The sequence below is a fragment of the Cricetulus griseus genome, chromosome 3 (assembly GCF_003668045.3).
Source record: "Cricetulus griseus strain 17A/GY chromosome 3, alternate assembly CriGri-PICRH-1.0, whole genome shotgun sequence".
Lineage (NCBI taxonomy): Eukaryota > Metazoa > Chordata > Mammalia > Rodentia > Cricetidae > Cricetulus > Cricetulus griseus.
In genome coordinates, this window is record NC_048596.1 from 84,093,240 (window position 1) to 84,165,328 (window position 72,089).

Genomic DNA, 72,089 nt, shown 5'->3' on the forward strand with positions numbered 1-72,089 from the left:
TCAGAATTTGGGCACAACACTATCAGTTCTGTTGGTTGGAGAAACAGATCTAAAATGGAAGAATGAGCCAGATGGATGGCATGTATATGATCCATAGCTACCACTGCTCTACAGTTACTTTCAGGAAGTAACTGTTCCTGACAGCTTCTGTTGAGGCCCTCTTGGGGAGAGCAATTGAGAAATGAATGTCTAACACCCAGCTGACCCAATCCTTCTGTATTATCCCCTCATTCAGTTCCACAAGTCACTGGGCCTCAACCATGCCAGTCTCCCGCCAAACAATGACCCCACAGGTCCCCTGAATGACTGAGTTGAGGTGACTGACCTGATCCAATCACATTCCATTGGTGACAACAGGCAAGGTATTATTCAATGATGGGAGCAGTTTCACTCAAAAATAGGATCAGGTTTGCATGGACAGTGGTGGCAACCCAAGGTAAGACTCTCTGGACACAATTTTTAAGCAGAGGAACCTTAGCTCTATAAGCTTAGCTTTTAGGTTTGACTCAAGCACTCCACTGTAGAGAAGACAAAGCTATCACTGAGAGCAGATATGCTTTTTCCATGGCCCATGCCCATAGGGCTCTATACAGGGAATCAAAATTTCTAACCTCAACAGTAAAAGAAATCAAAACTAGAAAAGAAATCATAGCCCTATTGAAAGCTATATGGTTAGAGTTAGGTGGTGTTGTGCCCAAATTCTGAACCCCAAAATTAGCAAGATACCCGATCCAATGCAAAAGCAAAGAATCTTTAATCAATTGACAAGTTAACTGTATTAACTCGGATCCTCAATCCATCAGGTCACAGAGGACCCGTGGGGCAGGAAATTTATTGGGGTAGAACAAGGGGAATGTCTGGGGTCCACAATAGTCTTAGGATTGGTGCACTTGCAGGCTTAGGAAACCTGTCCTGTGTTGATTGGTCAACTAACTGCAGCTGCAGCCAGATCATTATGGCCTATAGGCCCTCCCAAGGCAGTTGCTGTGCTATGCATTCCACTGTTACCGTAAAGTACATCCAGAGCCCGACAGCTAACTTCTGATTGGTTCCTTGCCACATGGAGGGTCTCTGGCTTCCTAGTGACTGGGGCAAGGTTGGAAGCCCAGCACATGTTGCTGAGTCAGGGACCTTTGTCTTGCTGGGACTTTTATGCAGCCTGTCATGGCTACCAAAGCAAGGGACTGGGTGAGGGTCTGGTCCCTTCAGTGGTGGCCATTGTCCATTGCAAATGACACCAAAAAGGTGTTTCCCCAGAAGCCAGAGGCAACGGTACATCTGACTAGGCTAACCAGGAAACCGAGAACCAGTGGGGTTTCTCCAAGTCTTGGTAGTCCAGCTTACTGAACCTCCTAGAATATACCCCAGGGTGAGATTGACTGGGCAAAATAAGAACTGTCCAAAAAGGATAAACAAGAATGGTAGAACCTTAAGTTTGGGAAGGTAGCTATTTAAGAATCTCCACCAAGTTACCCACCTATGAGACACAAAAGCTGCTCAACTCCTCAGACTCTAGTATTATGTTCCAAATTCGGAAAGCCTAATTAAAGACATCACTTTTAAATGTGCCACCTGTGCTCAAGTAAATCCCAAAGAGGGAAGGAAGCTCCCACAAGCAATATGGGCTCAAGGAAATGGGCCTGGGGAATAGGACTTTACTGAAATCTGAACTACTGTTTTTGGCTGTGCATGTTTGCTGGTGTTTATCAGGATTAGTGGAGGCCTATCCCACCCATACAGAGATTGCTCCACTAGTTACTAAAAAGCTTCTTCAGGAGATAATTCCCAGGTTTAGGCTGCCACCTGGCTTTAGGGTTCAACAATGGCCTCACCTTCTCAGCCAAAGCATCTCAAAATCTGAAAAAAGATATTAAATATTAATGGGAAATTACATTGCGCATATAGGCCATAGAGCTCAGGGTAGATGGAAACAATGATTAAAAAAAAAACTCTTAAAGAGACTGAAACTGGAAATTTTTCACTGGAAACTAGTGAAAAATTGGTCCAACCTCCTCCCCTTGACTGTGCTCAGGGCCTGATGTACTCCTTACTGGGAGGGGCTTACTCATTTTGAAATTCAGTTTAATAGGCCACCTCCCATCCTCCCCAATCTCTAAGATATTCCCTTTACAAGTCCTTGCAGGCTTTGTAGGAAGCTCACCACACCATTGACCAGACAGTGAAGGGAATCCTGTCATCTTCCACCGCCGAACACACCCACCAGTTCCAGACAAAGACTTGGTTTGGATAAAGAGGATCCCTGCCCAGACTCCAGAACCTGTCTGGAAGGGGCCCTACCCAGTCATCCTCACCACCCCAACTGCTGCCAAAGCAGCTGGTGTCATCCATTGAAAAGGGCCACTTCGGAAATGACAGACCCTTTAAAGATAAGACTGACCAGAGTTTACTAACCTGGGATTCACAATTCCCATCACCTCTAAACCTGGATGTGAGCATTCATAAAAACCAGGGATGGGAAACTCTATCTTTCAGGTGGACCTTTGCCCTCTTATGTCCCTTCCAAAGTAGAACAATGTGTCTAGGAAAGGGATGGGGGTCAGAAAATCAGGTTGTGGAAAAGACTGGCAAAAAGGGGGCCTACAATCAAAAATTAGCTGGCAGGCTCTGGATGTGCTTTATAATAACAGTGGAATGCAGTGCATTGCAACTACCCTGGGAGAGCCTATAGCCCATAGCAACTTACCTGTTACTATTGACCATAGCAACTTACCTGTTACTATTGACCAATCAACTCAGGACAGGTTGTCCAAGCCTGGAAATGAGCCAATCCTGAGATTGTTGTGGACCCCTAGACACTCCCCTTGCTCTGTCCCACTGCCTCTTAGTTCCTCCAGGTCCTTCTTGCTCCACCTGCTGTGTCAGACAGGATGGAAGAACTGAGTTAATGCAGTTAACTTGATGAACAATAAACGACTCTTTCCTTTTGCATCAGAATGAGTCTCTTGGTGATTTGGGGGTTCAGAATTTGGGCACAACATTAGCTTTTCCAGTATGGTGGTGTACAAGTTTTTAAAGTACGTCCTTATGATCTCTGAATATCCTTCATGTCTGTTGTTATGTTCCCATTACATCTCTAATTTTGTTAACTTGAATCTTCTCTACTTTTTGCTTAACTTGGCTAAAAGTTTGTCAATATTATTGATTTTCTCAAAGAACCAAATCTTTATATCATTGATTCTTTGCATTGATTTTTGTTTGTTTCTAGTTTATTGATTTCAGCCCCAAGTTAGATTATTTCTTGCCATCTACTCCTTTTGGGAGTAATTTCTTCCTTTTGTTCTAGAGCTTTCAAGAGTGCTGTTAAGTTACTACTATGAGATCTCTTCAATTTTTTACCAAATTTTTTTACCAAATATATAGAGTTTATTCGTTTCCTTTTTTCCAGCATAACATTTTCATTGATTATGTGGGAATTTCACATAATGCATCCCTTCCAAGACCTCCCAGGTCTACCCCAACCTTGTGACCTCCTTCCCCCTTAAAAATAAAAGAACAAAGAAAGAAAAATATCACGTCCATTTTGTGTTTCCCATATACTGACTGGAATATGGCCAAACTCCCAGTGGCCAGCCCCTTAAAGAAAACTGAGTCCTTCCCCACCCCAACCCCTGCCAGAAGCCATCACCTGTGAATAGCTGCACTTTAGCATCCATGTCACAATTTTTAAGAGTTCTCTTTAGTGGATTCCTCTCTAGACTGTTTCTTTTGGGGGGGGTGGATAAGTTGTCTTGGAAGCTTTCTATGTCTCTCATTCTCAACTGTAAATCCAAGTCATTGATACCACTGCAGAAGAAGATTCCTTGCCCTTTACAGCAGCATCAGCATAGACCATGGACTTCCACATGGTTTCTGCTGATAGCACAAATCATGGACATCCATATGGCCTCTGGAGTCATCACAGGCCATGGACCCCCAGCATGGTCTCCAGCAGCAGTACAGACCACAGATATCAACATGATCCTCAGCTGCAGCACTGACCAGGGATTCCAACATGGACCTCAGCAGCAACACAGGCCACAGACATCAACATGGCCTCCACTGGCAGCATGGACTATGGACACCAACATGGCCCCCAGTGGTAACATGGCCCACAGACCAATTTGTTTCATGTAGGCACTTGGTGCTATGGACTTGCATCTTAGAATCACCTTAATTGTGTTCCATAAATTTGGGTGTAGTGTGTTTCATTTTCATTCAATTCTAGAAAAGTTTTTAATATGTTTCTTAACTTTTGTCTTGATCAAGTCTTCATTCAGTAGTGAGTTGTTCAGTTTCAACGAGTTTGTAAGCTTTCTGTTTTTGAAATTCAACTCTAATTTGTCCTGGTCAGATAGGATGCAGAGTGTTATTTCAATTTTCTTATATCTGTTGATCCTTACATTGTGTTCAAGAATGTTTCCAATTACAGAGTTCCATGAGCTGCTGAGAAGAAAGTATACTCTTTTGTGTCTGGGTGAAGTATTCTGTAAATATGTGATGTCCATTTAGTTTATGATGTCAGTTAGTTTTTGTCTAGATGACCTAACTATTGGCAAGAGTGAGGTATTGAAGCCACATGCTATCAGTGCATTAGGATCCATATGTTATTTAAGCTGTAGTAGTATTTCTTTTATGAACTTGGGTACCCTTGTGTTTGGTGCATAATGTTAACAATTGCAATATCTTCTTGGTGTGTTTTTCTTTGATGCCTATGTACTATCCTTCCCTAACCCTTCTGGTTAGTTTTGGGTTGAAGTTTATTTTGCCAGATAATAAAACTTGCTTTTTGGGTCAATTTTCTTGGAATATCTTTTTTCATCCTTTGACCCTGAGGTGATGTCTGTCTTTATGTTTATTGGATACATAGAATGGAACCTGTTTTCATATACATTCTGTTATTCTGTGTCTTTTTACTGGGGAATTGATACTGTTGATGTTGAGCAACATTAAAGAGTAGTATTTTTTGATTCCCATTTTGTTGTGTGTCCTTATGTTCCCATATGTGTATGTCCTTACACATATACCTTTGATTTGCTGGTCTGGAATTATTTATTCCTTGTTTTCTTGGATGTGGTTAACTTCTTCAGGTTGGTTTTCCTTCTAGCACCTTCTGTAGTACTAGATTTAAATTTAATACTGATTAAATTTGGTTTTATTATGGAATGTCTTTCTCCAATTATTATGATTGAATGTTTTGCTGGTTTTAGAGGTCTAGATTGGCATCCATGGTCTCTTAGAGTCAGTAGAATATCTGTCCAGTTTCTCCTGACTTTTAGGGTCTCCATTTTGAAGTCAGGTATTATTCTAATAGGTCTACCTTTATATGTTATTTGCTGCTTTTTAATATTCATTGTTCTGTACATTTAGTGTTTCAAATATTATATGCTATCAGGAGCAGTTGTCATGAGTGATTGTGGGCCATGATGCAATTACAGCTTATAGCAATTGATAATTCCAGTGTCAACTCACCAGACTCTGATGGAGACAATCCTGTATAACATGGCTTACAGGACCACTGATTCTGAAATCCAGTTGCCTGTATCTGTAATTTCTCTCACGTGCCACTTCATTGGGTGTTTTCCCACTACCTGTGTGTTTATTTAGTGAAAATATTCCATCCCCTGGGTGCACATATATCTGTGGATGATCAGAAAGATGACTTCTCATTTACTAAATAATTTTGATAAATAGAAACATACTAAAATATGCTTCATAACGAGATCTATTGTTCCAGGTGGACTGTAAAACACATAGAGATCTGTTCTCTATCCTTGGCTTACTGACAAGGCAAATTGGCCAAAGTGTCCTTATAGAACTTTCACAGAGCGATATTGCAGATGTCTGTCTTTGTTATGTCATAGTCCTTTGAGAGATTGGTATAGACTTATGTTTCCCCTGCTGACCCTTAACCAACTGGCACTTCCCTGCTCTGATTCAAAATAGCAATTAACACTTTGTTTACAACTTACACACCAGTTTTTGATGCAAGATCTAAGCTCAGTTTACTAACTGTTTACCTTCAGTCCTGGATTTTATGTGAACAACAGATAATTAGCCAGCTAATTATCTAACCCAGTCCAGAAGGGATCTAGCCTTAAGCTCAGCTCTACCATGGGTGTTGGAACCTGAGCATTATGCTGACCCCACCCCCTGACAATGGGTGGGACACACATATCGGTGTGGCCACATCATGGCTGCATCACTCATTACGGGGCTGTGGCTGCATAAGGACTCAGTATGCATGTGCAAGCTTCCCCAGCTTCTTTCTCCAACATCCCCCACCACCACCACTTGTTCCCTTCCTTCAATAAACTCTACAGGGGCTTTTTGACTCATGGTTAGTGTTTCATTGCCCGCCACTGCAGCAAAAGAACATTTTGGTGCCCAAACTCTCGCAGGCTCTCTCTGTAATCTCTCCTGTCCCCTGCTGGTGGGCAGCCAGGGACACTTGGGGACCCTGATCACGAACCAACAGCCCACTTTTCATCTACCCACTCACTGGGACCCCCCCCCATGCCAACTGTCCACTCCACAGATCACCTACTTGGGACTAACCATTACCTCAACTCACAAAGCTACCTTAGACAGAAAGAACCTAATCCAGTCTTTTGAAGTTCCTTCTACTAAGGAGGAAATTTTATCATTTCTAGGAATAGCTGGCTTCTTACACTCCTGGATCCCCTCTTACTCTCTCCTTATTCATCCCCTATATGAGGCAGCTCTTGGCACTCCATATGAAGCCCTCCATAACCCTATTACTAAGCCCTTTCAGAAACTCCAAAAGGCTCTTCTCCATGCCCCAGCCCTTCATCTTCCAGACCTAATTCATCCTTTCGCCCTCTATGTAGCAGAAAAGGAGGGATATGTCCTTGGAGTTCCTTTGACCTGTAGCATATGTGTCGAAGAAACTAGACCCAAGGGTGGGCACCCTGCATACATGCCTTTGCAGCTGTTGAGCTCCTTATTTGTGAATCAAAGAAACTAACCTTTGGGTCACCTATCACTGTCTTCTCCCACCACAACCTGTCTCATCTCTTAACTTACAGAGGCTTACAAACTTTACCTCCTTCCCGAGTTCTTTCTCTCCAGGTGGCACTTGTAGAAGATGCCACACTTACTTTCCAATCCTGCCTACCCTTCAATATCTCAAATCTTCTACCTCAACCTAATACTAACTATTCCCCATCTCATTCCTTCATTGAAACCCTAGAAGAACTATTGCCCCATTCTTCACACATATGGGAGGGCACACTACCTTAGGCCACCTATACCTGATACACAGATGGCAGCTCCTTTTTATGTGAGGGGACCCTTAGAGCAGGCCATGGCATAGTGTTAGATACCAGGGTGGTGGAAGCAGGGGCACTCCCTGCCCACACTACTAACCAGCAGGCTGAAGTAATAGCCCTCACCCATGCCTTCCATTTAGCACAGGGACAATTTCTAAATGTTTACAAAGACTCCAAATATGCTTTTCACATCCTTCTGTCCCATGCTGCTATCTGGAAAGAGTGCAGGCTACTTACTACAAAAGGAGGATCCATAACTAATTCAGGTCATATTATGGCCATGCTAAAGGCCTCCCACCTACCCAAAGCTATAGGGATTCACTGCCGGTCTCATCAGACTGACAGCTCCATTAGCTCTAAGGGCAACAACTGGGCTGATGAAGCAGCTAGGGCTGCAGCCCTCTGAGACCCAGATTCACCTCATCCACCACAGGGAGTTCATACACTACAACCCACATCCTCACAGTCATCTCCTGTCACTTGACAAATTCTGTCCTATTTACACCAGCTCTTCCACCCTAACAGTAAGACTCTTCCTCAGTTTGTCAAGGCTCACCTCTAGCCCACTCCTAAGGACTTACATTTCTTAAGAACTATCACTGCCTTTGTAAAACCTGTCAGATGTCAGACTCTAACTCCAGCTATCATAGTCCCCCTTTTCCCACCCACTAGGCCAGGGGCTTTCTCCCAGAGACTGACTGGCAACTTGACTTTACACACATGCCCACAGTCAGACAATTCAAATATCTCCTGGTGTTAGTTGATACCATCTCAGGGTGGGTAGAAGCATTTCCAACCACTAACAAAAAGGCCCAGTCTCTGACATCCTTCTCAGGAAAATTATTCCCCGGTTTGGGATTCCAGCCTCTCTTCAGTCAGACAATGGTCCTGGGTTCACCTCTTACATCTCCCAAACCCTGTCTAAAGCTCTCAACATCCCTTGGCATTTTCACATCCTGTATCACCCCCAGTCCTTAGGGAAGGTAGAGCAAACTAACTGTTCTTTAAAAAACGTTGTTGTTAAATGTCACAGGAACTTCACCTTGACTGGGTAAAGCTCTTGCCTCTGGCTCTTTTCAGGCTCCAGGCTCTCCCCAAATGTCCCCTTTTCATCTCACCCTTTGAACTCATGTACAGGGCAGCCAGCTCTAATACCTGGCCTCTCATCTAAACTCTCACCTCTCTCTGATCACCTGCTTACACCTTTACGTCATCATCTCTGTTCCCTCCTAGGGACTTCACTGACCACTCCCTACCTCAACCATGTACCAACCCTTTACATCCCCAATTAACATCGGGGACCAGGTCCTTTTCTCTCCTCCAGACCAGTGCCCCTCTCCCCTTTCCTTTAAATGGCAGGGCACCTTCAAGGTGATTCTTGTCACTCCAACAGCTGCTAAGCTTGAGGACCTTCCCCCACTGAATTCACTTATCCCACCTCAAGCCATTCTCCACCTGAGACTCACCCCACATACACAGTTTCTGCAACAGGACCCTGTTCCCTTAAGCTTCGGAGGACACTGGAATCAACTACTTTGCCTCCTATTTCAGAAGAATAAGGCTCCACTCCTACAACCACACTCTGCCGGACTGGGAACCCCATATGCTTTCCTTCCTGACCTCTCTTCCTGTCCTTAGGCTGATCTGAACTCTCCTGTTTCTAATTACACCCTGCTCATCAATCTCCTATGTATCCCTTAATAACTCATTCAAAACTTCTAATCCAACCGATTAGCTGTTGTTACAGGAATGCCTGCCGGAAGCCTCAGATCTGGAGACACAAAGACCATCAAACATTTGTGCCTCCTGAGTAAAGGTAACCAGAAAAATTCCATACAGCCTAGATGACAACGGAACAACCAACTATTAAGCTATTGATCCAATTCTGTCAGGGTACCAAACACCAAACTATACCACTATACAATCATAACTACAAGCTCAAACTTAAGGTGCTTCTCATTGTGCTAAAGATATCTGTAAGTTTTAAAAATGCTAATGCTTTCAATCAAGTCATGTCTAACATGAATGTGCTGCTAATGTGCCTAATACTTACATTTTAACAAACTCAAAGGATTCTTGTAAGTTCCGAGGAGCCGAATTGGACCCACCTAAACAAGTCAGATTCACTCCAGATAAATATTATTCAATTTCTCCCTGGTCCCCAGACTCCCTCCCCTCATCTTGGAAACCCCTCCCTCATCTTACAATCTTCCCCTCAAGTACCAGGACCTAAGAAAAAAAATTTCTAAACTAAACCTTGTCCTCTACTCTGCTAACATTTTGCCAGGTATACAGAGGTGCCAGAGTTCCACACAGCCAGGACTGCAATGGAACAACTAGCTACTCCATGAAGTGACAACACCCCAGCTTTCTCAGGTCCCCAAAGATGGTCAATGGTCAGCAGGAAGTAGTCTTGAGAACTCCACACTCTTATTCCCTAACTTGCCACACCTAACTCCCCATGTTTTTAATAATAATAAGTGGTGAGATTGTTGGAACTTTGGCATTATGCTGACCCCGCCCCCTGACAATGGGCAGGACAGGCATAGTAGTGTGGCCACATCATGGCTACATCACCCATTACCAGGCTGCTTAAGGCCTCAGTATGCATGTGCAAGCTTCCCCTTCTAAGCCAGTGCCCCTCACCCTCCCTCCTCTTTCTCTCTGCTCCCAGTTGGCCAACATCCCACCACCACCACCACCACCACCACCACCACCACTTGTTCCCTTCCTTCAATAAACTCCAGGTGGGTTTGTTGACTCATGGTTCCTGTTTGATTGCCCACCACATGAACGAGAATAAGTTCTGCAAATGCCAGAGTTATAAAACAATTGCCCTGTCTCTCAACCTTGAACAAAAAGTTACTTGGTCCACTCCTAGGTTCTGAAACTACTATTGGGCAGAAAATATATTCTCAGATCTGAAATGTTTCCTTTTCTAATGCAGCCACTTTTTGGTGAAACTGCTAACGTGAATCAGCGCTGTTTGCTTCCTCCTTGTTTACACAGGTTGTCATGGTTACTCACTACTTTTGGAGGAAGCTGCACTCTCTAAGCCAAAGAAAGCAGTGCTTCTTGCAGTTTGCCTTTTTTGCATTTTTTCTGACCACAAAATATTAGCCTACACTATTAATTACACCTAAAAAATGTAAAATAATGCACTATTCTTTTTTTTTTTTTTTTTTTTTTTTTTTTTTTTTTTTTTTTTTAGATTTTTCAATGGTTTAGTTTCCTTGCTTTGTAAACCTGTAGGGGCCCTTTTAAGAGGCAGCCAGAACCTTCACAGCTGCAGCTGCCCTGATGCTGCAAACTAGCTGATAAATTTTGCTGTGTATCTTCAAAGAATGCCTGTGTCCCTGATAATTTGCCTTGTAGGTATTTTGTTGTTGTTGTTTTGTTTTTTTTTTTACTAACAAGTTGCTAGTGAATGGGTGTGTGTGTGTGTGTGTGTGTTTGTGTGTGTGTGTGTGCTTGGGATTTTGTAATAGCAGAAGAGTAAAGAATGTAGAAGGATAAAGAATGTAGAGGAGTAAGGAATGTAGGAAAAATAATGTAGAAAAATAAAAAGAGAAATAATGTAAAATAATTGGGACAAGAAAGAAATGGAACAGAGAATTGGAATTAGAATTGAGAGAGAATTGGAGCTAAGAAATTATAGACTATTAGGATGGAAGAATTAGAATAGGGACAGAACAATAAAGAGACATATTTGGAACAGCAAGCGATTGAGCCTTTTGCACAAACCCTCAGTCTAATTAGAGCTATCCTAAGCCCCTCCACTATGCTGTCATCTAATCTGAACTCTGGAGGAAGTCTATAGAGCTAGACTCTGAAAGCTTCTGTTAATGTGTCATGGGGAATTCCTTTTCTGGTATAGTCTATTTAGTGTTCTGTATACTTCTGGTACCTTGATAGGCATCCCTCCTTTAGGTTAGAGAAATTTTCTTCTTTGATTTGTTGAAAATAGTTTCTGTTCCTTTGACCTGGGTTTCTTTCTTCACCTTGCTCTATTCCTATTATTTGTAGATTTGCTTTTTGCATAGTGTCCCAGATTTCCTACATGTTTTATGCTGGAATTTTTTTATTTTAGTTTTAACATTTTCTTTGACTGAGGTATCCATTTCTTCTGTCTTCTCCTCAATGATTGAGATTCTCTCTTCCATCTTTTGTATTTTCTTGATGAGGCTTGTTTCTGAGGTTCCTGTTCAAGTTCCTAAATTTTTCACTTTGTTTTCCCTCAGTTTGGGTTTTTCTCATTGATTGTATTTTCACTTTCAAGTCTCAAACTATTTTATTCATTTCATTCCACTGTTTGTGTTTTCATAGATTTATTGATTTCCTCTTTAAAGACCACTAACATATTCATTCATAAAGGCTATTTTCAAGTCCTTGTCTTATGCTTGTTATGCTCAGCTACAGAGCCTACTGTAGCAGAGTTCCTGGGCTCAAGTGGAGACATATTGTCTTGGCTATTACTGTGTTTTTATGGTGGCTAGATAGCTGGGTTTATGGTGACTGTAATTCTTAGGTGCTGGTATCTGGTCTTGACTTTGTTGGGTGGGTTTTTTGTTCCTTGGATTCTGCTGCCTTCTCTGGTTCTTAGGAGTGTGTGGTACCTGAAGGTTGCCTGGTAGGGAATGCTGCTGTGATCACTGGTAGGGAATGCTGCCAAGTGTGATCTCTGGAGGTTCCAGTTATACAATGTTCTAGGTGTTGGGGGCTGACATTTAGAAATGGGCATAGGCTAGAAGGGGGGGGGTTGCTGAGAAGATCCACAAAAGGGAGGAAAGCAGTGTACCCCCAGATTCTGCTTAATCCCCTGGGAATGAGAGCAGAGAAGGAGGACAGGCCACATCAGGTGATCTGCTACAGAGATGGGGATGAGAGTGGGGGATTATATTTGGAGGAGAATGAAGATCTGACAATCATGCCTACATCCCTTGCCTATTGCTTCTCTGACAGGCACGGTGGACAGGCTCGGGGGGATGCATGTGAGAGTTGGGGGCTGAGACAAAGGGATGGGTGAGAAAGAAGGTGGTAGAAAATGAACTGTTGACTGTGAGGGCAGAGAGGAAGGGGAGGCCACAGCAGGTGGTCTGCTACAGATCTGGGCATGAGACTAGGGGATTGGATTTGGAGTAGGGAAAGTGAAGATCTAATTGTTCTCTCTTTCCATAACAACAACTTAGGTTGACTCCTTTAAATATATATGCATATATAAATACAAATATTTTTAAACATTTTAAAGATACTTTGACTTCCATGGTCTCTTTAAATACATACTAATAGGGTGCTGGAGAGATTGCCCAGCGGTTAAGAGCACTGGCTTCTGTTCCAGAGGACCCAGATTCAATTCCCAGCACTCATATCACAGTTCACAACTGTCTATAACTCCAGTTCCAGGGCATCTGATATCCTCACATAGACCATGGTTTCTATGGTCTGGCATCTGCTGGGGTCCTTGCGGTTGTCTGTGGTTATGTGGTGGGTGGTGTTATCACCAAAGGCTAAGTTAGTCTGAGCTGCCATCTGAAGTCATGTTGCTGTCTGAAGACCATTCTATTACCAAGGGCCACAATAGTGTCCAAGGTCCATATTGTGGCCAAGGGCCATGTGGATGTCCATGGCTCATATTTCCACCAAAGGCCATGGGAATGTCCATGGTCTTTACTGCCACCTGAATCCATATCGATTTCTGTGGTCCATGCTGTAACCAGAAACCTTATGGATGTCCATGACCCGTGCTCCTACTAGGGGCCATGTTAATATCTGTGGTCCATGTTACCCCGGAAGACCGTATTGATGTGTGTGACTGGTGCTGCCACCTAGGCCATGTGGATGTCCACAAACAGTGTTACCACTGAAGGCCATGTGGATGTTCATAGTCTGTGATACCACCTGAAGACATGTTGATGTACATGAGTCATGCTGCTGCCAGGGGCAATGTTTGTATCTATGGCCCATGTTACCACTGAAGGCCATGGGGATGTCTATGATTTGTGCTGTCATCAGAAACCATGTGGAAGTTCACGATCCGTGCTGCTGCTGACTACAAAGGTCAAGGAAGTTTCTTTTACAATAGTATGATGACTGCAGACTCACAGATGAGAATGAGAGAGACAGAAGGCTCCTAAGACAACCCCCACCAAAGGAACAGTCTAGACAGGAAGCCACTGAAGAAAACTCTTAAAAATTGTGACAGAGATGCCAAAGTGCAGCTCTTCACAGGTGATGGCTTCTGGCAGGGGTTGGGATGGGGAAAGGCTCAGTTTTTTTAAGGGGCTGGCCACTAGGAGTTTGACCATGCTTGAGTGAGTATATAGGAAACACAAAGTGGGATAAAACCAAAAATTATTGTTTTTCTATAACATCCAATAAGCAATGTTTGTAAGGCTCTAAATTTTTTAATTTAAAGTTTTATTGGTTTTCTGTTGCTCTCTCAATAAATAGGCTGACAGTGCCAAAGGCTTAAGCTCACATTTCTCAGATTGGCATTGTAAGCAATTGCTGAGGTTTGTTCTGGCTCAGTTCTATGGTTCTCTGAGAAGTGGTTATGAATTCCTAGCTAACTACTTAAATAGGAAATAAGCTTTAAAAATACATAGAAAAGCTGAACATGGAGGGTTCCCAAAAGCCCAGTGCCAGCCTGGACTACATGGCAAATTCCAAAGCCAACATGAGACCCATCTCAAAAAAAAAAAAAAAAAAAAAAAAAAAGAAAAGAAAGAAAGAAAGAAAAAAAAAAAAAGAAGAAAGATCTGACTAGCTTCAAATGCCACACTTCCCAGTTGTTGTTCCATCATATCACCCTCAGAAATGACAATACAAACTGTCCTTTTCAATACACTTTAGACTTCAGTCTCAACAAGTACTAACAAGTTTAAAAAAAAAATACTGAGCTTGCAGCTGGGTGTGGAGGTATATGACTACTGTTCCCGCACTCAGACAGCAGAGGGGAAATGGATTATGAGGTCAAGGTTGGTCTGAGCTGTGAGACTTTGCCTCATTAGTCTACAAGCATTCCATTGAGGCAGTTCAGGTTGAAGATAGACTTCTTTTGAAGATCCTTGGGGATGAGAACCTTACATGAACATGAAGGAGTTCACTTTCTCACTCTGACTCCTTGTCAGTGTCTTGATTGTTCAGGATAGCTGGAAGACAAGGATTAAAATTTTATGTACACACCAGAAATAGGATCCTCAAAATCTCACTATAAAGATAATAGATATGCCTCATAGCCCCTTTAATTAACTAAGTTAATTTAAAAATCATTATTATTAACAAGTATTTTATATGTGAAAAAACAGGTGTGCATTTAGCCTTACAGTCTTACAAATATATTCAATTTGCAAAACATAATGCTAGTGTGCACAAATTTTTGCCAAATATGTACACCGTGTGTGTGTGTGTGTGTGTGTGTGTGTGTGTGTGTGTGTGTGTGTGTGTGTGTTTGTATAGCTGTGTCTCACAGGGTTTTTTTTTTTTCTACCAATAAGCTAGCATCTTGGCCAATAAATGTTTCTTTTCTTTCTCTCATTTTTTTTCTTGTTTAGTTTTTGGTTTTGTTTTGAGAAAAGGTCTCTTATTGTCCATACTAATATTGAACTCTTGATCCTCCTGCCTCCACTTCCCAAGTCCCAAGTGCTGGGATCAAAGGCATGTACTGCTTCTAAATTACTATATTTAGTTTGAGATTTCAGAGAAAAAAAACCTAGACAGTCCATTCAGGCAACTGCCGACTTGGGCCATGGAGGCCTAAAAGCAGGTCCAAAATGGCTCCCAAAGCTCAAAGGCATTGCAGAGCTCAGAGTAACCAAGCAGCAGAAAAAAAGTGGTTAAACAAGACAAAAATTCTGCCAAGGATGGATATGAGCAAAAAGAAGGAGAAGGGGTATGTATGGACAGGCAGAACTCAGCTCAAAGTCATCACAACATCCCAAAGATAGCTGGACCAAACAGCATCCCAGCCTGGCTGTTGGACAGCATCCAGAAGAAGCAGAAGGCAAAGTTCAAGATACTTTGGTATTTTCTAGAATCATTCTTTCCCATACTCTCATGCATCTTCTAGAATCATGGCTTTTGAAGCTGTATCCTCTCATTCTACAACATAATCTAGACTGCCTTTTACTCAATCTTCATTTCTAGGTAGCACCTCTTTTACAGCCCCAACCAGGCTACCAGAACTCCATGAGATGCCTTGCCAAGTTCCTCTAGCTTGAGACTTACACCATTCTATCTAGTCCCTAGAGAAGCTATCCCGCATTTCTGTAGCATTCACATTGCCTCTCGGTGACTTGACAGGAAGATCATGCAACCTGGGTAACAGAATAGCCACCTCAGGTCTTGTCCCGAGCCATGGCTGGCATGCAGCGCTGTGGCTGTCACAGTATACACTGCTACCAGATCAGTTCTCAGTAATAGAACCAGGCACTGCAAGCCTCACAACTCAACCTGGGGCTCCAAGCATCATGTAGAGCCTGCTTGGCCTAAGGACTCCTCATGAAAGAAAGGACAAGAGCAGTGCCCCCAGCACAGTCAGACAGGACTGTAATCAAACAGGAGAACCATCGTGCTGAAACTGGAGAGCTGAGCTATTTAAATTTCTAATGAACATATGGCAATCAAAGTGCAAGACTGTGGGAAAAGATAACTTCTGTTGTGTTACACATACTACAAGAACGCAAAGTCAGAAGAGAAAAACCAAGTGTTTGGTTGGAGCTATTATATAAACTATAGAGTAATGTAAACATCTGTTATTTTAGAAAAGGAAGAAAGCAACATGTATAGGAGTTTGCAATGATTAGGAAGCATTAGCAGCCTGGTCAGGTGCATGCCCTTAGAGGGAAGCTCCTACATTAACACATCTGCAACTATTCTTTTCTTTGGTATCAGCTAAACGGTTTGGGAAAAAGAAACTGAACATGTCTAGAAGAATTCTTCCCTTCCACCTTTGAGGGGTTTGGTTTGTTTTATTGGTAGGTTTGTGTATGTGGTAATATCTGGTGTATGCATACAGTTGTGTCAATGCGCCTACATATGGAGGCCAGAGCAGGACATTAGGTGGCTTCCTTTATTGCTCTCTGCCTTATTCCAGGAAGACAGGATCTCTTACCAAACCAGAAGCTAGACTGGCTGACAAGTGAGCTCTTGGAATCCACCTATCTTCATCCCCAAATGCTGAGGTTACAGACATGCAGACATGCCACATGCAAACATGCTATCCTTTTTACATGAGTCCTGGGATTTGAACTCAGGTCCTCATGCTTACACAACCATCACTCATACCTATGGAGGCATCTCCCTAGTTTACTGTCCACTATCTTTCTATGATACCAATTGAGCATGCTTAGAAGTGGTCATATCTGTTGTTTTGTTTTAATTATACTTATTGCTGGGCATGGTGATGAACACTTTTAACTCCATCACTCAGGAAACAGGCAGACAGATGTCTAAGGCCAGCCTGGCTTATACAGCAGGTTCCTTACCAGCCAGGGACAGAAGGTGAGACACTGTCTCAAACAAAAAACAAAAACATACAAACATTTCTTTATGGTGTTTGGGCAGGAGTGTGTGTGTGGAAGTCACAGGGCCCTACAAGAGTCAGTTCTCTCCTTCCAACACCATGTGGGTTCCAGGGATCGAACTGAGGTCACTGGACTAGGTGGCAAATACCTTTACCCTCTAAGCTGCCCTGTCTGCCCCTAAATGCTCCCCTGAGCTAAGCATGGCCAGGATGGGTCCAGTCTTTCTTCTAGTATGACCTTTAACTGAGCACAGTGGAACTCTCTATGCAGCTTATTCTTCTGCCTCAGCCTAGCCAGTGCTGGGATTACAAATGTAAGCTACTAGGCTGGGCAATAATACACATCTGCAAGTGAGTATGCTGGGGACTGTGCTACTCCACAGCAGCATCCTATATGAATATCCTCACACAGCCTTTGCTTGAGGAGGGCAACTGTTTTCAGAAGAAGGCCAGAAAACTCTTTACTGCAAATAACATTTCTCCATTAGTTTCTCTTCTGTTGTGTCTGCCAATAAGCACTCACGAAGAGAACAGTGTGTTTGCTTGTAAACAGATTAGGGCTCATTGATCAATGAAAGGTTAAGAGAAACTTGCTTGCAGAGGCAGAGGCAGGCAGATCTCTGTAAATTTAAGGCCAGACTGATCTACATAGCAAGTTCCAGGTCTGTCAAGGCTACAGTGAGGTCCTGTCTCAAAAACAAACAGTCACAGAAACTTGGTGTAAAATTCTGAAGCACCAGAGTGGATGGGTATCTCAATGATACCAATCCCTATAACAGGTAGGAAGGTTAAACACTGTCTTTCAATACACATTCCTGTAACATGGAAGTAAGAAAGTAAACACTGTCATTCCCAACCTCCAGTTCATCAAGGGCTCTGGATATTCATCTTTTAGTTAGGTAATCAGGCATACTTACCTGAGACTTTGTCTGGAGTTATATGGGCATGGAAACAGGAAGTGAGTCCTTCACCTTTATAGCCACAGCACCTGGCAGAGCTGGTGAGGTTCTGGAACTGGCACTTGTCCGGCTTTCCTGACACAGCAGGCAGCTTTCTGGCTGTTGGTTATCCCCAAATCTGCAGCTCATCCTCAGCCTACTCTTGTAATGAGGTGCCTTGAAGCTCTGTTTCTTTGTCTTTCCTTTTTGAGACAGGGTCTCATGTTGCTGCCCCTGAACCCCCTGAGGATGACCTTGAAATTCTGGTCGTGTAGCCTACACATCTGAAGAGCTGGGATTACAGGCATGTGCCGCCATACCCAGTTTATGCATGCTGAACTACATCCTAGGTTTTAGATCTATTTCTTCAGGAAAAATTTGAAAGCCTCCTAAAGATTCTGAGAACTATCTATACTCTTTAATCCTCTTCTACCTACAGAATGAGAAGAACCCTCTTACAGAAGATCTCATCGCCTAATTTTTGAGACAAGGTCTTGACATGTAGGTCAAACTCATGGCACACACACACCACTACACCCCTGCCCTGCTTCATCCTTCCTAATGCTAGGATGATGGGCATTCACTACCACACACACCAAGGGCACATGCTCAGTGGGTACAAGGCCATGTGTAGATTTAAGGCCCACCACCACAAAAAGAGGAAAGGAATTGGTTTGGTTGAAGAGAAAGGATTCAGCAAAGCTACAGCATAAATGTGGCTCAGGCTACGTTACAAAAGACAACAATGGTATAGGCTGAGAAATGCCCAAATGCAGAGCCCAGAAGAACTCAAAAAATCAACTGCAGATGTCCTCCCAATTGAACTGGGAGTAAGCAAAGGCTCTGGGAACTGAAGCTTCCTCAGTCTTTCCAAGGACTCTCCCTTAAGAATTTTCCACCTTGGAGGGAGGGCTCAGCCGTTAAGAATACTTAGTGACCTTTGAGAGGATCCAGGTTTAATTCTCTGCAGCAACATGGTGGCTCACAACCATCTTTAACTCCGACCCTAGGGGACCTAGTGTTCTTTTCTGATCTCCCTGGGCGACAGACACACACATGATGCACAGACAAATATTCAGGCAAAACATCTATACCCAAAAAATAAAAATAGTTAAATCTTTAAAAGAAAGAATTTTCTTCCCAGTGATTTTAATCATCCCATGAAAGACCCAGTGAAGGCAGTTGTCATCCCATGCAAACCTATCATCCGACAGAGCCTCAGGAGGCATCATGGGCTAAGACCCCAGGGGAGGAGAGAGCTCAGAGGCCAGCAGACAAATGATGAGATCCTTTCTTCAAACCTGTCTGCCGAGGGTGTTGCTCGGTGGTAGAGCACTTGCCTAGCATGCAGACAGCTCTGCATTCAATCCACACCATCAGAAACCCACCCAGGAGAAATAAATAGAACCTGTTAAACCTTGCTGAAACCATAACTTAACCAAATATCCAGGCTTACACCTGCAATCCCAGCCCTTGGAAGGCTGAAGCAGGAGAACTGCCATAAGTCTAAGGCTCTACAGAGAGTTCCCAGCCAACCTGTGAGTCTGTCTCAAAATAATAATAATAATAATAATAATAATAATAATAACAACAACAACAAAAGATGTACCTCTCACTAGCTGCTCATCAAAATGATTAAAAAAAGAAGGGAAAGAAACCCAAGATAACCTGCTAAGACTTGCAAAACTGTTTGGCAAAAATACAACAAGCAAAACATGACCCAACCTGGCGATGCCCACAGCTGTTGCCTAAAGCAAGTCTTGAGCCTGAAGCCTGTAGCAATAGGACATGGGCTAATGCTCAGCCAAGTAGGGCATCCTTTATAAAGTCCATTCAGGTATGTCACAGAACATTCGTGAACATAAAAATCTCCTATAGGACAGAACCCAAGGCCTCTGAGGGCACTGAGACAAGGAAGCTACTCTCAGAACTGTCAATCAGGGATTGCCTGATGGGCAAACAAAGGGATATTCACACATTACAGCAAAGCAGCCACTGTGCTTGCCAAACAGTACCTTTTAAGTGCTAAAGATCAACTGTCCCATTCCTGATTCTTTCCTTTCTTCTGCTTTTTAACTTCTTGAAGTTCTGGGGGATGGTTCGTGGCAAGCAAATGCTGTCCCCTTCAGCCCATGAGTCATCCTTCCTTTAAACTTGCTGCAGTTCCCCTGTGCCCAGGAATCCTGTATGTGGTGTTCTTGGGGCAGAAAACACAAGGAGCCATGGCCTAACCTAACTGAGAGGACAACAAAGTGATATTATGGTCTTGGGGCTAATATGTGGTGATAATTGGTGAGTTTCTCCTTGGGGCTGGAAAGGTGAGTGTTTTCTGTCTCAGGAGAGTGCAGATAGAAATGTAGATGATGAACAAAGTTGACTGGGGTTGATTTAAGACCAAAGAGTGTCTTCCAAACATTGCCTTTTCCATTATAAGAGAGTCCTAAGTTGAGGCTGGTCACTTCCCCTTGTGGGTTATTCAGCTTGCAGGGTAATGAGTAGTGCCATGTGACCTGTAGTGGTAGGACACAGACTAGGCTGTCAGCCAAGTAAGACATTTATCCTAAAGTCCATTCAGGTATGTCCCTGATCATCTGAGAACAATAAAAACATGGGAGATGTAAATTCAAGTACTGGTGAGTTCTTCTGGAAAATTCCAAAAGTTCTTTTTCCCATCCTTCCCCACTGCCATGACAGAGAGAGTGAAGTGATTTAAGGGTAAAATCATGCACTACGAACAGCAGAGTAGAAAGGTGGAGAGTTCCACATTACTCCTTCTAGATTTCCTTAGAGAAAAAGGAGACTTCCAGTCTACTCTAAATCATTGTCATTGGTTTTCTATCACATGAGGAACGGAAGGCAAGCACATGAATAAAGAAGCTCTGATATGGGGGCAGATGCTACTCAACCAAAGCCTTCTAGAGGGTGGGGTACTAAAAACAAGCCAAAGTCACCAGTCACACTGAGGGAAATGGCTCTTTCAGAATAACTGTGAGTATCAAAGAGGGGTTTTCTGAGAGAGGAAGATAAGCACCCATGATAGAAAACCATCCTCAGAGTGACAGCAGGTTATCCTCAAGCTACAGGAAGAACTCTCTCACTGAGCTAATGACAATGTCATCACACCATGGGATATGGCCCTTGAACCACTAACAAAAATGAAGAGCAATGGGAGGAGTGGCTGAATTTGTTTTTGTCCTGGTTCTGATAGATTTCAATCCTTAAATAAAAAAATTGTGTTCTCACTTAAAAGGTCTCTTCCTTTATTCCAAATGTGCTTTAAAGTATTTATTGAGTGAAGATAAAAGAAGGGATGTTGAAAGATGAGACAGATGTTGAGTTAACAGTTTTCTTCCAAGTTCTGGCAGATGTCAGGACTTTACGTGTCTGTTCAAAAGAAGTATGCTCACATTTTAAACATATCTTCCTTTATCCTGAATGTTCTTTTACTTAAAGACACATTACTTTACTTTTTGAAAGTATGGTCAGCTCATCATAGATTACAAATTATAAACATGTTCTCCAGTAAGATCAATATAAATGATCATAAAGAATTACAAATAATTTTGAAATAAATCACTGCACCATAATGATGGTCATGTAATTATGTGGCATTTGAAAAATGTTCACCAGTGAAAATTTTGGAGAACTTTTCAAATTTTCTTTAATGTAGATTTCTCTACTTCTTCAAATACATAGAATACAACATGAATTTCAATCATCTGAAGATAGACTATATTTAAAATGAAAATGGTTATCAATTTATAATGGTTTGTTTCCCTAAACAAACAAAAGAAAATTACATACGTGGCTTAAACTCCAGTTCTCCTGCTGGCCCTGATGGAGCAATCCCTTGCTGAAATTTCTTGTGTTCCAGCTGCTGTACAGCCTGGTGAGAGAAAAAAATATCAAAGTTTTGCTTGGCTGTTTTGTTTATATATATACTCTTGGACACTGAGGAAGGATGAATACTATCTAATGTCACACTAAGGTTCAAGAGCAGAAGAAGGCAGCAGGTGAGATGGGCTCTGAGGCAGAGTCCACAGCTGGTCATCGGTAATAAGATAAAAGCCCTGTCTTCCATGTGGTCCCCACCATCTCTTCCTCCAGTCTGTGTGAGGACTGCCATTATTTTTATACATATCCAGTTACTCCTCTGAAAGAGACTGCCCTCTTAGCCAGGTTTTGTAGTGCACATCTGCAATCCCAGCACCTGGGAGGAAAGGCCAGAAGACCATGAGTTCAAGGTTATCTTCACTCTGCAGAATTTGAGGCCACTACACAAAACCTTGCCTCAATTAAAGCAAACAAACAAATGATTTGGTAAGGGTGAGAGGTTCAGGTGGCTGGGTTTCATTTTCAGTTTCACTTTTCGGCTTGCTTTATAGACTGCTGCTGCACCGGCTGGCTAGGTCGCTCTGTAAGTAAGGCTTTTCCCTATTAAATACCCTTATATTTCTACCTGACATTCATTGGGAAAGGGCTGATGGCCTTAAAGTTACACATGGCAGAGATTGGAGTATAAACAGGTAGGTCTCTGAGCAGGCAATAGGGAAACCCATCTAAGACTACATAGGGAGATTTTAGTCTTTTAATGGCTCCTTTAATAACGCTCAACTTCAGCTTACAAAGCTACAAGCTAAGCTTTGCCCATCAGGAATTGCCAGTGAGCGATGAAAATAAGACAGCGGTGGGTGTGATGGGTAATACTGACTGCCAACTTGACAAGATCTACAATTATCTAGAAGATATAACTCTAGGCATGTCTGTGAGGGAGTTTCTAAACTGAAGTAATTGATGTGAGGAAAAAAACATCCTTAGTGTGAGCAGTACCATTCCATGGACTGGGGTCTTGAACTGCATAAAAAGGAGAAAGCAAGAGAAGTACCCACATTCATCTGTGTTTGCTTCCTGACTATGACCAGCTGCCTCATACTGCTGCCTGCCATGCTTTCTTGCTATGATGGAGTGTACCCTCGGACTGTGAGCCAAAACAAACTCCTCTTGTAAGTTAAATTTGCCTGCTATTTTGTCACCAAAACAGAGGAAGTAACTAATATAGAGAATTTGTCACCCTGAATAATGCCTAGGGGGCACAGATTAGTTTACCACCACCACCACCACCCTAATCTTGTTTATCTTGAAGACAAGGCACATGTTGGCCAGAAGTTTGCCTCAGGTGAACTGGCAAAACTGGTTGGATCCTAGGTGGCTGCCAGAGTGATGTCAAACAGTCTCTAACTTCATTATTTGGTGACATGTTTGCTAAAGGACACACCTTCCAGTGCCAGGACAGTTGGCAAGTGTCATGGAAGGAATGATAACAGGAGCAGAAGAAGACGGTGCCTGATTTCTGGGAAATCTATACCTTTGTTAGCCTATATCCCCCTCATCTCTTTTACTCTTATCTGTAATCTTCCAGCAGCCAAGGATAGGGAGATTGCTTTGTGAGTCTGCCGCCTTATATCTCCTGCTCTTGACAAAGATAAAAGTCACCTTCACTGCTCAGTTGGTGTGACATGTCCTCATTGATTCCATAATTCCAAAACAGAACTTGTAACAAAGCTAGTTTTAAAATACACTAAAATTTAAAATATGACAGCTTAATGGTATCTCATAAAAACACAAACTTAGCTTGGTGTTCTGTAGTTCTCCTATAATCTCAGCACTAGGGAGGCAGAGGCAGAAGAAGCAGGAGTTCTAGGCCAGCCCTGGCTACATGAGACCTTGTTTCAAAAATATGAAATAAACTATTAAACAAACAATAAACAACAAAAAAATCCACAGGCTTTCAGCAAAGCATCTGACATCTGCTTTGGGGTTCTTGTTGTTGTTGCACTGGAGACCAAGGCCAGGGACACAAACATGCTAAGAACATTCTCCACCTCTGGGCTATAACTTCCAGCCCCTAGCTTGAGTTTGTTTGTTTTCACTTATTTGAATCAGGTTTCACTCTGTGATACAACTTGGTGACTAGGCTCAAGCAATCCTGTCTGAGTAGCTTGTCTACAAACGCACATCATGTCAAGTGGCCCTGACATTCCCTGAAAGCCACATCTCATTTGCTAATACTCAGGTTTCTGAGCCTCATGAAGCCCATGACAGTGCAGGCCACACCCCCTCAGTGTCTACCTGCTGATACTCCTGTTTCTGAGCCTCAAGGTGGTCATGCTGGCGCTGCAATTCTTCCTTCTGCTTCTGCAGTTCATCTGCCCTCTTCTTTAGTTCATTTTCTTGCATAGCAATAATGCTTTCATATTCTTTTAGTTCTTCCTCAGTGAATAACTGTTGCTGCCCCAATGTCTAAAAAAGAAAGGGAAGTAAATAACAGTGCCAGAAACAAAGGAATGCCATTTTCAACTTTAAAATTCCAGAATTGTCTGGGCTGGAGAGATGAATCAGCAGTTAGAAGCAGAGGACCCAGGTTCAATTCCCATCATCCACATGGCAGCTTACAACTGTCTAGAACTCCAGCCCCAAGGGATTCAACACTCTCACACAGACAAACATACAAAACACCAGTGCACATAACATAACAATAAATAAATCATAAAACATTTAAAATTATAGTTATCATTGTACAAAAGAGCATATATAGTATACTTTTTGGCAAAATAAGAAAAAATATATTAATGAGGCAGGGTGGTTCATTCCTGTAATGGCCTCCAGTTCAAAATCAGCTCAAGCTACATAGTGAGTTCCAGTCCAGTCTGGTCCATAAAATGAGATCCTCTCAAAATACAAAACAAACAAAATGAAAAGGATTCATGTCCAGATTAGTGATGTGACTTCCAGAATAGCCTGGACTGCACAGTGAGTGAGTGAGTGAGTGAGTGAGTGAGTGAGTGGGTGGGTGGGTGGGTGGGTGGGTGGGTGGGTGGGTGGGTGGGTGAAGGAATGAGTGAGTGAGTGGGTGGGTGAGTGGGAGGGTGGATGGGTGAGTGAGTGAGTGGGTGGGCAGGTGAGTGGGTGGGTGAAGGAATGAGTGAGTGAGTGGATGGGTGAGTGGGAGGGTGGATGGGTGAGTGGGTGGGTGGGTGAAGGAATGAGTGAGTGAGTGAGTGGAGTGAGCAGAAAGGAATGATAGAAGGAAGAGGGGGAAGGAGGGAAGTGGGAGAGGGAAAGAAGGGGAGAAATGTGTTGATATTAGTGATTTCCTTTTAACTAATTTATTCATTATATTTTAAACATTTATTTTATATGTATGTGCATGTGTGACTGAGTATATTTATGTGTTCCATGTGCATGTTTGCTTGGTACCTGTATATAGGCCAGATGAGGGTGTTGTAAGTCACCTTGTGTGTGCTGAAAACCCAGGCAAGGTCCTCTACAAGAGCAACAAATGTTCTTAACTGCTAAGCCATCTCTCCAGCTCCTGTTTATACTTTTTAAAATTGTTTCTTTTCTGGTTTTTGGAGACAGACTCACATATAGTCCAGGAAGGCTTCAAACTTGCTATGTATCTGAAGATGACACATTGAACACTGGTTCTCCAGTGTTCTAAGAGCTGAGGTTATAGGCATGCATGGCCACACCCAGGTTATGTGCTTCTTTATGTGTTTGTGTTACTGGGGATTGAACATAGGTAGGACTTTGTACATGACCGTATGGTGTTCTGCCACTGAGCTAGACTCCCAGTTTCCCTTTTTTCCCATCATTTTTTTTTCACTTTCTATTTTGACAAGGTTTTACTAACTTGACCAGGCTGTCCCTGAACTCACTCTGTAGCTCAGGCTGGCCTTGAATTTAAGAGCAACATTCCTGCCTCTGTCTCTGGAGAGTATCTGGGCTAACAGATTTGCATCACTGGTTCCTACCTATCCTTCTATGGATAGGTAGACAGACAACATGGACAGTGTGAGGAGGGCGCAATGCATACATCAGAGAAGATATGGGTGTCCTACACTATCTCTTCCACTTTTATCCTCTTAAGACAGGTTCTTTCACTGAACTTGGAGCTAGTCTGGCAGACAACAAGTCACAGCAATTCTCCTATCTTTGCCTGCCCCCGATAGGAGTAGGAATACAGGTGTGACCATGCTTGACTTTTTGTATGAATTTTGGGGATTTGAACTATAGTCCACATACTTGCATAGCAAGTATTCTTATCCCCCACGCCATCTTCCCAGGCCCCAGCTTCTTTCATAATAGCAATAAAATATTTGGAAGACAGGTCTAGGGGCTTATACCTGTAATCCCAGCACTCAGGAGACTGAGGCAGGAAGGTTACTTCAAGTGTAAGCTTGAGGCACAGTGTTAGAAAACAAAAACATAGTGGTGCATTCCTGTAATCACAACACATGGGAGATGAGGCAGGAGGATCAGTTTAAGGCTGTCCTTGGCTACATGAAATACTGCCTCAAACAACAACAAAAAAAATGGATCTGTAGACACAGTTCAGGGGGTTCTTTAATTTATTCTTAAAATATACTTATGTTTAAAATTTTAAGTGATGTTATTTTATATTTAACAAATGTATACTTTGAAAAAGATTTCTCATCTGAGGGCTAGAGAGATGACTCAGCAGTTAGGAGCACTGGCTGCTTTTGAAAAGGACCCAGGTTTGGTTCTAAGCACTTTTTTGGTTTACATGGCAGCTCACAATAGTCTCTCATTCCAGTTCCAGGTGATTGCACACACACCCTTCCCCTTCCTCAGGCATGCACATGGTGTACATATATACATGCAGGCACTTACATATACATATAAAATAAAAATAAGTAAATCCTTTTTTAAAAAAATTCTAATTTTATGCACTGTGATCATAAAGATAAACTGCTAGGAAATTTTCCAAGGAGACAAGAAACTATTATTTTCTAGTGACATTATGTAAAACATTAACACTGTAAGATTACACATACAAACAAAATGAGGAATGACAGCTAAAGGCAGAACACAGGGGTGCAGCGTCTTTAGAAGCACGTGCCCCTCTGAAGCTCATCCTATTACCTCCCAGCTGTCTGGCTCCAAGAACTCTTTCTTCTCTGTAGCTCTCAAGAATTCTTCCAGAGTCACCAATCGGTCTTTGTTGTTATCAATCTGATCAAAGGAAAATATAAAAACATAAATAAGTCACCAGTTAGGACTAGGTTAACATACACAGAAATAAGAGAAGAAAATGAAGAAATGCACTCCATTTTATGGAATCAAGAAACACACATCACCCTCGTTTATATAGTTAAAGCTTGAAAATACAACCTGATATGCTCAAGATCAATACACCAAGTCAGTAATCTGGCTGGTTATGTTGTTATGGCCAATTCCTTCACCACAATAAATGCAATCCAGCTAGACCCAAGTGCTTAGACAAGAAAAATTGCCACTACAGAGCAGCTGCCATAGTCAAAAATAAGCAGGTAAGGTTAAGAGGCTCAACTTACTGCTCTTCCCAGGCACAGGGTATGCTGTCCGAGAAGGGGGTCTCAACAAATATGGACCTAGCTATGAAGTTCAGTTTGGCCTGAACTTCTAGTAGTTCTTCTGCCTCTGCCTATCAAGTGCTGAGAATAGAGGCATGTATGGCAGTCTGAATAAGAATGGCCCCTATAGGCTCATATATTTGAAAACTTAGTCATCAGGAAGTAGCACTGTTTGAGAAAGATTAGGAGGTGTGGCTTTATTGGAGTAGGTATGGCCTTGTTGAAGGAACTATGTCACTGGGAGTAGGTTTTGAGGTTTCAAAAGCTCAAGTCTCATTCTCTCTGCCTGCCGATTAGAATGTAGATCTCAACTACTCCCGAGCCATGCTTGCCATATGGGCCACCATGCTCCCTGCCATGATGGTACTAGACTAAGCCTCTGAAACAGTAAGCAAGACCCCAATTAAATGCTTTCTTTTATAAGAATTGCCTTGGCTGTGGTGTCTCTTCACAGTAATAGAACAAAGACAGCATGTACCACCACACCTGACCCAACTTTTTTTTTTTTTTTTTTAAGAAATAATATCTAAACCAAAGCAAAAAGTCAAGGGCCTCTCCAAGTCCTCTTCAGTGTTCAGTTCTGGGCAACTTTGGTTACAATGGTGAACTTTAATGACAAAGTAATTAATTTGACACTGGGTCTACAAGACAAGGTCTCCGTTGTCAGTCCAGGCTAACCTCCACTCTACAGAAGCCCCAGTTCAGCACTGAAAGATCAAATATTCCTGTAGAAAGCACTGAAGCTAAACAGCTACCCTGGAGCTAGAGAGATAACTCAGAAGTTAAGAGTACTTGCTGGTCTTGAAGAAGATTAGGGTTCAATTTCCAGAACCCACTTTAGTGGTTCACAAATGCCTGCACTTCTAGTTCCAGTCTATAGAGCATATATGCTGATGGAGGACATCCTATGTTACTCAAGGAATGAAGGAAAGCAGGAAAGTTAACAAGGCCAAGGACAGGCCCAGGCACTGTCACATTCAGACTTGAGGAGGGACAGACAGAGGATTCCAAAGACTTGAAGAAGAGGGTGTGAATTGTATCAGAGTGCCAAAACAACACTGCACTGGCCCAGACAGTGGTCGCCTGACAGGATGGTTGCACTGGGATGGCGAAGGCTATAGCACAATCAACACAGGTTGTGAAGGAAATGAGAGGAGACAAACAGGAAGGGAGGAACAAGACTCTGAGAACAGCCTGGCTGTGAAAGAAAAGTTAATACAGCATCGGTTAAAGGTTGGGATTGGTTCCCAGGGTGGGAAGGAGATGGAGTCTGTCCTCTAGTGGGAGTGATCCAGTAGAGAGACCAAACCTGACTTAAGAGATAAAGGTGGTCAACAGCATGCAGAATGTCTTTGAAGAGAGAGACCAGGACTCCAAGCACGTGAGTAGAGGGCCTTCGACAGGAGCAGCGGCCATGACTACCCACGTATCTGATGCAAGGCAAAATGAATGGTCAGAGTGGCTGGAAGTTTGGTTTGGAAAGACCAAATTTCTCTTGTTTTCACCTATCTTTGTAGGAAACTGAAAGAAAGGGCAGAGGAAGAGGGCATCTTGAGGAGAGCCCAGAATATGTGAGACTTGGATGCTGGAAATGGAGAAGTTAGTGGACCTGGGAGAGTTGCCAGGCCGAGGGTGGGCTAGTGATCTGGGTTCATAGCCTGGAACTAGTGAGGCCAGTAGCATGCTTGTGTTAGTCTCCAGCCACAGCTCCAGTACTGGGGGCCAGGGAGATGCAGCAGCAGGGTCACACAATAGAACAAGCACTGTGCTGAGGCAACTGTCCTTCTACTCCTATTTGTCAGCTATTTAACAACATGTATCACTCTGTTCCTAGAGACCCAAGCCAGGGGAAAAAGAAAACCTCACTGAACAAGTAAAGGTGATAAAATAATCAGTTGCTCTAAAATACAAAAATTAAAATTTTATATCTCTGTAATGGTTTATGTTTGTATTGCAATTACTGCTCTGCCCAATAACAAGGTTCTACATCCCTGCCTCCAGCTCAGCATATGTTGCTGAAACAGCCTGTGAGAGGCACCCATCCTCTCCTGACTGTGGACCCACTTCAGTCAGTGGGATGTGAGCAGACAGGGGGCCTGGATGGCTAGGCATGAGTCTTACACATTACTCCATGAAGCGGTCTTGAGTTTCTTATGTCCCTTATACTGTCCAGTGAGAGAATATTCCTGCAACCTGGGAATGAAGGGTACCAAAAAGCCAAACCACGCTAGGTCCAAGGTCCAAGGGTCCTTCTCATACCCTTGAAGCTTAAGGAAGGTAAATAAGATGTAAATATTTGTTGTCATAATTATTAAGGTAACAGAACTTGAGAATTCTAAAGGCTGAGGACCCCCCTTTCCAAATGTGATTTCAAATTCTGGATTTTTTTTTTTTTTTTTTGTATTTGAGACAGGGTTTCTCTGTGGCTTTGGAGGATGTCTTGGAACTCGCTCAGTAGACCAGGCTGGCCTTGAATCCTCGAACTCACAGAGATCCACCTATCTCTGCCTACCAAATGCTGGTATTAAAGGCACATGCCACCACCACCCGGCTAAATTTTGGATTTTTAAAAAGAAAATTTTGAGACATTTGCACATATATAATGAGGTTTCTTGGGGTTGGGAGCCCAAACAAAATTGACTTATGGTTCATATATACAACTTATACATACAGCCTGAAGGCAACATTATACAATTTAAAAGTAATTTGGTGCATGAAACATAAAAATTCATGGTATAGGCTTTCCTGTATCTCATATCTCTGTCAGTGATCAGAAAGCATTGAATATTAGAGCATTTTGAATTTCTGACTAGGGCTTTTCAACCCATAAAAGTTTGTGTAGGTTTAAAAATGTTAACTATAAAACATCATTGCTTTTTTTTTTTTTTACTGCCCCAAAATGTTTACTGCTGGTATACTATAGTATCATAATCTTGTAAAATATTTTAAAGTGGTTACAAATTACTTTGTTAAAGAAATACAGTATAATATTCTGGTTAAAAATACAAAATCCAATTAAATACCTATTATGGGGGTTGGAGAGATGGCTCAGCAGTTAAAAGCACCTACTGCTCTTGCAGAGGACCCAGGTCCAGTTCCCAGCACCCACATGGCCTCTTACAGCTGTCTGTAACTCCAGTGCCAGGAGATCAGGCATCTTCTTTGGGCCTTCTCAGGTACCAGGCACATCTAAGTACATATATGTACATACAGGCAAACACTCACATACATAAAATAAAAAAAAAAATAAATCTAAAAAATACAAACTGCATATTTATTCTTCCATCTTTTGATAAGAATTAGTGCAATAACTTGAATAATGACAGAAATGGCATACACCCTAACCTTAAAGCATACCTCATTCATGACGTGTTCTCTCATCCTAAGCCTTTCTTCCTCCATTTCTATCATGTCATCCTCTGCATTCCGGGGGTCATACACTTTCTCCAACTAAAAGAAGAAGATGTGACAACCAGCATGAGAGAAAAGGAGATGACTCAGGGGAAGGGAGCAGACGGGACTGAGGACATAACAATTGTTTACCTCTCTTGTGAACAGTGCTTCTAATTCTTGTTCGTCCAGGAATCCATCATTGTTGACATCTAAAGTTTAATAGTTACAAATGCAAAAGCATATTTGAATCCTTCAGGGAACAAATACTTAAAATACAACTATAATGGCTTGCAAAAGTAGTGCTTATGCAAAGTGACAATCGGCTGCAGGAAGGGCTTCATCTTTTTCACAAAGCCTCCAGTCAGCCAAAGGGACAATTCTATATTTGCAGTTCATAATCATGTTTTAGAAAAGTACATACTATCTATTCTTTCCAGAGAGATAGAACAGTATATATAAGAATAAAAATAGTTATAAATAAATAAATAAATATTTAAGCATGGTCTTGCTATGTAGCCCTGACAGGCTTGGTATTCACTATGTAGTCCAGGATAGCCTAACACATGCAGCAATCCTCCTTCCTCAGCTTCCCAAGTGCTGAGATTACAGGTGTCACCACCAGACAACCTTAGTAAAATTTTAATCATCATGTAAAGTTTATTAGATATAACCTAACCAGTCACAAAAGTACCTCCAGTTTACAGAGAGCTTTGGAATGAGTCATACAATGATTCAATAGCAAAAGTGAGCAGAAAGACACAGCTATGATCTAAAATATCTTCTGTGGAGATCAGCTAAAAGACTATTAATAATTTCATCTGAAGGAAAAACTCTAAATATGACAATTGGTAGTACGCAACAGCAAACCATCAGTGATCAATAACGAGGAAATCAAATACAGACTTTTCAAACAGCAGATATAAATATCAATATTTGTATCAAATCTGTTACCATGTAATTTGAAAAATGTCTTGGGGTCAAAGTCATTAGGGTCCAATCCATCAGCCTCTTCCCAAACCTCTTTTAGTTGATCTTTGCTTCCCTGTGAACCAATTTTAAGAAATTGCTCAAAACAAAATATAATCTATGTATATAGACTCAAAAAATATGTCTGAGGAACTTTTCAGAATTAAGACTTGAGAATTATGTGCTAAACTTAGGATAAAATTCTGCTATAAAGAATTCACTTCATCTGAATACAGTTTCCAAAAATCATAGTCCTTACAGGATGATTGACTTTGGGGTGATTTTCATGCTTCCTCCTCATTTCTTCAAATTTAGATTCTTCTTCTTTTCTCTTTTCCTCATTCAGTGTTTTTAAATATTCTCTGCGCTCGTGTTCCTTCATCATCTCATACTTCTTAAACTCTTCATGCCGAGTCCGGTCATATTGCTCCAGATCTGCAGTTGCCTAGGGCACACATATTCAAATCAATATGCTAGAGAAGTGTAAATGGCCATTGTGTTTTCTTCCTCTCTCATGCATGTGTGGGGTGCCTTCGAGTGTGTATATGCATTCACATGTGTGTGGGCATTTGTGTGCAGGTGTGTGTGGATGTGCACGTTGGAAGTCTTCCTTGATTGCTCTCCACCTTATTCACTGAGGCAGGGTCACGAAACTGAGCCCAGAGCTATCTCTCTAGAACAATAAAATAGCTCTTCAATACAGTATGCTCTCTATCAGACGAGGAATAAGAGAGTAAAAGAAACAAATAAACATTGAACTATTCAAAACAGGCTAAATACAAACTGATTTCAAAAAGAAGGAACTAGGTCAAATGTGGACATGACACAAAATGAAAAGTGGTTGACTAAATTTCGTAACCACCCAACTGAAACATCATGTTTGTCAATTCCTCTCATAACTAATACAATAGGTCCATAAACTCTCATCTAAAACCTCCAGGGCCAGCCAGCTGTGGTAGCTCATTCCAGTATTCCCAGAATTCCCTAGCATGTATGAAATTCTGAGTTACTCTCCTAGTACCACACACAATTACAATATATAGTAATACAAAAAATAATAATACATAAGGTAATAAACATTATATAAATATATCATATATAGATACACTAGTAATACAAATTTTAAGGGATTTTCCAAATTTTAGGGCCCAGGGAGGAAGGCCAAATGGAGATGGAAGGAGAGACTTGAGTCACACTGCCTCATGCCAAGAAATACCAGGAAACACCATACCCTGGTAAAGGAAACTGATTCTTCCATAGAACCTTCATAGGCAGGACTTCCTTACAAAGTCTAAACAAAACCTATAGATACCATTGTGACTGGCTAGTTCAAGCCTGGTTCAATGTTTGCAGCATTTTGGATTTGGGGACATGGATAAGCGATGTGTACCATGTTGGTAATGGTATCTGTAGTGAGAAAGCTTAAGCAACCTTCCTCAGAAGATACATATTCTCCAGAGCCTATGAAGGTTATGTTCCCACCTCATCTAGTTTATCTGTCAAATCACAGACCCTCAAAGGAATATCAAGACTCTGCTTTCGGGGCACACCCTCACCGCTTTGATTAGCATATCCAAATCACTGGATTCAAATGTGTCAGGATTCTGGTGGTTTAGGTGTTCGAACTGCTTCAGAAGAAGGTGGTGATTCATGCCAGTATCTGCAAGAGTATGAGAAAATAGCAAATATCAGTCTCAGAGGACACCAAACATTAACCTCTGGCCTCTACACACAAGCACACGTGAGTGTGCACACACTACTCATGCACACACACAAAATCAAATATACCATGCACACATAAAAGAGCATGCTACAAGCACTTTACATAAGCCAAGCCTCAACGAACAAGTACTGCAAGTGCCCTCCCATCATTGCAGAACCTACCTTGAAGGGAATCCAGCTTAGCTTTGATGAGCATTCTCAGCCTTGCTACTTCTTGCCTCTTCAGTTCATCGAGTTTTGTCCTCACATGGTGACTTACTAAGTCCAGCTCTTTGCTCAGCCTCCCACTCTATCAACAAAAATCAATAAATTAGTTTTGTCTAGTATATTCCATTTGAGACCTGAGGTAACAGAGTAAAAAGAGCATTATAGGAACTGTAGAGATGGCTCAGCAGTTAAGAGCATAGGCTGCTCTTCCAGCAGGCCAGGGTGTGGTTCCCAGCATCCACACGGCAGCTCACAACCATCTATAACTCCAGATCCAGAGGACCCAGCACTCCATCTGATGTCTGTGGGCACTGTGTGCACATGACGCACAGACACACAGAAGAAGAACACCTACACATTAAAAATTAAAACAAATATTTTAAAAATGGCATTATCTTAAATTAGTGATAGTTTGGCTAACTCAGAGAAATTTAACATTATAAAAACATTCCTTTCAGAAGTCTCATTTAAACTGGGCATGATGACTCATTCCTATAATACCAGCACTTGAAAGGTGGGGACAGGAGGATCAGGAGTTCAAGTCCAGTCTAGCCTACATGAAATCCTGTCTCCAATAATAATAATAATAATAATAATAATAATAATTAAAATGTAGAGAAATCTATCTCAGTTAGTACAGTGCTTGTCTACCATATAGGAAGGTTAGCAGTGCACAGACCACACCTGAAATCGAAGACAGGAGGATCAAAAATTCTACATGAAGTGTATGTGATGGTGACGCACGCCTTTAATCCCAGCACTTGGGAGGCAGAGGCAGGCAGATCTCTGTGAGTTCAAGACCAGCCTGGTCTATAAGAGCTAGTTCCAGGACAGCCTCCAAAGCCACAGAGAAACCCTGTCTCAAAAAAAAAAAATTCAAAGGCTTTGGCTATACAGTGAGCTTGAGGCCAGCCTGGATTACCTAAGACCCTCCTACGAAAGACAGAAACAAACTATTCCTTCAAAGAAGTTCGTTAAAAAGTTAAAAATGGAGTGGTCATGTGACCCAGCAATTCCATCCCCAGGACTAAAACCTAGAGGCTGAAACACATTAGCACAGAAACTTAAGCATCACTGTTCACAGCAGCATTACTTAGAGCAACCAAAATAAGCAGATATAACCCAAATGTCTTCACAACTGATGAACATTTAAAACCTCCAACAGCCCTTCCTCAGTTTAATTCCTAGAATAGGGGATTATTTCCAGAACCTGAACACACATTGAAACCTATGATGAATAAATCCTTTATATATAATGAAATAGTGTCAAATATAATCTGTACAACTGTACATTTTCAATACAACCAGGACATTATACATAATGGTGTTCTTAGGAGGAAGGCAAATGGTTGCACCTGCTGTATTAATGTAAGATACATACAGCTCATTGTCTCAATCTGGAACTGTTAATCTGGAACTGACCAAAGAATCAGGCCTTAACCTGCTCTTCATCTTTGAATAACTTCCTACTGTCCTCAGAACATGATCTAAGCCACTGCACTTGATGTACATAGCTCCCTGCCATTTGGCCTTTGACTCCAACACCATTATCTGGCCATTCATAGCCTCCATTTCTAACTCCAAAGTGTTTCCTGTACATGGTGTGAGTCACAGCCTTTGCATGTTTGGCTCATACATCAGCCAGCCCCTCCCTCTGCCTTCTACAGTTTAGCTCTGACATAATCTCTTCAGGGAAGAATGACTTTGTGCCTTTTCCCACTGCTTTGTATAGGCCACTTGTCTGTCTTCTACCTTTCTGTGATATAACAGCACAGATCCACCCATCCGATCCACTTCTCAGTGTGATTTTTCTGCCATGCCTGTTGCTGAACTCTACTCACCCTTATTTCCTCTATGTCTGCTTTCTGGAGCTTTTCTCTGAAATGTTGATCTGTTTCTAGAACATCAATCACTTGCTTGAGGTATTCATCGTAGTAAAGTCCGGTGTCCTTCATATCAGAAACCAATAGTCACAGTTCAGAAAGTTTGCCTTGGTCTGAACAGAAAGACTTGCATCCTGGAAAAGCAATTTCTAGCAAAATGGCACCAAGACAGAATGTTCTTTGACAGCTTCAGCAATCAAGAAGATCAAGAGTTTTGAATTGGGACCAATATCTCGGTTTATTACAAGATAAGTGTAAATGTCTTGTGTGATCTAGAAAGGGAAGATTTAAGGTTGGATATGTAGCTAGAATGCATAGGCTGCACATTCCACCCCCACCACTGAAAAACAACACAGTGGTGTGGATGAATTTCTAGGAGGAAAAAATGAATGATCATCTCTCCCTCCTTTGAAAATAACAGTATTTCTCTTTTGAATGATTATTGCTACATTAAAAATGTACTGTGATTAAGTCTTTTATATAACAATTGCACTAAATAGCAGTGGTCAGTGTTCCTGATCACCTGATTCCTGCCCAGGACTCTCCAGAAATAGTTATTCAATGTAGAATTCTATGCACAGACAACATTAGCAATACTTCACGGTCCTTCAGCTGGTCAGAATTTCACATGAGTCATTTAGCAGCAATCCTTGTACTCCACCGGCATAGAATTCATTTAGTTATTCTAATCCACCCATGCACTTACTGGTGGGTCTATCCTTGCACTTTCCACGGGCTCAGTGTTGTGTACTTTGGTCTTGTCTACATCTATAGGCACAGCTTCCAGAGCAGTAAGCATGCACGGGACCAAAAGAAAACAGTACTGTAGCTGGATGATCTTCCACCTCATCTGAAATGAAGAAGTCATTACAGCAAAGTCTGGAAAGATGCTATAAGGCTGTAGACATGTATTCCCAGTGCCAGTGCCAAGTCAATCATATATTCATCCCCAAGAGGTTTAAAAGGGGAAAGAACTCTAGGAAATAAGATGAAAATAGATTATAATTTTTAAAATTGATGCTTATAATTAATCACCAAAGAAAATAGGAGGAGAGCTTCAGGAGTTGGCATGGGCCCATCATCCTAGTACTCTGGTGGCTGAAGCAGGAGGATTGTATGTACCAGGCCAGCATGGGCTACTTGGTGATATCCTGCCTCAAAACAAACAAAGCCTGGTGGGGTGGTGCATAGCTATAATCCCAGCACTTGGGAGATTAGACTGGGAAGACCTTGTCATGTCTGAGACAAGCTTGAGCTACACAGTGAGTTCCAGGCAAGCCAGGATACCAAAGCAAGATCCTGTCTCAAAAATCAAAAGGAAGGAGGGGAGGAGGCAGGAAGGAAATTAAGGGAGAAATGTTTTTCAGCCAAAATTAAAAAGACAAGAAACAAAACTTTGACTTCTAAACTGTATATATAAGAAAACATTTAGGGGCTGGAGGGATGGCTCAGTGGTTAAGAGCACTGACTGTTCTTCCAGAGGTCCTGAGTGCAATTCCCAGCAACCACATGGTGGCTCACAACCGTCTTGAATGAGATCTGCATGCAGGCAGAAGACTGTATACATAATAAATAAATAAAATCTTTTTTAAAAAGTATTAAAAATATATAAAAAAGAAAAAAGAAAACATTTAAAAGTTAGACATGGTGGCTCACTCTCATATCCCAGCACTTGGAAGGCTGAGGCAGGAGGATTGTCATGAGTTCAAGGCCAGCTTGGGCTACATAGTTAAGTTACAGGACACTCTGGGTGCAGAGACATTTAATAAAAAAATAAACAAAAGAAAGTAAACATGGGGCTGGAGAGATGGCTCAGAGGTTAAGAGCACCGATTGCTCTTCCAGAGGTCCTGAGTTCAATTCCCAGCAACCACATGGTGGCTCACAACCATCCGTTATGAGAATTGGTGCCCTCTTCTAATGTGCAGATATACATGGAAGCAGAATGTTGTATACATAATAAATAAATAAATAAATAAAATCTTTAAAAATGTATAAGAAAAAAGAAAGTAAACATTTAGACTATAATGGGAATAAGGAACCAGGGGGAGAGGGTAAGGGTGAGAGGTAGGGGGTGGCAGAAAAGATGGAGATATGAGAGGGTAAAAGACAGAAGGGGTGGGGAGATAAAACATTGCTTGTTTAATGTCATGTGAGGAATCTACATTTAAAACCATGTATTTACACACCTGTGACATAAAACCAGAAAGGGAGCTATTTGTGGAGAGGGGGGAAGGGGGCCCATCGAGAGGAAGAAGACTGGTGGGAAGAGGCAGGGGAAAGTAAACAGGAACAAAACACAATGCATATTATGAAAATATCATAATTAAACCCACTATTTATTTCTTATACTAACTAAAAATGGAAGAAAGCAAGCTGGGTATGGTAATGGCACATGCCTTTAATGCCAGGAGGCAGGTGGATCTCTTTATTTGAGGCCAGTCTGGTCTACAAAGTGAGTTCCAGGTCAACCAAAGTTACACAGAGAAACCCTGTCTGGGGAGGGTGGGGGAGGGGAGAAAAAAAAGAAAGTAGATGGGGCAAAAAAAAAAAAAAAAAAGTTAATTCCATAATGCTCAATACAAGAGGCTACAGAGATGGCTCAGTAGTTAAGAGCACTTGCTGCTCTTGCAGAGAACCTGAGCTCAGTCTTAGCACCCACATCAGATTGCTCACAACTGTACATAACTCCAGTTCCAAAGGATATTCTGGCTTCCACAGGCATCAGGCATGCATGTGGTACAAAAACCACGCAAGAACAAAATAAAGGACACATAAAGTAAAAAATAAATAAACCCTAAAAAAATAAATAAAACAAAGGGCAGCATAGACAGTTGTGAGCACTTGCTGCTGTTCAGAAACATCTGGCAGCTCATAGCCACCTGCAGCTCAAGTTCTAGAGGATTTGGTGCCCTCTTTTGGCTTCTGTGAGTACTACATGCACATGTACAGACATAAAATATAAATATATAAGTATTAAAAAAACAAACAAACAATAACAATAAAAAATAGTGGGAAAACCAGCAAAGCTAGCAAGATTTCCCAGTGGGTAAAGGCATTTCCTAGAAAGGCTAACAAACTGAGTTTGGTCCCTGGGACCCATATTGATGGCTGGAGAGAACTATAACCACTGAAAGCTGTCCTCCACAGGTATCCCATGACACATAGGCATACTCAGATAATGAATGAATGAATGAATGAATGAATGAATGAATGTAAAAAACAAAGCAGAACCAAAGACAAACAAAAAACAGACAGGTAGTGGTGGTGCATGCCTTTAATACCAGCACTCAGGAGGCAGAGGTAGACAGATCTCTGAGTTTGAGGCCAACCTGGTCTACAGAGAGTTCCAGGACAGCCAGGGCTACAAAGAGAAACTTTCTCTCAAAAGAAACAAAACTAGCCCATAACTGCTTTCAAATAAACAGGCCAAAAAATACCAAGTAGGCCAGGTGTGGTAGCACACCCCTGTAATCATAGAACTCAAGAAGCAGAGATGGGAGGATTGCAGCAAGTTTGTGGCCAGTCTGGTATACATAGAAAGTTTTAGGCCAACCAGGGATATATAGAGGAGACTGTGTTTCAAAAATCATGGGTTTATCAGGTTGGAGAGGTTTCTGTAGTACAGTAATTATGTTCACCTCCCACAAGTAGGATGTCAGGGGTTAAAGCAAAAGAGAAAAAGGTTTCACGTATTTTGAATACTATAGTTCACATTTTATTCTGTTTTCATAATGATTCAGTGCTCTAGGTCTCCTGCAAGGATCAGAAATGATTAATATCTGACACTGTGTGCTTACATACATGAAGGCTTAAGCTAGAGATCAGATCAAGAATAATTCTAAGAACATGTACAGCATGGAGGAAGGCATACAGGAAACAGATACAGTACTCAGAAAGCCATAGAAAAGGTCTGAGACCTGAAGTGACTGACACCCAAGCAGGAGGCTACCTGTGAGTAGCTCCTTGGCAGAAATGCAAATTCCCAAGGCCTATGCTGGTCTTGCAAACCACAGACTTGGGAAGAGCCCCACAATCTCTTTTATCAATTCCTGTAGCTAATTCCGAAGCAACGGAAATCATTGCCCTCTGCTGTACTGTTTAGAAGACTTATCTCCAAGGTACTTTGGGGGCTGGGGATGTAGCTGGGCAATAGAAACACTTGCCAATTATGTATAAGGCCCTGCATTTCATCCCCTGCACTAGGGTAGGTAGCAGTGTGTTGATCCAAATATAATAGAAAATGAGTTTATACCTAACAGCAGGGCAGAATCAAATTTAGGTGTATAATCTTCTTTGTTCCCATTTTTGTATGTAGATGGAATGTGGTATACGCCCATGCTTGTGTTCACCTGGTGGCCAGAGACTTCACACCTTGTTTTCTGAGACAAGATTTCTCGGTGGGGCCTGGAGCTTGCTAAGTAGACTAAGCTGGCTGGCTTGGGATCTACTTGTCTTCACTGCCCTGTGCTGTGATTATAAGCACTTGCCACAAAGCCTGGCTTTTTACGTAGGATCTAGAAGTCAAACTCAAATCCTCATTCTTGCACAACAAGCACTTTACCAACTAAGCTATTTTCCCACTGCCCCTCTATACTCCAATGCTAGCTGAAACTAGCCACAGTTGTACCTATGACATCACAATTCAGTCACCGAAATTTTTTAACTTGGGGGATTTCTCTAGACCTCACTATTCTTTCTTTAATGAGACAAGGGTCATGTGGTCCAGGCTGGTCTCAAACTTTCTGTGTAGCCAAGGATAACCTTGAACTCTTGGTTCTTCTTCCTCTTACATGCCTGGACCATCACATCCAGTTCAACCTTAGAATTATAAATCCCACTATCAAATTAGTGAGTAAAGTAGAGGTCTTTTCTGGTACCTAAATCAGAAACACCAATAAAATTGCTTGTGCTCAAACCAATTGTACAAGGTTAAACAATTTATAAAAACCTTTAAATTAAACCTCTAGTAGAACAGGGCTTACAGAGCAAGCCTAACATTATACTGGTAAAGCAAGAAGTTGGTACCAGTCCTCAAACACAAAAGCCAACAGCAAGGCCAGCACAGATCCACTACCAAAGGAAGTTCTTATCTAGAGACTACAGAAAAAGAGATGAATCCAAGAAAAGGCCATACTCTGGAAACTGGCTCTGCCCTAACTCCTGGCTTGCTTCAGGCAGACAGGAAGGATGCTCAGGCTGAGAAGCTGATGGGTCTGTGTTCATTCACTCTGGGTCCAGTTTCAGTTTTACATGGCTAAGACAATTCATCATGATACGCCATTCAAAACCAAAGACTATTTTGTTCTTCAGTCATTTTGAAAAGCCAAAGACTGAGATTTTAAGGAGAAATCTGTGGTTTTAACAATCAAATATAATAGTAAACACAATCAAGAGCAAAAACAACACAAGTTATATGTATGATTCAATCCATGTTAAAATGCCCCAACAGGCAAATCCCTAGAGAAGTAGATTATCACTGCTTAGAGCAGAGGGTATCCGGAGAGGAAAGCAGCAGCAAAGGCTGCTGGGAAGAATTTGTTCAGTGTGGAGGAAACTGTGTTAAGTCAGATAGAGGGGACAGCCATACAACATCAGAGTGCACTAAAATCAATCGACTGAATTTAAATTGAGATGAAGTATAGCTCGGTATGGGGACACATGTAGTGATATATTGTTTATGATTTATTAAAGCTTGCCTGAGGATTCAACCACAAGCCATAGAAGCCAGGCACACACCTTTAATCCCAGCAGCCAGAAACTAGGAGGTGGTATAAACAACTTTAATCCTAGGACTCAGGATTAAGAGGTAGATGGATCTCTCTGAGTCTAAGGCCACCCAGATCTACACAGGAGTGAATCAGTCTAAAATAGAATTATAGCTCACACCTTTTATCCCAGGACTCATAGAGATATATGTCAGGGCATATCAGGATTCAGTATAAGACATTCATTCTCAAGTAATGCTGGAGAGAGGTTACAGTCTGAGGCTTGGTTAGAGCTTGTGGAGACAGGATCAGCCCATTCAGCCTGAGGTACAGGTAAGAAGCTAGTGGCCAGCTGCTTTGCTCTTCTGATATGCATCATGAAGTTTGAACCCCAATATCAGTTTCTGGGTCATTTATCAATTCATGTTACAGACACATGCTGTAATTCTTGCTTCTGGAGTCTAAAGCAGAAAGATTGTGAGCTTAAGGCCAGCCTGGACTACATAGTAAATTCCAGATCAGCCTGGACTACACAGTGAGATGGTCTCTCTCCCTCTCTCTGTGTGTGTGTGTGTGTGTGTGTGTGTGTATTTTTATGTGATAAAACATAAATTACATGATATAAAATCATTTCAATTTTATAAAAAGGGATACTACAAAAAATTCAAGCTAAATGTTCTTAATGTGAAGAAAAAGATATAATTTGTCACCCATGCATGGCATCTATACTAGGCATGCTTTATAATTTTATTTGAAACCAGCACTGCTAAACCAGTTGTGTTCCTATTAGTGTGCTAAATATATAAACGTGTCCATGTATATACACATAAACGCTGTTTTGTATAGCTGACAGCCTCTGCCTTTTTTTCTTTTGTTTTCATTTATTTACTTATTATGTATGTGTGTGCACATGTGACACGGTGAATGTGTGAAGGTCACAGGAGAACCGTTAGGTGTCAGTTCTCTCCTTCCATTATGCAAGTGTAATCTCAGCCTTCTTTTTAAATTTTTAATTAATTAATTTTATTACATATGAGTGTTTTTGCCTGCATGTATATCTATGCATCACATCCATGTAGTGCCTGAGGAGCTCAGAAGAGAGGGTTTGATCCCCTGGAACTGTTGTTACACACAGTTGTGAGCCGCCATGTGGATTCTGGGAACCAAATCTGGGTCATCTGCAAGAGCAACAAGTGTTCCTAACCACAGAGCCATCTCTCCAGCCCCATCTGCCTACTAATTCAAATATTTCCTGTTTAACTGTACTCAGATTACTGATTCTGTTCTTGATCAACTTGATACATGATTCTTTAACTTAATAACTTAGAAATCAGAGATTGTCTTTCAGTTAATTGGAAAAAAAAAAAAACTGATTGGCCAGGTAGTAAGAGCAACACAGGCTTTACTACCCAAATGTCATAAACTTTATTACAGTTTTTCTTACTGTCATAACCTCAGACTTTTTACATTATTGTTATAACTTGCTGGTCTACTCCGTGGTGCATGCCCATGGCCATAGCACTCAGAAGGCTGAAGCAGAAGGACAGCAGAGAGTTTGAGGCCATCCTGGGCTACAAACAAACAAAAGGCTGCAGACATAATTGGTGGTGGAATGCTTGCAGAGCAGGCTTAGATCCCTAAACGCAATCCCCAGACCTACAAGGAAAAAAAGATTAAAGTTTGGCGTTCAAGTGTTCTTCTGTAAGCAAGGAAATAAAGCAGCTGGGTGAGGCAAACACTGCTGTTAGAAGAATAACCTGGCCTTCTCTTTTATGGGCACTAACTGCTTTACCAGACTTTGGACAGAAAGCTACTATACAAAGCCATTTTACTTTACTCTACATTGTGAGACATAAAGAATCCCCTATGAGCAGCGGCAGAGCACAGTTGAGGGCAGCAGAAACTTACTACAGGTCCAATGTGTTTTCCCAAGTACTGAGCTGATATGATGGATGTGCCCATCACTACGGCAAATGTCAAACTGTCAGTAATGTCCTCCTAGCACTGAACAGATGTTTCATAACTTCTAACAAGAAAGGAATGGCTGAGAATATAACTCAGTGGTAGTGCTTATCTAGCATGCATGTGTCAGGCAAAGGGCTTGAAAGCACCATAGGATGAAAGTCAAAGCTGATTTAAGTCCATGGGAAACACTGACAAACTTCTGATGCTCTCTCACATGCCTCAAAATAATAACACTAAAGTGAGAAAGAGACTGGCATAAGAGAATGGGCTTTTTGCTCTTTTGAAACACGGTCTTGCTATATATATAGTCCAGGCTGACATCAAACTCACGGTGACCCTCCTGCCTCAGCCTCCTAAATGTTGAGATTACAGGTATGCAACAGTGTACATATAATGGTTTTTATTTTTTGAAATGTTCATTTATCTACTTGTTTGTTCTTAGATAAGCTGGTGTGGATAACTAAGGATGGCTTTGAACTTCTGATCCTCCTGCCTCTACCTCCTGGAGTGCTGAGATTATGGATGTACACTGACACGCTCAGCTTATGCAGTGGTGGGGACTGACCCCAAGGCTTTGTGCATGGTGGGCAAGCACTCTGCAGACTAAGCCATTCCCAGCCAACTATCTTTGGTTCCTGCAGACTTATGCTCATTTCATCAGGTCACACAAGATATTTCGGCGACAACTCTGAGGATGTCCATAGTGCAAGCCTCTCTTCGAGAACACTGAATCCAGTAGGTCCACATGCTGGGATGAACCCAGGGCTTCCTGCATCCAAGTAGGCACTCTATCAACTGAACTGCATCTCCAGTCCATGAGTGGGTTTTTAGAGCACTCCACTGAAAGACTATCAGAAAAATAGCTGGCCAAAGAGGCTGATCCATTACATTTGAAACTACAAAGCAGCTTCCCAAAGATGTTACCGTATGCTCTCGTGGGGGTCGCAGCAACACAGCTAAAGAAGAGTGGCTAAATCTGAGTTAAATGCTGAAGTGCCTGGTGTAACCTACTGAGCGTGTTAGCTTAGCTCCTGAAGCCTTCTGATACCATGTGATGAGCAGTTAAGGAACAAGACGCCTGGAAAAGAACACAGATTGGTAGTGATGCTCCACAGCTGACAGCTGTCAGTGCTTCTGGTTAACAAACCATTTAAAGAGTTTGGGGAACAACACAGAGCTGAAAGCTGTCTGCCAGCTTATGGTCACACCAAGAAAGCTCCAGCACCAAAGCTTGGGAAACTCAAGTTACAGGATTAGAAGAAACTGCCAGGCAATGGGGCCTGACAAGAAAATGCAGGACTGGAGAGATGGTGCAGCAGTTAAGGACACTGGCTCCTTTTCCAGAGGCCACAGTTCAATTCCCAGCACCCAAATAGTGATTCACAGCTGTCTGTAACTCCAGTCCCAGGGGATCTGACACCCTCTCTGGTCTCCTTGGACACTGCATGCATGTGATACTCATACATGCAGGCTAAACACTCATACATAAAAGAAAAATAAATCTTTTTATAAATGCTACACAAAAGCTGTATGTGCATGTATGTCTAATCTTTAAAGGCTCTTTCAGTAAGCAAAATGGAACTGTGAGTGATATAACAAGTATGGCTGCCTCAGTTTTCATTGACAGTATTTTTTTTTTCTTACATGCCATACATTCTCGTGTCCTGTCAGTAAAACACGGGAATCCTAAGTGTGAAATCTACCATCTTCTTTAGGACTTTCTATTTACCTGAACTTTTAATATTCACTGCCTCTCCTTCTTATGTCATGTGGAGATCAGAGGAACGCTGAAGAAGTCAGTTCACTCCTTCTACCACCTAGGTCGATGAACAGAACTCAGGTCATAGGCTCAGCAGAAGCAGCAGCAGCTGCAGCAGCAGCAGCAGTGCCTTTACCTACTGAGCCATCTCAACAGTCCCACTGCTCGCTCCTTTTTGATCAATGGAAATCATTCTAGTCAGGCAATGGTGGCGCATGCCTTTAATCCCAGCACTCAGGAGGCAGAGGCAGGAGGATCTCTGAGAACTTTGAGGCCAGTCTGGTCTACAGAGTGGTTCCAGGACAGAGGAAGCTACACAGAGAAACCCTATCTTGAAAAAAATAACAAAAAGAAAACTATTTTAAACATATTCCCCTCATAAGATTTTAGTCTTTTGTGCTCATTCTAGATATAACTAGAACAATTAATTACTTAGGTCCTTAATAAAGACTCAATAAATATCAACTGTTATGGCACCAGAAGAAATGGGAAGTGTTCACATACATTAGGTGAAAAGAAATGACAGAGAAATCTCTTTAAACACCAACATAATGTCAAAAGTGTCAGATCCATTTATAGACTTCATCAACTGGGAAACGTATGCATCTTGCACAGGAAAGCTGAGGAAAAAAGATGGGTAACCCTGTCTACTTCCCTGACCAGATCAATAGGAGTGGCCATCTTTCCTTTATCATTCCTCTCCCTCCCTCCAATACAGACCCTGAAAGGAGACAGTGTGCTAACTGCTGACCAGGAGATGGAGCCAAACATTACAAATTGACAATAACTTCTCTAAGAGCAGAATAAACTCACTGTACAGTCCAGGCCGGTCTCCTTCCAAGCAGTCCTGCCTCACCCTTCCCAATGCAGAGATCACAGGCAGGAGCCACCACATCTATCAGAAGGCAGGAGGATGTTTTGTTTTGTTTTGTTTCCAGATTGCCTTGAACTTACTATATAGCCAAGGATGACCTGAATCTTCCTACCTCCATCTTCCTGGGTGTTTGGACTACAGGTGTGCACCTTCACACCCAGTTCATAAGGTGCCAGCAACTGAACCCAGGGCTTGGTGCATGCCAGGCAAACACTTGACCAATGAGTATATCCCCAACCCCATGATAAGACAACATGAAACGTACAGGTCCAGAAGGAATCACAGCCTTCCCTACGTATCCAGTAAATCCAAAACAGCCAAGTTCCAAGTCCAGAAAAAAACAAATCAAAGCTGTGACTCATACACAGAGCCAGATTTCTTAGCTATGAAATCACTCAAGGAGTCAAGTAGTAATTCAGTTAAGAGTATAAACTATATGGGGGGGGGGGATATCATGTGGTGGTGTGTGTTCACATGCAAGGCAGAGAGACTGGGGCTACAGGTACATAAGGGATCATGCCCAGATCTTTACCTGAGTTCTGGGAATTTTTGTTTTGTTTTGGTTTGGTGTTTGGTTTTTGAGACAGAGTTTCTCTCTGTAGCTTTACAGCCTGTCCTGAAACTTGCTCTGTAGATTAGACTGGCCTCTAACTCACTGAGATCAGCCTGCCCCTGCCACCTGAGTGCTGGAATTATAGGTGTGTGCCACCACCACCCTGAGAGTTCTAGGGATTTGAACTCAGATCCTCATGCTTGGACACCAAGCCTTCTTACCCATCTTCTTAGCCCTGCCCCTGACTTTGTGAGTCTTTTTTCTCCCCCGCCTCCCCCCCCCCCCGCCTTTTAAAAAATTTTTCCTCCCTTAATCCTCCCTTTTGCTCTTCTTTTTAAGGCTGAAGTATGTTTGGTTTTTTTTTTTTTTTTTGAATGTTTATGTGTTAAGTATCCATATCAAATACTACAAAAGAAAACAAAGATACATAGGATAGATGCTTCTTCAACATAGAAGTCTTTAATATTGTGAGAGAGGCAGGTTTTTCTAAGCAATTTAGAGAGGGGAAAGTTACTTTTAAAACAATACACTGAACAGCTATTTTCTGTTAATGAAAAAAAGTGATAAATTTTATTTTATTCATTTAGTTTTATATATGTGGGTGTTTTGCCTGCATGTATGTCTATGCACCATGCATATATAGTGCACACAGAGGCCAGAAGAGGGTGTCAGATCCCCTGGAACTGGAGTTACAGCCAGTTGTGAGACACCTTGTGGGTGGTGGGACTTGAACCCAGGTCTACTGGTAGAGCAGCCAGTGCTCTTAACTACTGAGCCATCTCTCCAGCCCTGAAAAAAAAAAGTTTTGTTTTTTTGTTTTGTTTTGTTTTTAACTAAGCTGAGCCCAACATGTAGGAGGCTAAGACATGAGGGATGGTAGGTACTAAGTGTGAGACTAGCCTGGACTACAGAGTAAGACTGTGTCAAGCCACCAAAGCAAAACAAAATATGGGATATTAGCGTGGTATTCAGGGATAGACATATTTAGTCTGATGACTCAAATGTCAAGTGCCTTTTAAATCCAACGAGAGGCTCAGAAGACACTTATTATGGGAGAGAACTTGCTTAGCGTTACAGGGCTGCACAAAACCCAACATGGTGGTTCCTGCCTGTAATCCCCACACTAGATAGGTAGAAGTTGAAGAATCAGAAGTTCAAGGTCATTTTCAGTTCCACAGTGAGATCAAGGCCAGTCAGAAGTTGTGTACCACCATACCTGACCATGCCCAAGTATTAAGAGGAAAAGTACAAGAGCTTGTGAAATGTAAACACACTTCATAGATATAAAATCTTAATCTCTCTTTATCTCTTGACTATAAACACTAAACTACTGATTGACTCCTTAGATTCTTCCTCACTTAAAATTCCATGCTCTGAATTGCTGTTTCATTTTCTCAAGGTTGTTAATTTAAATTCACCTTTTTACACCAAAATAATGACAACTGAACCTTGTATCCCAGGCTAGCCTCCAACTCCTGATCCTCCAGCCTCTACCTACCTCCAAAATTCTAGGATTACAGCCGTGTTCCACAATACCTGGCCATCTGAACCATTTTAAATGACAAAATATGGTGTCTGTAAGTCTTTACAAGGAAAACTTGTAAAGAAAATATTGGCCTGCCTTGAGGCTGGGTATATGTAGCTCTGTATAGAGGAGGTGAGGAGCATTGTGAGACCCTGATTTCAACTCTAATACTGGTCCCCAAAAATGGTATACTTAAATTATGCAAGGGCAGTACTGGAATAAAAATTTCATGGACAGGTAAGAGCTAAGTGACTTTAAACCAACCAACTCCTTTCAACTAGCAATGCAGGCAAACAGGTGTCCTGTGTGACCATCCCAAATGCAAAGAATATACCAAAAGGAGATACACTTATCAATACAGTAACTTTTGATGACTGGTCGGGTGACACCCTTGGGAAAAGGTCTCTATCATTCTAGTGTCTTGCTTACATAACTGCTTGCAGTTGGACAGATGTCAGCTCATCTCTACACAACCATCAGTTGCACAACAACTATCCACTGAACACGTATGGGTGGTTTTTTTTTTTTTTTTGGTTTTTTTTTTTTTTTTAAGTAACCAAAACAAACCTCCAAACAAGAGAGAGGTACCTCTGTAATGAATCATGGAATGAAAGAAAAACACAGCCAAGCACCAGGACACAGGCCTGTAATCACAACAATAGAGGCAGGCTAGTTCAACAGACTGGCTGTATTCTGAGTTCCAGACCATCCAGGACTATATAACAAGATCCTGTCTCAAGAAAATACAAAGAATTAGAAGAAACAAACAAACCACCAAAGAAAATAACAGAAATGTAGTATAGAAAACAGATAGTTTCTTTCTCTAGGCAGTGGTCAGGCCTGAGGCTTGCTCCCATCACTAAAGGCACATAAGTCACTGCCAAGGCCCTGAGCTCAGAAGTGAGAGGAGGAAGCTCCACCTGTGGCAGAAACTTCTGCTTTCCCACTGATATCCAAATTTTCCTTCCTTCTCAGTAGCATAAACCCCATTTTATTGAGGGCAGCCACATCTCCAGCTTTGCTTCCTTGAAGCCTGAGCTTTGGTTCAGGGAGTCTTCAATGAGAGAGAATGCATTTTTCTTTGTCTTTGCCTTGCTGCCTGGAACCCCACTGTGACAGTGGAGGTCTGGCAGCCATCTTTGATTTTGAGAACTATGGGAACCTTAGGGGCAACAGATCAAAACTAGATTTGGTCTCTCAGACTACTTTACAAAGTCACTCGGCCTACTCTGAACTATTACTTCAAGAATTATTTTAGATGTTGGAGAGATGGCTCAGCACTAAGAGCACTGGCTGCTCTTCCAGAGAACCTAAGTTCAGCTCTCTGCATCCTCATGGCTGTTCACAACCGCCTGTCATTCCAGTTCCGGGGATATGACACCCTCCTCTGGTCTCTTGAGGGCACCAGGAACACACATGGTACAGACATGAATGCAAGCAAAACACACATACACATGAAACAAAATTTAAATTTAAAAACAGAGCTATTTTATGGACTAGAGAGATGGCTCAGTGCTTAAGAGCAGACACTTCTCTTGACCCAAGTTCCACTCTAAGCATCTATTTTGGACGGTTCATAATCACTTGCAATTGCAGCTGAAACTGCCAGGCTGAAATACCTCTGGCCTCTGAAGGCACTCATGGGAGCACACATACACTTTCACATTAAATTAATTAAACCTTTAAAAAATTACATCGGCCAGATGTGGTGCCGAGTGCTTATAATCCCATCACACAGGGAGCTATGGCAGGAGAATTGCTGTCACCACAAGGCCAGCCTGACCTACACAGAGAGTCTTTACTTTCTCTCTCATAAAGAAAATTATTTTAAATGACAAAAAAAATCTGTGTGTTTAAGCCACCACTGTGTCTGGGTTGTTGGGTTTTTTGTTTGGTTGGTTGGTTTTTTTTTTTTTTTTTTTTAATTGTTGTTATTGTTTAGGGGTTGTTTTTATTTATTTATTTATTTTGAGGGTTTTTTGAGACAGGATTTCTCTGTGTAGCCCTGGCTGTCCTGGAACAGGCTGGCCTCAACCTCTCAGAGATCAGCCTGCTCTGCCTCTTGAGTGTTTGGATTAGAGATATGTGCCACCACCAGGTTTCCATTATGTCTGTTTTCTTTCCTATGTTTTATTACTGTTGATGGTGACAGCTGTTTTTGTTTGGCACAAAAGACAATTCTTCACTGAACACTTACCTTGAGACAGGCTAAAGGTTTTACCTTTGTTTTTTTTCTTTTTTCACAGATGAGGCCACTGAGATCTCTAGGGGTAAGATGATCTACACAATATTACGTTTTGGAGAACAGATCTTGGCTCCTGGCCCAGTTTTTTCTCCTTGAAAAACTGACTCTTGGATTCTGAATGGAGAGAGATTAAACATAACAATGAATTATAAACATATCCTTATTTAGTGGCAACAGTACACAAGAATATGTGCTATTATATACATAGTATACCATTAGTAAAAAAAAAAAAAAAAGAAAAGTATTAGTGGCCCATGCCTTTAATCCTAGCTCTGGAGGCAGAGGATCTTGGTGAATTTGAGGTCAGCCTGGTCTACAGAGTGAGTTCCAGGATAGCCAAGACTATGAAGAGAGCCTGTATCAAAAAAATGAAAAATGAAAGAAAAGAAAGACAGAAAGAGGGAGGGAGGGAAGGAAGGAGGAAGGAGAGAGGGAAAACAAGAGAGAGGTATCATGTTTTTATGACCTGTCAGTTTACTGGTAAAATAAACAGTCAAAGGCCAGAACAAACAGATCTATATACAATGCCTAAGTTGCACCATACTGGACAAACTCAGGATCACAGCATTTGTTTTTCTCAGCAAATACACAGAGTATGACAAAGACTGTGCTGGTTTGAATAAGAATGGCTACCATAGGTTCATATATTTAAAAGCTTAGGGAGTGGCACTATTTGAAAGGATTAGGAGGTATGACCTTGTTGGAGGAGGTGTGTCACTGGGGGTGCTTTGAGATTTCAAAAACCCAAGCCAGGCCCAGTGGCTCTCTCTCGCTGCTGTCTGTGGATCCAGATGTAAAAACCTCAGCTCCTTCTGCCTGCATTTTGCCATGCTCGCCAATATGATGATAATGGAATAAGCCTCTGGAACTGTAAGCAAGCCCCAGTTAAATGCTTTCCTTTATAAGAGTCACCATTGTCATAGAATCTCTTCACAGAAATAAAACATGGGGTAGCTTTTTCATTTTTTTAACTTATTTGTTTTTATTCTAGGTGTATTGTGAGTTCCTGCATGTAAGTATGCATGAGTACCACCTGCATGTCAGGTGGTCCTAGAGGTCAGAATTATTGTTATATGTAGTTGGAGTCACCATGAGGACAAAACCCAGGTCCCCAGCAAGAACAAGGAGTACTCTTAACCTTAAGTCATCTCTCCAGCTCCAAGGATAACTTGTTCTGGTAAGGCCTTACCTGGAAAATCAGGTATGGTGTTACACAACCTGTTGATCCAGTATGAAGGAAAAAACAGGGGACCAAGGCCATCTTTGGCTATATATAGAGTCTGAGGCCAGTCCGGGCAAAATGAGACTGACTCAAAAATAATAATAATAATAATAAAGAATTAATAAATTCTTTTTTTAACTTCTATTGATTCTTTGAAGTTTTCACATAATGCATCCTGTTCCCGTCCATCTCCCCCCAACCCTTGCAACATCTAACCCCAAACAAGATTTAAAAGAAAAACGCAAAACCAAATATGACAAAATAAACCAAAGCAAAACAAAAAAAGAAAGGGGGGAATAAAGGGGAATTTAATCACAGAAAAAAATAACAAATTCTTAACTTAAATATTTCTTTATACTTACTACTACCTTAAAACAATTAACTTGGAGGTGGTAAGATGGCTTAGTGGGTAAAGGCACTTGCCACCATGCTTGACACACCTGAGACCCAGAACCCAAATGGTAGAAGAAAGTTGACTTGGGAAGTTGTCCTCTGACCTTCCACACACAAGCCATGTTACACACATACAAAAATAATATTAAAATATTTTAATTAAACTGATCCCAGTTTGTCACAGATGTGTTATATTATTATTATCATTATTATTATTATTATTATTATTATTATTATTATTATTATTATATTTTATGTGTACGTGTCTACTTATCTGAATGTGCACCATATGCACGAAAGTGCCTGTGGGAGCCAGAAGAGGGCGTCAGAGCCTCTGAAATGGAAGTTACAGGCAGTTGTGAGCAGCAGTTCTGGGAACTGAACCCAGATCCTCTGCAACAGCAGCAAGTGCTCTTACCCACTGAGCAATCTCTCCCTGCCACAAAGATCAAAACCAGTGCATTTCAAAGCCTTTTCTGAAACTCCACGACATAAAACAAGACACACATGTTTAAACTCAAGGCTGAACAGAAGTCTTTCTATGTAGTCTGCAAAGAAAATAAGCAAATCAATCCCCTTCAAATTTTAGTGACAGATGTCTTTTTAGGTGGTGTATTAAATATAAGACTATCTATATAGAAGAGTGAGAATATGCAGGTTATATTTTGTACATGACTTCAATACAGCATAGTAAAAACAAAGAAACAGCACATTGAACCCTAGCCTCATTCATTTATTTGCTAGTTACTTGCACTTTTCTCTCCTCCCTCACTTACCCCAGCCTGAAATTGAATGGATACTGAGCAAGAGCTCTACCATTGAGCCATACCCTTAGTCTGCGACTTGATTTCCTGAGTCTTGATTTTCCTGACCATAAGACTGAATTAAATTGGATGTCATAGCTACTACCTGTAATCCCAGAATTCAGGAAGGTAAGGCAGGAGACTGCCTTAAATTTGAGGCCAACCTGGGCTACATAGTAAGTTCCAGGACAGCCTGGGCTACATGAAATTTGTCTTAAAATTAAATAATATTTATTTTATTAATAAAATGTAAATTACTTTCAACACATTTTATTGTTTATTCGTGTGTGGGGGGGTGTCATGTGTGTGAGTGTGCCAGGAGAGGCCGAAAGAGGGTGTCATCCCCTGGTCTGGAGTTACAAGTGGCTGTGAACTGCTAGACATGGGTACTAGGAAACCCAACACAGATCCTCTGGAAAATCAAGCATTCCTAATCGCTGAGCCAGCTATGAAGCCCACATAGTATCACTTTCAGTAATTCTTTTTTTTTATTTTTCCATTATTTATGTATTTACTTCATGTATGTGGACATTCAAATAGAAGTCAGAGAAGAACCCAGAGGAGTCAGTTCTCCTCTTCCTCCTTGATACGGCTATGGGACTGAACTCAGATCATCAGGCTTGGCAGCAAGGACCTTTACCCTCAGACACATCTTGCTAGCCCTTCAATATATTTTAAAAACTGGCACTTGGCCCTTCCAGCTCCCAAATACTCAAATATTTTGCAGACACCAGCCACTTAAAGGGTCCTTAGAAAGTAGGATATAATTTTAACATATATTATTCTACCATCTGACAGCAAAGACACAAAACATATGACACTAGAATTAATGCCCATAATTAATAACTACTGATTTGAAAAGTGCCCTAATTGCCTTCTTATGATTTCAATTTGTATTTATGAACACAAACCAACTTGGTAAAAAGCATGCTGAATGTTGGGGCTTGGTGGCACAAATCTATAATCACAGGAGGCTGAGACTGAAGGATTTCAGTAAGTTCCAGGCCAACCTGGGCTACATATGGGGTCTGAATCTATCCTGTCTTAAACAAACAAATAAAAAGTATACTGAAAGAATATATAAATTGTGTAAGGGGTTGGAGAAATGGCGGTTGGGGAAAGAGGCGTTAAAGAGATGGCTGTTGGTAAACTGTTAGCCACATAAGCATAGGACCTGAGTTTGAATCCCAAGCACCCACATAAAAAGCCAGGCAGGCTGCATGCCTATAATCCCAGCATTAGGGAAGAAGAGACAGGAGGATCCCTGGGGCTCCTTGCCAGCTAGTCTGGCCACATAGGTGAACTCTAGGTCTCAAAACATATGGTGGAAAGTGATAGAGGAACTGAAATGGACCTCTGGCCTACACACACACACACAGAGAGAGAGAGAGAGAGAGAGAGAGAGAGAGAGAGAGAGAGAGAGTATGAAAGGAACAGTAAGTACCTTGGGAGAACAGAGAAAAGTAAACATAACAGGGGCTCCACCACAGGTCGGTGGGTAAAATCAGAAAGCCCTAAGAAGAGCATCTGTAAATAAATCCGAAAGGAGGCAGATAGGTGGGTTTTTTGTTTGTTTGTTTTGGTTTTTATTTTTTTTATTAGTTCAAATTAGGAACAGGCTTGCTTCACATGTCAATCCCTTCTCCCCCTTTCCCCTCCCCCCCTAGATAGGTGTTTTTAAATTAATTTATGGATATTTATGTGTAGGTTAAAGGACAATTTACAGGAATTGGTGACTTCCTTCTATGATATGGGCCACAGGGGTCAAACAGAAGGACATCAGGCTTCCCTGCAAGAGACTTTATCCACTGAGCCATCTAGATGGCTCTCAGAAATGAATTTTTAACCTATACCAGACAAACCAGATGCTGAGAGCTTCTGTGCTCACGTAATAACTAGAGTGATTCTATCTGAGATTTCATTTGTAATTCTAAATTTCCATGATTTTAATATTTCACACTATTAATTGTGTTAACCAAGGAACATTCATTCATTATTTGTTGAATTTGCTTGAGTTATATAAAACTATAACACAACTTAAAAGAGGAAAACTCCTAATGCAATTTCTAAGAAGGACAAGATAAAATAATCTGTGTATTACTAGAGTCAATTACTTAACAAAACCAGTCAGGGAAGACCTTAAGAAGCAATTTAAATACCCAAAAGCTATCTGGTCCAAATGCCTGACACAATTCCTATCGACTCTTGAGTTTAGGGCAATCCCAACAGTTTAAGCTATCCTATAGGGAAATCCCACAATCAAACATAACTCACTATAACAAATATTTCCATTTAAGCTGTGTGTGTGACTACTGTCCATGCTAGTATCGGTTTCTTAAACTCAGTGGTAAAAGATCCTCCTGCCTCAGGCTCCCCTAAAAGCTGGGATTGTGTGAGTCACAGCTTCCTGTCTTTTGTTAAAATCAGGGTGGTTTTTTTTCCGGGGGTGGGGGAAGTATTTATTTTATTCATCCACAGATTTAACAGAGCCTTAAATAAAAAAAAAAACTTAAGATAATAGCACACAGCATTCAATTTATGTAAAAGGTATAGATTATCATAACCAGGGTTCCTGTTCATTTTCGTTCTCTACCCCTCCACCCGCTTCTGATTTTGCAAAATACTTGCCATGTAAGACCACTGCCTGCATCAACCACAATAACCACATCAGTCCACCGAGTTAACATTCAGCAGGTGCAACAAAGTATTATCTTTCTCTTCCTCTAAATCGAAAGGGCTCCTCTTTCGCCTAATTTGTCACTTTGTGGCAAACGATACTACAGCTGGCATAAACTTTCTCCTTAGTGGCAAAAGATACTGGCTTCACATACCCCGGGGAAGAGCTGTGTTCCTGGGCCTAGCTTTGCTCCGCGGCGCTGAGCATCCGCACCGAATTGATAGGTCCAGAGTCCTCACCAGTGGGCATCCCCCTCACCCACGAACCCCGCCCCAGTCGTGGTCCAGCACCTACACCGCCTGCTTGTACCACCGACCCCGAAGAAAGCTCAGGTGCCCTGTAGCAAGAGTAGCGGTAGAGAGGACCCGGAACCTGGGGCTACAGCTGGGAGACCCTCCCCAGTCCCTCAGCCCACAACTCGGCCCTCTAAGCTCACAGCCCGGCAGGATAAGCGAAGACCTGCGTCCTCTCCCCCTCGGAGCGGCCCAAGCCTCCCCGAGGCCGGGATTTGCACCCAGCTCCGTGCTACTGACCTTCTCTGCAGGTTTTCCGCGTGCGAGGCTAAGCTGACTGATGCCAGCCGCGCGAACTCCAATCTTGCCCAGCCCACGGCCCTTCGCCGTGCTCTATTCTACAGCCTCCTGCGTGCCCGCCTCCTGGTTACCATGGTGACAGCCTCCGCCCCCGACAGCAACTAATTGGTCCGGCTCCGGATCGCGGAGGACGCCTATTGGTGAGTTGGTACAGGGAAGCGCCTACGCCAAGGAGCTTCGGGAAGATCTAGCCCAAAGAGCCTAGAGGGACGTGGCGCTCTCTGACGCCAGCGAGGAGGCCGTGCCTCTTCCTTCGCTTGCTGTTCTGGACTAGTTTGTGGAGCAGGACTTAGGCGGAGAGGTGCTGCCCCGGGATCTACCACAAAATCTTAGGGATAGCCAGGTTTTTGGTCTCTGCCTGTTCCTGCAGCGCACAGAGTGGTGGAGAAAAAGGTGGCAGGCCCCCTGCGGATCAGGAGACTCGGAATAGTATTTAACCGTACCCCACCCTCGTTATCCTGGGCCTTGAGTCACTGTGGCTAAATTGCATCTACCTCATTTTTATCTTACTCACATCTTCAGATATAGCTTTCTCTACTCTCTGCCCCGTGGAGTGGAGAGACATCTTCGTCTCATTTTAACCATGGGGCTCTTAGATGCACATGGTTGGAGGGTTAGAGAAAACCCTTTAGAGCCCTTGACGCTGGTTTGGAAGCTTCAGTACCAGTTACTCACACCTTACTGATCTTTAATTTTTTTTCTATAAAAACAAAAATGGTTCTAGGTTGTGTATTACTGGTCTCCTTGCCGCAACTAAAAGCTAACAAAAGCAATTAAGGAAAGAGGGTTTATTTTGCCCACAGTTTAAGGGTGCGCTTTCAGTACGACCGCAGAAGCAGCTGGTCACAAGGCATCCCAGTCAGGAAGCAGAGAAATGAATGCTGATGCTTAGCTCTGTCTCTGTGTATGTGTCTCTTTCTGTCTGTCTCTGTCTTTCTCTCTAATGCAGTAGACCACTCTGGAATCTACAGTTGGTTGAATCTACAAGTGTAGAACCCACAGATACAGAGGAAGGCAAACTCCAGTGGAAGCCACTGTTAGCAAGATGCAACATAGGTTGCAGGCGCCATTAGGGACCAGACTTCCTCTCTTGCAGCACTCAAGTTGCCTCTAACCCATCATTTGGGGCAAGGTATAAAAGCACTGTGCTTCCATTTCCTTATATGTAAAATGAGGACTATAACTAACACATACACACACACACACACACACACACACACACACACACACACACACACCTCCCACTTACAGCATAGCCAATCAACCGAGAAGTGGTTGGCACATTGAAAGCAGTAACTGCTGTTTTTGAGCTGGTGACTGAACTGCTAAGACTATACTCAGCTCTAGATTTTAACTCTTAAACACCTCTCATGCATTTACTTAGACTAATATTCCGAGGTTAAGCTCCTTTTGTGTTTTAGAGGGATAGTTCTCCAGTTTTTGTTTTTTGGCTCTGCCTCCACTGAAGGGTTAATGGCAGAAACATATATAAGGAAATTAATAGGTTGAACATAATGACACTTGAGGAAGATAGAAGGTTGTGGTGTAGGGACACTAAATTTCAACTTGAAAAACACTGGAAATACTACCTACATCATAGGTGTCCTTAGTAACCTTTAGTTGATTTTACACCCCATCACTGTGAAAATTACTAGACTTGACAGGCATGGTGGCCCACACCTTCAATACTAGAATTTTGTAGGTGGAAGTAAGAAGAATAGGAAGTCAGGGCCAGTCTGGGCCATGTATGACCCTGTCTTATGAAACAAAGACAAACAAAACACTAGACTGTAAACACATTGAAGGCAGGAACCGCCTTGAATATGTTTTATTAACTATTATCTAGCACAAGGACAAATACTATCTGAACAAGACACAAAAACTGGGTGTAGCTTTTCTAAGGGCAGACCTTAGAAGCCCTGGTGGTGCTATGCCTGAGTGATTTGTAGAAATCCAATGGCAATCAGGAAACCTGGCAAACAAGAAGATGAGATTCACCCAATGACGTAAGAAGATAATCGCATGTGGTGACTGAGATGGTGACACTTTCTGGGGTGATGGCAAGGAGAAGACAAGAAAAACAGGATGAACAGTGGCCATGAGGATAAAGGCCTGGAGTAGTAGCTCATGTCTTAAATCTAAGCACTTGAGAGACTGAGGCAGAAGAATCAATGTTAAATTTGAGGCCAGCCTGGGCAACAGTGTGAGATCCAGTCTCAAACTCTCACACTAAACAATACTAAATAAAAACCAGAAGAGCAGTTCTTACAGTAAAAATGAATAAAGAAAAATAACATCAGTAGAGAACTTCCCTGGTATATTCAAGGTCCTGGTTCAGTCTTCAGCACTGAAAAAAAGAAAGGGAGAAAGAATGGTGGGAGGGAGGGAGGGAGGGAGGGAGGGGGAGGGAGGGAGGGAGGGAGGGAGGAGGAAGAGGAGGGAGAAGGAGAGTCCTGAATGCATCCTATTATCTGAGGAATTTAAGAAGAAATATTACTTCTTAAATCAGGATGGCTCAGAGTTTCATCTCTAGGACCTACATGGTGGAAGGTTGTCCTATGACCTCCACATGTTCACTGTGACATGTGCTACTCCCCACCCCCAAACACACACACAATGTAGTTTTAACAAGAGAAATAAATGTTGCTTAGTAAGTAAAACCTGAAACTTGGGTTTTAGTAAGGATGGGGAATTTCCTGATAGGGAGGACAGAAGAACAGCCAGTTCATGGCACAAGTCAGGATCCATCCCCAATCCAGCCTCAAATGCTTGGCATTTGTGTCTGGTCTTGAGTTTGCTATCTGACTCTAGGCCAGGTGTGTGTTCTTTCAGAGTAACCAATCAGTCTATCATGTAACCAATAAGTCAACCTCTGAATGGAGAGGTAGCATGAGCAGGAAACCAATATACCTGGATTAAAGGGTGGGGGAAGGATTTTTTTTTTTAATGGGCTGGCCACTGGGAGTTTGACCATGCTCCAGTGAGTATATGGGCAACACAAATTGGACATTTTTGTTTGCTTTATTTTTTGTTTCTGTTTCTGTTTCTTTTCTTTTGGGGGAGGTCACAAGGATGGGGGACTGACTTGATGGGGTACATAATGTGAAATTCCCAAATATCAATAATCAATAAAAGTATTATGTTGGGGGTTAGGGGAACAGCTCCAAGATGCTTGCTGCCTTGGGCAGTCCACCCCATTGCCTTTAGAAAGTGCCCTTACTTAACATTATTAACTAAACCCAACTCCATTCCTATTAGCTAATGTCACTCAGCAAGATTCTAAGCAGTAGTAGTTCATGCTGCAGAGATAGTGAAGAGTAAATCAGCAGGTGCCTGGCATACTCTGCTACAGTGATGTGTTAATAGGTATTTCTGCACCTGTAACCTGGGGGTCGGATGAGATGCTGGAGAAGGTACTGGATAGATTTTATCCTCTCTCCTCACACACCCTCTGCTTGTTACCTAGGAAACCCTGGCTGATTATTGCCTTCATGGGATGTGGCTCAACTTGATCTATACAGTTTGATTCTTTGATTTCCAAGGAAACCTAGCTCAGCTAAGAAACTCAAAATGAATTTGCTGGAGGGAAGGCAAGAAGAAAAGGAACACATCTAAGCAAACTGGCAGCTCTGAGCCCTGCCCCACAGTGTAGTTATTGGTACCTCAGGAGAAAGGGTGGTGTAAGAAGCTTCTAAAGGATTGGATGTTTTTGTTTCTCGTGTGTGTGTGTGTGTGTGTGTGTGTGTGTGTGTGTGTGTGTGTGTGTGTAATATTTATGTACATATATTGTATATATTCTAATGTCTTGTTACAGGTTCTCTCTCTGTAGTTCTAGATGCCCTAGAGTTCCATATGTAGAACAAACTGGCCTTGAACTAGTGGCAAACCTCCTGCCTCTGTCTCCTGACTGCTGAGATTACAGGCATGTGCCACCATGTCCCACCTATTCTGGCTTTTTTTTTTTTTTTTGGTTTTGTAACAGCCCTGGCTTATATACCAGACTGGCCTTGAACTCACAGAGATGCAGGTGCTCACTGTCTACCCAAGTGCTGGAATTAAAGGTGTGCCCCACCATGCCCAGCCTATTATGACTTTTTAACACTGCAGTATGCCCCCTCTGTAGTCTTCTTCCAGGATTCAACATGACATTGGCTGATCAGTTTGTTACAAAGAAAGGCAAGCTCTTTGTGTTCAGAAGACGGAAGAAGACTCCAGATACATTAAGTACTCAGAAACTAAAAAACTCAACAGCAAACTATGGGAGCCAAGACTTACAAATTGTATTAAAGTTTAGTTCACAAATCAGCAACCTGTGGCTATGGGACCAAATTACCCCACTGCCTGCTTTTGTAGATAGTTTTGTTGGCATACAGCCATATTCAATATTTACACATATTACATACACAGTATCTTTACATAGTGTCTCTGGCTACCATGGTATTGAAATGGCAGATCTGAGGAGACATTTAAAAACCTTTCAACTCTCAAGACACAAATTATGAGCCAGGTGCAGTGGCATACACCTACCTGTAATCCAAGGCTGTTCAGGAGACTGAGACAGGAGGATTGCAAGTTTGAGACCTGCCTCATCTTAAGCAAAATGATCTTAAGATAAAATGTAAAAAGACTGGAGATATATCTCAGTGGGAGAGTGCTTTCTTAGCATGTTTGGCATCCAGGGTCATGGAACAAGAAAATACTTGGCCTTTTACAAGGTCAGTAAATCAAGGTCTAGATAATTCATGAAGAATCCTATTTTCAGTATCCTTAGTGCAAAAAAAAAAAAAAAAAATGCTTCACTGTCATCAAGTCCTCTAGTCCATTACTTCTCAGTCTTTCATGTATATACAAACCTCTTGATGTATTTTAAGTTATTGTTATTATTGTGATTTTGTATGTGTGTGTGTACGTGCATGATGTGAGTGGGTGGCCAGAGGACAACTTTTGGAGGCTGTTCTCACCTTCCAACTTTAATGGTTCCAGGGATTGAACTCAGGGAAGAAAACACCTTTACCCACTGAGCCATCTTACTGGCCCTAGAGAGCTTGATAAAACACAACTTTTGATTAAGTAGGTCTATGAGGAAGCAAGAGATTCTGTTTCTGACTAGCTAGTTCCTGAAAAAAAACAAACAAAAAACTTGGTTCTTGTATGTTGTTGTTTCCTTCTTTATTATTATTCATTTATTCACTCATTTATTCATTTATTTGAGACAGGATTCCTCTATCAATTGTTCATCTCTGATCCCCCTTCCACCTTCATATTGCACGCTAGAATTATAGACACATATCACCATGCCCAGCTCCATTTAGGTCTAGCATCATTTCTAGTGTCATTTCTTCCCTCATAACCTAATTTAATGTCTGTGGTTGATCTATAAATCTCTCCCACACAGGCATCTGCTCCCTTGCCTTTATTTCCCTCTGGAGCTCTCATCTGATACAAACTCAGCCTTAGGTGAAGCCAAAGTGCTCTCCACCTGTGCTGTGGGAGAAAAGTCACCAGATAGCTATCTCTAAAGTCATAGTTACATGTAACACGAATAGTAAAAACCCAGAGACTGATACTGGGGTTCAAACTTCAAGCTGAAGATCAGAAAAGCAAAGCAGCCAACCACTAGCTCTTACTACTACCTCAGACCAAAAGGGTTGATCTTGTATCCACAAGCTCTCCTCCAAGCCCCTTACTGCTGCCTCTCCTCAACGTGGCTGAGAACTAAATCTCAGAATACAGCTTAGGGCTGGGATTAAAGGCATGGGCTCTGTCAATCTTTTAGACTGATTCACTCTCATGTAGCCCTGAATGGTCTTGAACTCACAGAGATCCATCCTGAGCTGTAGGAGTACAGCTAACTAATGTGGCTGGCTTTGCATTCGGATACTTCATGCATGTATCAATATACAATATTTGTATATAATATACAGAAGTCCAATCCAATATAAAAATATTTAAAACTAGTTAGTAGTTGCTTTTTTAAAAGTAGATTCAGTAATCTACCTTTTTTATCTTATCATATGTATATCCTCCCTTTTTTTTCTTATTAGAGTAGATTCAATAATCTACCTTTTTATCCTATCAGTCACACTGCCCAGCAACCTTCCAGCATCCCTCTTCACCTTCCTCCTCTCACACCCTCCATGCCCACCCCACACATCTTTGGACTTCTTCCTCCCCTCCCACTCATTTTTAGCAGATAACCTGAATTGCCTTTGTTGAGAACTTCCTTCTGTCAGTTTGGACACTCTATTGTTTTTGTTGGGGTAAAGGGTTGTCATACTAGGATGGAACTCAAGGCTCACATCTTGGGCAAATGCTCTTAGACTGAATTTCATCACCCAACCCAAGTTGTTCACTATTTTTGTTTTGTTTTTCTTTATTTGGGGATTGATAGGGGGATCAGGACCATGCGCAGCTCAGATTAGCCTATGTATAGCCAAGGATGACCTTAAACTCCTGATCCTCCTGCTTACAGTTCCCCGATGCTGATATCACTACACTCCTAGTGACATCATGAATCTTTACCTCAAAAGCAGAAAATACAGAGGTCACAGACTGGGCAGGAGAGGCAGCAAAGAGCCTCTTCTGAGAAAGTTTTCGATCTCTTTCACAGTGGCCCTTCAAATCACTCTCTTCACCTCAGGGTATCCTGGGATAGCCAGTGTCCCACAATGGGGGAAACAATAGTCATGACTGGCCTGTGCCAATCACAATCAATCCCTTTCTACACTGTTACCCCCACATCAAATTTGGGGTCCATTAACAAGGAAGAACAGAGTCGAGTAGTTGATTAGGCAGTAACATTGTGCTTGCCATATCTCAGAATCAATCTGCAGAGCCTCATGACTCTTTAGTCCTTTTTTCTTTCTGCTCATGTGTAACCCAAAAGGCAGTTGGTTTGCTCAGATGACTTTGTCCCCCTCTGCCTAATGGCTCCATTCCTTTCTTCGGTTTATTCCTCTCCTTTACTGTGATCCTTCTCTGCCTGTAGAGTCACCACCTGGGCCTGTGAATATGGTACCAGAGTTTCTCCATCTTTAAAAGTCCCTTTCTATTGGGTAAAGAAATGTGATTTAAAAAGAAAAAAAGAGGAGTAACATATTAAGTATAGAATTCAATGACTTTAGTGCAAAATTCTTTCAAATTTCTATATACTTAAAACTTCCATAATGTAACATTGGCAAGAAAAAAATCCCTTTTGTGACCCTTTTGTGATACCAAACCAACCTCCAAACTGTTTTTCTGCTTATTTTTCAAAACTTTAAAATTTATTTTCAGGCAGGGTCTCAGTTTGGTATCCCAGGCTGACCTATAACTCTCTATATAGCCCAAGCTAGCTTCAAAACCATTATAATCCAGGGAGATTGCTCAGTGGACACTTGCCTCTCAAGCCTGCCAATCTGAATTCCATCCCCAAGCTATAACAGGAAGACAAAACTAACTCCTAAAAGTCTTTCTCTGACCTTGTGCTGGCTAGTTTCATGGCAGTGTGATACAAGTTTGAATAGTCTGAAAGGGAACCTTAATTGAGAAAAATGCTTCCATAAGATTGGGAAGCAATCTGCCTAGCATAAATTAGTGATCAATGGGGGAGGGCCCAGCCCATTGTGGGTGGGGTTACTCCTGGGCTGGTAATCTTAGTTATATAAGAAAGCAGGCAGAGCAAGCCATGAGGAGCAAGCTAGTAAGCAGCATCCTACCATGGCTTCTGCATTAGCTCCTGCCTCCAGGTTCCTGCCCTATCTGAGTACCTACCCTGACATCCTTCGATGATGAACAGTAATGTGGAGGTGTAAACCATTTCCTCCACAGTTTGCTTTTAGTCGTGGTGTTTTATCCCAGCAATAGTAACCCTAACTAAGACAGACCTCCACCTGCGCATTGTGGCATGTGTATTCACACATACACACACACAACTACTAAAATCAATACTACTAATAAATACTAATAATAAATAAAATTCAAATTTTAAAATTTACTAAAAAAAAAAAAAGCCAAATGTGAAGATACATGCCTTTAATACCAGAACTTGGGAGGCAAAAGTAGGCAGATATCTGTGAGTTCAAGGCCAGCCTGGTCTACATGGGAAGTTCTAAACCTGCCATAGTTACATGGTGAGACCCTATCTAAAAAAAAAAAAAATTACAAAACTATTTACGAGGCAATTCTCCTGCCTCGTCCTATGTACTAGGTTTACAGGCATGAGCCACCACATTCAGGTATTTCTTATTTTTTTAATTATTTTCAATTATGCATATGTGTGTTTCCATTTGTGAGTATGTGTATATGAGTTTAGTTGTCCATGGAGGCCAGAGTCATCCTGCATCTGGAGTCACAGACAGGTGTGAATGTCTGATGTGGGGGCTAGGAATCAAACTGAAGTCCTTTGAAAGAGCAGTACAAGCTTGCTTTCTTTTTTAGACTTACTTAAGTGTATGAGTATTTTGTCTGCATGTAAGTTTGTGTACCATGTGTGTTCCTGGTACCCAAGGAATTCAGAAGAAGGCATCTGACTCACTGGCACTGGAATTTTGGATTATTATGAACTGCCATGTGGGTGCTGGGAACCTAACCCTAGGCCTCTGCAAGAGCAAGTGCTTCTAACCACTGAGCCAACCCTGTTAGTGTTCACATTTATTGAAAAGTTTCTGTTGGGAGCCAGGCCCATCCAAAGCTTTCCCTGAGACACTGAAGTATGGGGGTAGAACATAGTTCCTTGTCTAAAACCAGGAACATGCTTGGCAGAGACAGTAATAGCCTGGGGCCAAGGCCTTGGGAGAGCTGAGATATGGGATCCTGAGATGCCAACTTTTTCCTTCTCTGGGGCTGTGGTTATCAATCCCAAGGCTGCTGCCCCTGGTCTGTAATGCATTTGGGAGATATCCTATGTTGCTTCTGTGCAGCACTACTTGGTTACTTCCTTTGACTTCATCCTGTGATATGATAGCTTTCTGCTGATTCTGTCCCCTTTTCTCCCTGCAACCGGAATGTCAAATGTTGTACTTCCTAATAAAGTTGTTTGCATGAGTCACCAGCTTGTGCAAGACATCCTGATCCCAAATTTTCCTGGTTTCTATGTATGTATGTTTGAGGGTTTTGTTTGTTTGTTTGTTTGATTGTTTGTTTGTGTTTGCGTTTTGTTTTGTTTTGAGCAGGGTTTCTTTGTGAAACAGTCCTGGCTATCCTGGAACTCATTCTGTAGACCAGGCTAGCCTCGAACTCACAGAGATCCACCTGCCTCTGCCTCCCAACTTCCTGGCTTCTTATTTCTGACCCACCTGCCATCCTCCCTCTCAAGAACCTGTCCCTGAAGAATGGTCCAGGTCAGTTTCCTTTCTCTATGTACTCACCTCTCTTTTACTCAGATTTTATTACTCTGTCTTCCGTAGCCACTTCTTTTCTGAGACTGTTTCTTCATAAAGTCACCATTGGCTGGATGTTTCCTGTTTTCTTCTTTGTCTCCTTTTATTTCCCTCCCCTCTGTTTCTGGGCCACCATGACATGAACTGTTCTGCTCTGCCATGCCCCTCTTACCATGGAGAACTGACAGTTCTGAGGCTGTAAGCCAGAATCAGCCTCTTCTCCCTTAAGTTGCTCTCCCGGGCACTTTGGTCACATTAACACAAAGTCTAACTAATACATTTGCCACAGAAATGTTTTCTTTGGGAGATGTGGAGGTTTGCTTCTGGAGCCCAGCTGGGAGACATGTGCTTAGTTCACAGCCTTCTGCTGTCACCTGCTTCAGAGTCCACCTCAGCCTGAGAGCCAGAGTCATGATTCCCATCTGATACCAGACTGCCAGGCAGTAAACTAGCAGGCTGGTAGCTTATGCATCCCATTTATGGGAACTCTGTAACTACAGCTGTTACTCCGGAGCTCCTCCCTTGGCTGGAAGAGGTGTGTTTTACCTCACCATCTGCCAACTACCAACTCAGAATTCTCCTTCCGTCTTTCCCCTGTTGCAGAAATTCCCACCTGCCAGATCTCTAGCAACTGGCCCTGTCTCAGCATCCACTCCTTCCCAACCTACTCTGTATTCTCTCTGCCCTTATCTCAGTAAATAACATGTGCTCGGTTGCTCAACTGAAACTCTGAGTCAGCTCTGATTCTCCTTCATCCCACATTCTAATACACCAGCAGGTTCTGTCTCTTCTGCCTCCAAAATCAGTCAATCTCTCTATCTCTGTCTCTCTAACCATCATCATCATCATTGGTCCACTATAATCCCTTCTCCCTTCTCCACAGTCCTTTAAAAGATGGTACTCACTCACTGAAAACAATAGCTCCTCATCTAAACCCTTTAAACTCCTCACTCTGTCTGTCAAAGCCCTGCATGTCACTCTTACATTCTGCACCACATCCTTCTACCCTCTCTGAGTCACTACACTTCAGCCATGTCAGTTTGTCTGTTCTTTGGAAACCTTCCCACCTAGGACCTTTGCCCAAGTTCATCCCATTTCAGAAGAGTGGCTGATTCTTCTTATTCACATTCAAGTACTGTTACCTCAGGCTACCCTGCCAGCTACCCAACCCAGTTTTCCTGTCTCCTTTATCACATATTCACTCATATACATGGGGGAAGTAATTTTTCCTTTGATACAGAGTCTCTCTATCTCTCCCTGGGTGTCCTAAACCTGGCTGTATAGACCAGGCTAGCCTGGAATTCAAAGAGACACACCTGCCTCTATCTCCTGGGTGCTGGGATTCAAGGCGTGTGCCACCACGCCTGACTACTTAATTTTTTCTTCTCTTTCTCACTTAGTGTATAAGGTTCATGATGGTATAGACCATATTTGGTTTAGCACACAGATCCTAATCAACACGTATTTGTTGAATATATAAATGAATACAAGAAAATTATCTCAGAGATTATTGCTTTTTTCTCTTCGTGTTTTGGCAAATAAATTTCAGTTTTTCTTTCTTTTCCCCTTGAGAAAGAAAATGGAAAATTCAACTTCTCCATTTTGTTACTATGCAGATTAACATGTAGGAGATAAATATTCATAGCAATAAATCATATATAGATCTATTTACAGTGGACATAATTTCAAGAGCCCCTTTAAAGTATGCTATCCCTGCCAGAAAAGGTCCTAACATGCTAACAACAGCGAGCTCCCTTCCTATTAGCAATCTTGCCAAACCTGCTCCCCCCAAAAAACAAAAAGCGACAACAGCAACGTGTTGGGCAGCCTTTCCACCTGTCCTGAGGCCAGACTGAAGACAGTCCTGCAGCAGCAGCTGGAGTGCAGAGTCCCAACTGCAGTGTCAAGACTCAAGTCAGGACAAGCAGAGTGTTTCTTCTGCTGTTTGACAGAGCATTGGTTGAAAGCAATGCAGCTGAAACTGCAATTAAAGGTGGTGTTATTCCTCTAGAAAAATCCTTAGGAAAAGTATTGCAAGCAACAATAGTAGCTGTGAGATTAGACCCAAAAGGAAGGAGAGATTCAACCAGTTGGAGACAACACAGTAGAAGACAACACAGTAGTTGTAGATGATAAGGGCTATTTCTCATTTAGAGCCAGTGGCATCCTTGGAAAGCTAGCTCATTCCACTCCAATGCTGAACTGTTTCATCCTGTGAATCATCTCTTAGCTTCCTTTTATGATGAACCAATGAATGATGTCTAAATTAATAACATCCATAACCTCGAAAGTTTAGTTTCTCTGTAATGTTAAAACATTTCTAAATAAAACAATGTAAATTTTAAAACACATGTCCATATAATAAATGAACCTATGATCCCAGCATCTTGGGAGTCTGAGGTAGGAGAATTGAAAAGTATAAGGCCTGCCTCAGGCATAGAATGAGTTCAAGGGTGGCCTGGATGACTTAGTGATACTGTGTCCCAAAACAAACAAACAAAAGCATGAACCTATGGATATAGCTCAGTGGCAGAGTGAGCCTCCCCAGTGAAACACACACACACACACACACACACACACACACACACCTCAAAATAGAATCCTGAAGCATATTGTATTCACTACATTTCTCTACATTTCACTACATTTATGACACAATACCTGACAAGCAACTCAAGAAAGGAAGGCTGTATTTCAGCTCAGAGTTTAAGAAGGGATCCAGCCCATCTTGGTGGGAAAGGAATGGCTCAGGAACATGAGGTAGCTGCTCACATTACATCCATAGCCAGGAAGCTGAGAGATAAAAGAAACAGGAAACAGGCTATAAAACTTCAAGGCCCAACCCCACACTGACCCACTTTCTCCAACCAGTCCCCACCTCCTAAAGGTTCCACAACCTTCTGAAACAGCACCACCAGCTGGGGGTCAAATGTTCAACTATATGAGCCTGAGTGGGGAACATTGCACATTCAAACCACTGTATAGAATATATTCTATAAATTATAAGGACTATAACCATTTAGAATAAATTCTAATCATGCAGTAAGATTACCCAGGGGCTGGAGAGATGGCTCAATAGTTAAGAGCACTGCCTGCTCTTCCAGAGGAGCTGGGTTCATTTCCCAGCACCCACATGGCAGCTCACAACTCCAGTTCCAGAGGATCTGTCGTTCTTACACAGTCATACATGCAGGCAAACACCAAGGCACACGAAATTAAAAAAAAAAAAAAAACTAAAAAGAAATTATTTAAAAAATGTTAGCCAATAAATCTGTGTGTTATAATTTTTGCTTTATACCAAGGAAAGACCTTAGAATAAACTGCATAAACCTTGATCCTAATCCCAGAATCTTCATTCCATAAGACTTAAAAGTATGGATAACCTCTCCCCTTAGGAATAGATGGTATATCCAAAGAGCTGACTCATCGGAGAATGCCTGTCATTCTTCACTATGATAAAAGCTGGGCACTGGGAAAGTAGTACAATTTGTAGGGTACTTCCTCGTGTGCATGAAGCCCTGGGTTTGATCTGTAGACCTGCATAAACCAGGTATGCTGGCATGCTCCTGTGACCTCAACATTGAGAAAGCAGAGCTGGAAAGATGAGAAATTCCAGACCAGCCTGAGTTCCATGAAATCTTACCTCAATCTAAAGCCTGGCATGGTGGCCCAAGCTTGCACTCCAAGGAGTCTGAAACAGGAGGACTGCCAAAAGGATGGTGCTGTCCAGGCTGGCATCTGACTTGAAATTATGTTAGCCCACACACAGGATTTTGTATTTTCTTTCTCCTAGTTAGTTGTCATATTTGGGGTTTCTGGAATAAAAAGTAGGATTTCTGGGTTCTCTTGAAATGCTGGACTCCTGACAGCCAGTGGGCCTACATTCCTCAGGCAACAGTTGGCTGGAACAAAAGAATAATGTCCATCTTTGCACAAGGTTCTCTTAGTTTACCATCATCCATCCTGTAGCCTACATATTATCTATCTAGTGGTAACAGGAGAATCAATGTTTGGAAATACATAGTAGAAGGGGGAAAAACCTATGACAAAAGAAGGGGAACCTAGATTATAGCCTGCCTTGGTTAGAGCTAAGCCTGCAGCTCTAGCCACAGATAACATCTTTCTGGTGTTATGCTAAAGGAGCATATGCCAACCCACTTAAAAATCCCAGAACTGGAGGCTGAAGAGGTGACTCGGTGGTTAACAGCACTGGTTGCTCTTGCAGAGGACACAGGTTCTGTTCCCAGCACCCACATGATAGCTCACTACCATCTGTAACTCTAGTTCCAGGGTATCTGATGATTTCTCTGACTTCCATAGTATAGGACACAATGTTTATATGACGCACATATAAACACACGGGCAAAACATTCCTATTTTTTTTTAAATCCAAGTACACTGGAGATGGGGGTACAAGTTAAGGCAGGAAATAAGGGGGACCCTAAGAGAGACATACATGGATCCGCTGAGAAGAGGAAATGGAAAGATCTCCTGAGCAAATTGGGAGCGTGGGGAGAGGGGGGGGTAGTAGGGGAGTATGGTGTGGAGAAGGGGAGGGGGAGGAGAACATTAGGGATCGGTAAGGTCTAGTTGGGGGAAGGACAGAGAGGGAGAACAAGGAAAGAGATACCTTGATAGAGAGAGCCATTGGGCTTAAAGAGAAACCTGGCACTAGGGCAATTCCCAGGAATCCACAAGGATGACCCCAACTAAGAATCTAAGCAATAGTGGAGAGGGTACTTTAAATACCCTTCACCCTATAATCAGATTGATGACTACCTTAGTTGCCATCATAGAGCCTTCATCCAATAACTAATGGAAGCAGATGTCAAGATCCATAGCTAAGCACTGGGCCAAGCTCCTGGAGTTCAGTTGAGGAGAGGTTGGAGTGATAATATGAGCAAAGGAATCAGGACCTTGTTGAGGAGACCCACAGAGACAGCTGACCTGAGCAAGTGAGAGCTCACTGACTCTAGACTGACAGCTAGGGAACTTGCATGGGGCCTAACTGGGCCCCCTGAATGTGGGTGACAGTTGGGGGGCTTGGACAGTTTAGGGGGTCACTGGCAGTGGAGCCAGTATTAATCCTTAGTGCATGAACTGGCTTTCTGGAGCCCATTCCCTATGAAGGGATACTTTGCTCAGCCTGGAGGCAGGTGGGAAGGCCTTGGTCCTGCCCCAAATGATGTAACAGACTTTGATTTCCCCATGGAGGCCTTACCATCTCTGAGAAGTGGATGGTGTGTGGGGTGGGGAGAGGGTAGGAGATGTGGGAGGGAGGGAGGAGGAACTGGGATTGGTATGTAAAATAAAATTGTTTTAAAAATAAATATAAAACAAAAAAGAAAGAAAAAGAGACACTAGTATCCAAAAAACAAAAAAAAACAAAACAAACAAAAAAAAAAAACCTACCACAAATTTTGGGAAAGTGGTGGTGCATGCCTTTAATCCACCACTTTAATCCCAGAGGTAGAGACAAATGGATTTCTGAGTTTGAGGCCAGTCTGGTCTACAGAGCAAGTTCCAGGACAGCCAGGGCTACAGAGAGAAACCTTGTCTTGACAAACAAAAAACAATACTACAGGTTTCAGGCGACCCTGGATCCCAAGCCAGTCAGCATTATAGAGTGAGAGCCAGGTTCAAAACAACAAACAGAAATAAAGTACTTGAGACAATAAGTAGATTCAAGATGACTCTGATCTGTTTCTTTAAGTCTTAATTATTATTATCTGGGTGTGGGTGTGTGCCGGAATTTATGTATATGGACCATCTACATGCAGTGCCTGAAGAAGCCTGAAGGGGGTGTCAGATCCCCTAGAACTAGAGTTAGAGGCGGTTGTGAGCCACTTTGTGGGTACTAGGAACCAAACCTGGTCCTCTGCAAGAGCAGCAATTGCTCTTAACTGTTGAGCCTTCTCTGCAAGACCCCACATTTCTTTTTCTTATATTTTTGGTTATGAGTCTAACCTTTAATGGGTGAGCCATCTCTCCAGCACAAACCACATTCTTTTTCTTAAAAGCAGAAATGAAGTTGTGATTTCTATATGAAAATGTCCTTCCTTGCCGGGCTGTAATGAAGCACACCTGATCTACAAAGTGAGTTCTAGGACAACCAGGGCTGTCCTCTCTATAAAGTTGTTTTTGTTTTTGTTGTTTGTTTGGTTTTTTCCTTGGTTTTTGTTTGTTTGATTTTCGAGGCAGTATTTCTCTGTGTAGCCCTGGCTGTCCTGGAATAGGACAGGCTAACCTAAAGTCAGAGATCTGCCTGCCTTTGCCTCCCAAGTGTTGGAATTAATGGAATGTGTCACCACTGACTAGTTTACTATTTCTTTTTTTTAATTAAAATACAATTATGTTATTTCCCCCTTCCCTCTCCTCTCTTGAGCCCCTCCCATGTACCTCTTTGCCTCAAATTCATGAAATCTTAACTGTTGATATATTATACATATGTATATAACTTGCTTAGTACATATAATGACATATATATATATATATGATTTCAGAGCTGACCACTTGGTATTGCATAACCAGTGTGAAGGGGGGTGTGTTTTTGGGAAAGACTTTTTCTCCCTCTCTTAGTATTCTTTAGTTGCCTGTAGTTCCTTGACTGTAGTTGGGGCCCTTTGACTGTGGAGACTTGCCCTTTCCGTGTTAGCATGTCTCTTGGTGTCATCCTTGTTCAGGTCTTGTTGAGGCAGCCATGTGGTTAAGACTCTCTAGAGTTCATGATCAAGGACTGGAAGAGCATGCTGCACATACATACTTTATGTAACAAATCCCATCCTACTAGTCACTTAAATGGATCGAATCAAGAAACACTCAGAGTACTAATGAGTCATGCCTTAGGGTGTGACCTGGGCATGCTTGTGAGGGCTTCCAAGGAGAATTAACTGTGGAGGGAAAGTCCGCCCTAAGTGCAGGTAGGATTATCCCATGAGTTGGCATCCCAGTCTGAATAAGAGAAAAGGCAGCCAGGTGGCACAAGACAATAGACCCAGCACTTGGGAGATAGAGACAGGCAGGTCAAGTTCAAGGCTAGCCTGGCTACATGAGAACCTGTTTCGTAAGACAAATTCA

The 72,089-nt window shown here is 42.1% G+C and overlaps 1 protein-coding gene and 1 long non-coding RNA gene across 5 annotated transcripts in view; both read right to left on the reverse strand.

Annotated features, from left to right (window-relative positions):
* Positions 1-14,119: 14,119 nt before the first annotated feature.
* Positions 14,120-55,731, reverse strand: Nucb2 (nucleobindin 2). 4 transcript variants are annotated; one of them, XM_027410151.2, is made up of 14 exons: positions 55,594-55,731; positions 49,942-50,079; positions 36,044-36,187; positions 35,296-35,403; positions 33,410-33,536; positions 33,082-33,185; positions 31,785-31,970; positions 31,511-31,601; positions 30,710-30,768; positions 30,524-30,616; positions 26,697-26,786; positions 23,880-24,050; positions 21,555-21,636; positions 14,120-14,440 (listed from the first exon to the last, which is right to left on the reverse strand). In XM_027410151.2, the coding sequence occupies exons 3-14, from the start codon at positions 36,185-36,187 to the stop codon at positions 14,400-14,402; spliced, it is 1,296 nt and encodes a 431-aa protein (XP_027265952.1). In that variant the 5' UTR covers positions 49,942-50,079; positions 55,594-55,731; the 3' UTR covers positions 14,120-14,399. The 4 variants fall into 4 exon arrangements, with proteins under 4 accessions (XP_027265952.1, XP_027265950.1, XP_035298155.1 ...); XM_027410149.2 differs by having other exon boundaries at positions 49,918-50,079; XM_035442264.1 differs by lacking the exons at positions 49,942-50,079; positions 55,594-55,731 and having other exon boundaries at positions 36,044-36,206.
* Positions 55,732-61,740: 6,009 nt separating this feature from the next.
* Positions 61,741-72,089, reverse strand: part of LOC118237884 — a 53,408-nt gene continuing 43,059 nt past the window's right edge. The window contains exons 2-4 of the long non-coding RNA XR_004769094.1: positions 68,656-68,914; positions 67,674-67,805; positions 61,741-62,701 (exon numbers count right to left, since the gene is read on the reverse strand). This is a non-coding gene — a long non-coding RNA (uncharacterized LOC118237884). The remainder of the gene's footprint in view (positions 62,702-67,673; positions 67,806-68,655; positions 68,915-72,089) is intronic.

Coding starts and splice junctions, on each gene's coding strand:
- Nucb2 (XM_035442264.1), bottom strand. CDS start 36,205: ATGACTTCTTCATTTCAGATGAGGTGGAAGATCATCCAGCTACAGTAC. Junction 35,404..36,043: donor GTGCAAGGATAGACCCACCA/GTAAGTGCATGG, acceptor TCTGATATGAAG/GACACCGGACTTTACTACGA. Junction 24,051..26,696: donor TGGAGCCAGACAGCTGGGAG/GTAATAGGATGA, acceptor TTTCTTTTTTAG/ACATTGGGGCAGCAACAGTT.